The sequence below is a fragment of the Schistocerca gregaria genome, chromosome 5 (assembly GCF_023897955.1).
Source record: "Schistocerca gregaria isolate iqSchGreg1 chromosome 5, iqSchGreg1.2, whole genome shotgun sequence".
NCBI classification, from domain to species: domain Eukaryota; kingdom Metazoa; phylum Arthropoda; class Insecta; order Orthoptera; family Acrididae; genus Schistocerca; species Schistocerca gregaria.
The window spans coordinates 584,307,895-584,379,983 of NC_064924.1; positions in this window are offsets into that span (position 1 = coordinate 584,307,895).

Genomic DNA, 72,089 nt, shown 5'->3' on the forward strand with positions numbered 1-72,089 from the left:
GCAGATCCGAGTTAGGGACTATTCCAAACTCTTTTGCCAAATGAGTGATCATCGTGACACTTTTTCAATTACACAATTACAGGCTACATGTTCTGTTGATACGCGTTATGTATCTTTAATGCAGTGGTTTCCATTGCCTTCTGCATCCTCGTGCCGTTGCTAATTGCTGATGTTTCCGCTTTCAGGGGCATTTTCCCACATCAAGGGCGAAAGAGTGCCCTGAACCTTTGGCCGATCCTCCGCCCTCTTTGACAAGACCGTTGGCAGAATGAGGGCCACTTCTTATGCTGGAAGTCTTCTGCCGCCAATGCTGATTATTAATCAAAATAGAAGCGGTGGTGGATTTCGAACCCAGGACCGAGGACTTTTTGATTATGCCTCAAAGATGCTCTCTTTTTTTTAATCTCTTTTTGTTCGTTATCGCTCGTTGCATTTGTTCTTTGCGGACATCCAATGAGAGCCATTCAAGTGCATTGTTGATCCGCCCACTCAGTTTATTCTTACAGAGGGCACCTGACGGTCTGACCGAACATGCTGAGCTACTGTTCCGTTTCCCCCTAGACCATGGGATCCACTCCAGAACAAAGTTAAATGACTGAAAATTTTCCCGCCGTCGCGAATCAAAGCGAAAACCTGCAGTTTAGGTTCATAGCAATTCAGCATTGTTTCACGTACACCGACTTGAAGACGATGGAAACACAGACGAGGGTAGAGAGTTTCGAGTTCATAGCTCAGTTCCCTGTAAGCTGCTGCTGCTGCCCGTATTCCCTCCTCAGAGTGACGCCGTGAACCGGCACGTTCTTATGCATTACAAGAAGAATGTGCGTCTCGTTACAGTGCAGATTACAGACGATTGCAAACAATTTATCCGGTAACTGAAAACGGCTAACACAGGCAAGTCTTGCGTGACGAAGCAAATTATGTGTGCTGATAGTAGGGGTAATAACAGGTAGTTACTGAGGTCTTGTCGGTACAGTTGCAGGGAATATACACGTCACGGTCTCTCAGAAACCTTTTCATACAGATATCTGCTTGGCGGTAATTTTGCTGTTATGTACAGCAGCCATTAAAGCACTGCACGGTACGTCCGACCCGCGAGACACGGAGTGGAAGCAATGCCAGCATCTACCCAGCGTCCCCTCCTTTGCTGAAGGAACCGTGCGTAATTTAAAATCTTTTTCTGTGGCACCTCATCGCCGACTTAAGAGATTCTTCATTTACTGTGATATTTAGACCTCGACGCCTGTTCATTGCTAATGGCGGCTAAATATACTTTCAGACATTTTCTACCTCAACACAGATTAAATGGTACTGTATGCATTACTAAGAACGGTACGTCGTGAAGTATTTATGCTCGACTGATTTTTAATCTTCAGTTGCTTTTTTGGCTTTGACAAGTGGGATCTAAATCAGTAAACTCTGTTGCATAGACGAGCAGTTAACTACAGACGTATCTGTGAGTAGCGATAAGCTCTAACAGTTCCTTTCCATTGTCACTAGATATCTACTAAAACATGGATCGTAGCTGGCTACTGAAGTACCCGACCGAAATACTACGAGGAACAGGTATGTAAACTTCCAATGGCCAAAATCATTTGCATAACCTCTTCTGGGTTACAAGCAGTATCATCAACTTACAACAAAATAACTGTAACAGCACCTTTTCGACCGAGTATGCACCGGATCTCTTCAGAACGAAAAAATTTTGTCTACATGATAAAGCTGTCAAATAATTTATTATATTACAAATTCTGATGCTTGAACAACCCTGCCCCTAACACCACTCTTTCACTATGAATGATGGACTGCTAACTCTCACTGAATTTCTAGAACGACTGCTACTCTAAATCTCGGAAGACTGTCTCCGCACGCTATACTGTTTCAGTAGAATAAACTGAATGTAAACGAAATGTCTATTTTCTACTATTTTTAGGCAAAACTCGGAAAGAGGAGTAAATTTAAGTCCCCTCACTCTCTCAGACACACACACACACACACACATAATCAACGATTGATATCATCTACAACAATTACAAAATATACAGTGCTGCTAAGTATTCAAATCGATGTAATGGACTATGTGGCAGCTCACATTAATTTCACTATGGTATGCTTGTGTAATACGAGGTAACAATCATGTGACCTATTATGAACCTATTGCTACTTTACAAGACAGTCTGTGAGTAATTAATCAAGTTCCGGCAAATACTTTTATTGTAAAGCTAATCTATAGCTATGTTCACAATTCCTTGTTCTTCAAATAGGGTTTCTCTTTAGCGTGTCTAGATATTGTCAGTTTAAAGCAAATCTTTAAACAATGTTAAAGGAAACTGAAAACCGTAAAAACTGATTTAATATTTCTGTTCTACCAATACTAGATTTCCGAGCCTTAGTTTTCTACAGTCACTTCATGTATATAACTGCAAGTAATTACTATTGTACTTAAAGAAGTAGTTCACTTTTTACTATTAAAATTGGGAATACATATCACGGTTTTGGTGTTCTTCGCTGTTAACTACACAGAAGTAATCCCGGAGTAATTCTATTAAGTTCATGTGTCCATAAACTCGTGTGATTGTTATGAAAGTGGCTTCTGCAGAGATGTGCAGTTAGATTTTGTCCTCACTTGAGCACGTAGCAGTTTCAGCAGCTGAATGTCATCGCCGACTTCCAGCCTGGCCGATGCTTTGCTTGAGCAGGAAGATTGCAGTATGGTCGAGACTCGTCATTTCAAGCTCTGAAAATAAAAATATTCTCCTCTACGTAGATGCTACAAAAATAACTTGGTGGATTTACTAAATCACTTGAGGTGGGATACAGTTAGTAACTGTCAGTTTGTCGACAGCATTGTTAGTGTATTGACAGGAGTTAAAGGAAACGTTAGCTGAGGGGAATGAAGTATTTAATTTAACGGTAGGGGACGTCGCTTACTATATTTTAAGCGGGGGTAAGAGGTGAAGTGCATACCCGGCTCAAGCAGCCAAGTCTCCATGCTGGATAACGAATTACATCAATTGTGTGACAAGGAGAAGCAGTTCCCTTTATTTAAAATGCAGGGTGTGGAGTACTGTGTGCAGTGTAGTGCACACACTCGGAAATAAAGGAATAGGTGCTGACAGACCTCAAATATCAGTCATAGATGTTTAATGCAAATTTTTGATACTGTAAAATTGGACAATGAGGCAGTTAAATGATTTACGCTAGTAAAAATAAATTACGAGAAGGTCAAGTTAAAACTCGTTGACTATATAGAACTCACAGAAGAATGAAAGTCTCATTAGGGCTGCTTTCCTTGAAAGGTCATGGGGAAATGAGAGTGGTTAACAAAGGGGAATTAACGGAAGTAGCGGCAGATGAAGTTAGTCATAGCTCAACAGGAATGTGTGAGGATGTTCACTCAGAGAATGTCGACTCCAGATTTGACCACAACAGCAAATGATATACCGTATGACTCCCGTCATGCATTGCTGTATATCGAGAGTTTTAAGAAATAAAAACCTTCTCTGAGTGCTGTGTCTGTAAACATGCCCTTGTGAATAAGACGCATTTTAAATGTAAACGGTTTTATTACCCACAAACTTGTGTATATTGTGCAGTATTTTATGAACAAAAATGACAGCAGGCTGTGAGGCACTAACTTACGTTAGGTAACAAAACATTTTTGAAGACCGGAAGACTACAGACCTTGTCGTATTCCATAACATACCACATTCCAGCTACCTGTACTGTCCCTATACGGCCTCCTACCTCTCCTTGAATACAGTCACCTTTACCCATCACTGAGACACACTAACTCGGCACTGACCATTACGACACATTCAAAATCTGCTGAATACAAAGAGACACTGCGCTTGGCACGCAACATGCACAAAACTGAAGGCCACACTGCCCATACACTATTCCACGTATTGGAAGGCACTTCATCGTTCTACTGGTAACAACTCTGTCCCCTCCTACCACACTCCTGCGTGATAATTACCCTCTCCCTGACAACCTAAGTAAAGCCAACCACTTAGAATCCTACCTCTTTGACGGCTTCACCATCCCAGACGAACACCACTTCGATTAGTCCGTATTCTGGACAGTTCACGGTCATACTAGTTACCTGCTTTGCATTCCTTGCTCGGAGCTTCCAATATCTAGACAACATTCCACGGGCAGAACACAATACTACATTAACAACACAGGACGTTCAACAGATCCTTCATCAAAAACGAAACAATGCTCCTAGGCATGACTGCATTCCCTACAGACACCTGAATTATTGCCTGTTATTCTTCCAGGAAAACGTAGCCACCATTAACAATATAATCCTTCTTATATACACCTACAGACACCTGAAAGAATACTTTTCTCTACTTCCTAGAAATCCTAGCCACAGTTTAAAATATAATCTTTCAAACGGAATTCAATCCGGAGTTGTGGAACACCTATCGGCTCTGCGCACTGTAGGACTTAACATCTATGGTCATCACTCCCCTAGAACTTAGAACTACTTAAACCTAACTAACCTAAATAAATCACACAACACCCAGTCATCACGAGGCAGAGAAAATCCCAGACTCCGTAGAGAATCGAACCCGCGAACCCGGGAGCTGGAAGCGAGAACGCTACCGCACACCCAAGAGCTGCAGACACCTCTCAAATCCTACTAACACCTCCTCCAACCATGCCATCAGCCTCACATCCCTGTTAAAAGTTTTTCGAGTCCATCCTATCCCACCAAATCGATAAATATCTACATCAGTATGACATCTATCCCAATTTCTCCTCCGAGTGACCACCTCCTGTACCTTCCTCATCTCCCATATCACTAAACCAACAACTGCAAATCTTAGATTTTTTGTCCCTCTCGACGTCTAAAATGCATACGACCATGTGCGGCTTTCCGGCCTCCTTTTTAAGATCCAGTCCTATGTATTTCCAATAAATTATGTCTGTCTTATCACATCCATCCTCGCTAACAGCCAGTCTTATGTCACTGTCCACAGCATCAGCTCCCGTATCTTCCATCCCACTGCAAGTGTTCCCCGAAATTTCGTTCTCTCCCTCACCCACATATCCTCTACACTGCCGATACGTCAAAGCCCCCTCCACCATTTCTTCTCCTTAGTGCGGCAATGACACTGCGTTCATCTCCCTACACCCTACCCACCAGAAATCCCAACGAACTCCAGCTCTTATTTCAATCAGTTCACTTCACGAAGCAACTAATGGTCCTCAGAATCAACCCTACTATCATACAAGCCTAATCATAGGACATTCAGTCCGCATGTTCCATCCCCACGACTTTTACCTTGCCATTTAACACTCTTCTATCAAGTTAACTAATGTGCTAAAATACCTGGACCAACAAGTGATTGCAAACTAACATGGAAGCCCCATCTGCTAACCATTCAACAGAATTCCCGCATTATGACTGGAATCAATAATAATACTAACTGGATGGAAACGAAAACTGTGCAGTTCTACAATCCTCCACAACTGCGAAGCCCTAATCTGACCAATCCTCTGCTTTACCATTGTGGAATGGATTTCTACTCCTCCCCTTCCTTATCACGTCTTACAGATCCCAGAACATCGTGCACTATTTGTAGCCTTTGTGATCTGTCTATTTTCCTCAACCCACATCCTCTTCTTTTCGATTGACGTCATCAGTATTCTGACTGGTTTGATGCAGCCCACCTTGAATTCCTCTCCTGTGCCAACCTCTTCCTTTCAGAGTAGCACTCGCAACCTACATCCTCAATTATTTCTTGGATATATTCCAATATCAGTCTTTTGCCCTCTACAGCTCCTTCCAGTACCATGGAAGGCATTTCTTGATGTCTTAACAACTGTCCTATCATCCTGCCCCTTCTCCTTGTCAGTGTTTTCCTCACATTCGTTTCCTCTCCGATTCTGTGAGGTACCTCCTCATTCCTTACCTTATCAGTCCACCTGATTTTTAACATTCGTCTGTAGCACCAGATCTCAAATGCTTCGGTTCTTTTTCGTTAACAGTTTCCCACAGACCATACAGTGCCGTGCGCCAAACGTAGATTCTTTGAAATTTCTTCCTTAGATTAAGGCCTATGTTTGATATTAGTAGACATCTCTTAGACAGAAACGCCCTCTTTGCCAGTGCAGCCTGTCTTTTATGTCCTTCCAACTCTACCCATCACTGATTATTTTGCTGCATACGTAGTAGAATTCCGTTTCTTCATCTACGTCATGACCGTCGATCCTAACGTTAAGTTTCTCGTTGTTCTCATTTCCCCTAATTATTATTACATTTGCCTTACTTCGATTTACTCTCAGTCCGTATTCTGTACTCATTAGACTGTTAATTACATTTAGCAGACCATGTAATTCTACTTCGCTTCCATTCAGGACAGCGAATGGTATCACTTATGTCCTTTCACCATTAATTTTATTTCAACTGTTGAACCTTTGATTTATTTCCGTCATTGCTCCCACGATGTACAGATGCAACAGTAGGGGCAAAAGACCACTTTTTTAATGTAAGATCTTTTTTCTTGGTCGTCCACTCTTCTTATTCTCTCTTGACTTTTGTAAATATTGCATACTCCCATCTCTCCCTATAACTTACACCGTATAGCTTACTTCCTTCTTACAAAATTCTCCATGTACTCTTCCACCTTGAACACCTCCAGATATCCTACGTTACCCATAAACTCGACAGTGTCCACTCACTACTTTCTCCCCTGCTTACAGATCAAGAATCACATCTACCACCACACCCCCACCAACACTACATCTCCACACTCTCCACATTCTCTCCCAAACAAAGTATAGCTGCCTTCCCTTACCTGACCATGAAATCCACCCTGATATATACCCATCCAAGGAGATCCAAGAAATTCTTGCCTCACTCATTTGTCAGCGCTCCCTTACCTCAAATCCTTTCTGACCACTTACTAAGTCTTGGTTCAGAAGTGCATCACACTCCACTCTTTCCTCATCCCTCCTCCAAACCTCCACCAAATGCAAAACCTCTCCTAAGCACTGCTTTAAAGTACTACATTCCCATGGTACCCTTATCTCCCACTGTCTACTTCAATTTATTTCTTCACTCATCTATGTACATATTTTAATCAGTCAACATACTGGCTTTTACATTTCACCGTATGTAGCTGTCTACCTGGTCATGTATGTTATCATAAATGTAATGTTCATCTTCCAGTCATCTGTGTTTGTATCTCAATTAATCAAATACTCAACATTTTGTATTTTAACTTATACGACGTAAATCTATCTTTCTGTGGCACAAACCATTTATTTTTGGCCACTGTCAAGTCACTTTATATCATTTTTTTTAAATTTTGTATCGTGTTTTTAAAATTTTTCCCACTGACAGCCCACTCCATATGGGGATGGGGGTATGAAACAAACATACAAAAAACGAAAGATGCCTCTGTGTTGTACTGCTTGTGAAATAACCACTGTTCATTTTACACACAAATTTTACAAGCATAGTAAGCAGAACATATGTGTGAGTCATAGGTTGTTTTCAACTTATTTGAATGTTTAATTTCGGTTAATTTTCTAGTAGTTTAAGTAGAATTGTGCTTCCTGCATTTCCTATGTTCATTCCAAGTGAAGTTATGCCATCTGCGGGCGCAGACCTGTCAGAACAGTATCTTAGCACTAGGAACCTATGCTTCTGTTCTCCTCTTTCCATGAGAACGTCATGGCTGAAGCCTTTAACTTGCGGTACACCAACAGCTGTGATGCAGGGCCTCAGTGCGACATCGTTTACTTATGCCTTTTACTTAAAATGGAGAGATCTTACATTGTGCAGTGTGGTCACTGTTCACTTTCGGACCCAGTCCTCCTGAGGTGGTTTGTGCATGTAAGTTGCTCCCTGATGAAGTGGTATGTCCAGAAGACCTTTTTCCTCCACTGGTGTGGTGTTAAATAAATAAACAAGCGTACCTACTACACAGTATGCAGTTTAGACCTTAAATTACAATGCTATATGATATTATGTCTGATTAAATATATAAAACCCTTCAAGCAAGGTAAATTTCTTAACTTAGGACAGGCGGGAGGCAATTCTGCTGTGAACTGACTACTAGATCACTAAAAACAACTTACTTCTCTTTCTCCTAGGGCCATGGTACAGCTGCACAAGTATTCCATGTCTCAGCTTCTCAGATCAGAGAGTTGCACCAATATAACGTGGTCTCCATGTTCTGTCTTGTACATATGATAGGGAATCTTACGCTAGACTACTATGTAGTTTGTTTTCATCCAGACACATTTCTACAAATTTCCTGCTGGCTTCAGTGGGTTTGTTTATTTTTCTTCTGCAAAACTCTTACATGCTAAGATTTAAAGAAGCTCTGTGAAAAGAGCGGTTATTGTCAAACCTTTTTACATTGATATGCGTAGAATACAGAACTGAGAGATGTATCACTAACTTAAAAGTATTGAATATTTGTTTTATGATATGTCTAAAATTTATATTTTTACAGTACACTTTGATATCAAATGGAAGTATGCATTTGTTTACAATCCTCTCATGGAACTAGTGGGTATTTATGATAGCAGCTTTAGGTCTACTATGCAGTCTACACCATGTCATCTGTAAACACCAAAAACTTATTTTTTTCTGTTTATTTTACATCTCCGACCGAAAATCTTTATGTATCATGTTGTTAGGTGTGTTACTTACAGTATTTATGATGCTGTTGTGTTCAACATCTTTGTGTCTTTATAAAACAGTTATTTAATTTGATTTTGTAGTTACACATCCATTTTATACGGATTTTTGTGAAGCACAGAGTTTTCGCAGCCTTTATGTGTTGTTCTGAGTGTAGGTGTTCATTTGTTTCATGGCATGTTTGCTGTGCACGTGGCACGTGTGTGTGTGTGTGTGTGTGATTGTGTGTGTGTGTGTTTGTTTGTTTGTGTAAGTTTCATGATTATATGTTACCTCTTCTTGTTTTTTATTCTTTTATCTTAAACCTTTGTATCATGCCCATTCTCCTGTGGAATTTGTTTTATTGCATTCAGTTTTTCTGTATAATCATATTTTTTTTCACGGCTATTTTGTTCAACTGTGTAGTAAATACTTGAAGCTGGTTCCTTTGTGAGCTATGGAGTGATTGGATTGGTTATGAATGATGGTTTCCTACAAATTTTGAACTCATATTTGTTACTCGTCTTCTGTATTGTCTGATCTAATATACTGAGCTTTTCATCTGTATGTGTTCAATAATAAACTGTGCTTCAGGTGGAAGGTGTTTGTGTCAGCATGAAGTTCTTTTATCCGAGAGTGTGGTGCATCTATTACATATATACTAATATTTTATTTTTTACTGCTCTGACTGATGAAAATTCCATCTAGGAGGCCACTGATTGGGGAACCCATAGGTAGCCCTTCTTGTTGAGAGTAAAATTTGTTGTTGAATGTGGAGCAGTTTTAGTCAGTGATTCACAAGATGACCATGCTATCTTGTATTCCAGGTTAGCCGTCTGGGACTCTGATGTCTCAGCAACAGCTCTGCTTCTATAGGAGTTAGGGAAATTCCCACAAAAATTCTAATATGCTGCGATTTGAGTTCTGTAAGATGGGAGAGAGTTGGGGGAAATCCCATGACTCACCGATGAAGTAGTCTATGACGTCACCAATGACGTCATCGATAATGTCATTGGTGATGTCGGCTCTCCAGAGAATGCCTGACCTCTGTTTATACACGCAGTGACGTTTTTTGTAACAGCTCTCTTACCCCATGTTCATATTTTCGTAGGTGCACATAGTCCTGACTTGGTTTTCGTGGCTAACAATGCATGATCGCGCCGAACAGTGCAGGTTGTGGAGCTCTTGGTACGAGAGGATATTCGGCATATGTACTGGCCAGCATGTTCCCCCGACTAAAACCCATGGAGGACGTTTATAATGTGTTGGGAAGGCGTATTACAACACACCAACATGCATAAGTGACCATCGAGCAATGGTTACCGCACTGGTGGAGGCATGGAACGCCCCACCATGAGAAACCTTCAACTGTCTTGTTGCTGACACTGGAGCACGTTGCAGAGCGGCATTGCTGTTTTTGGCGATCTCACACCTCATTAAGTAAGTGGTTTTTCATTTCTAATGTGTAAGAACTCGTCACGAAGCGCGGTGACTTCATTGTAGTTGCCTGAATGAAAGTGTCATTTCAATTCTTCTCACCATGTATTTCTTTCAGTTACCTTCTATATTATACTGTTATCAGTTCTTTCTACGTACGTCCAAGTGTCATCGAACTATGATCGCAGTGACACATCATGCGAAAGCTGCTTTCACCCTTAAATTTTCAATTGATTAGTTCGTAAGCTGGAAGCAAATCTCATCCTCTAAGCCCTGGAAGAGTGGCAGATGAATACGAGTATAAATGTAGCGACACAGGAAGCTAGGTCAGCGTTCTTCTTGGGAAGTGGATCGACATCTACATCTACATCTAAATCTACATCTACATGACTACTCTGCAATTCACATTTAAGTGCTTGGCAGAGGGTTCATCGAACCACAATCATACTATCTCTCTACTATTCCATTCCCTAACAGCGCGGGGGAAAAACGAACACCTAAGCCTTTCTGTTCGAGCTCTGATTTCTCTTATTTTATTTTGATGATCATTCCTACCTATATAGGTTCGGCTCAACAAAATACTTTCGCATTCGCAAGAGAAAGTTGAAATTTCGTAAAAAGATCTCGCCGCGACGAAAAACGTCTTTGCTGTAATGACTTCCATCCCAATTCGCGTATCATATCTGCCACACTCTCTCCCCTATTACGTGATAATACAAAACGGGCTGCCCTGTTTTGCACCCTTTCGATGTCCTCCGTCAATCCCACCCGGTAAGGATGCCACACCGCGCAGCAATATTCTAACAGAGGACGAATGGGTGTAGCGTGTGCTCTCTCTTTAGTGGCCGTGTTGCATCTTCTAAGTGTCCTGCCAATGAAACGCAACCTTTGGCTCGCCTTCCCCACAATATTATCTATGTGGTCTTTCCTACTGAAGCTGTTCGTAATTTTAACACCCAGGTACTTAGTTGAATTGACATCCTTGAGAATTGTACTATTTATAGAGCAATCGAATTCGAACGGATTTCTTTTGGAACTCATGTGGATCACCTCACACTTTTCGTTATTTAGCGTCAACTGCCAACTGCCACACCATACCGCAATCTTTTCTAAATCGCTTTGCAACTGATACTGGTCTTCGGATGACCTTACTAGACGGTAAATTCCAGCATCATCCGCGAACAACCTAAGAGAACTGCTCAGATTGTCACCCAGGTCATTTATATAGATCAGGAACAGGAGAGGTCCCAGGACGCTTCCCTGGGGAAAACCTGATATCACTTCAGACAACTGGGAAAACTCTTACGATCAAACAATGATTAATGTTGCCATTTCTTATAATCAGTAGTAGGTCACTGACATTTTTGATCATCTATCGTGACCAACAGCTGTGGGTGTGATACGCGCAATCGAACTTCGATAGAGTTACCTGTAAGAAGCACAAGAAGGAATTTTTTCTAGCTACCGTCGGCTACGCCCATGAATTAAATTTAATTTTTCCGGATAAATGACGACTGTCTGTGAGGTTTCTCGTCTGGCTATTCGAGATCAGCTGCAGTATATACTTTTGCTATATCTTTACGACGCTGCTTTTTTACGTAGAACTGCTACTATATGGTTGTGGTTCATCAAGGAATGACGGTGCTGGAGCTTGTCGTTGCTTAAAGAACGACAGATGCTACGTCTTTTATTGTAAAAACCCATTCAACAGCGAAGATCGCGTAATATATTTCTTTATTTAAGACAACCGATTTCGAGAGTCTTCATATTCAGCCCTTAAAATCTTTTTTTTCCGTAAAACATGTTTATTTTACTCTGAACCTCACTCGCAAGACGTCGAAACGATAAAACTCAGCACGTTATAAAAAGTTTGTCATCGCTAAAATATGTAAGAACGCAAAGCACATTATGCAAAAGCCCATGTTCATATACACATTCCTCACAGAACCTAGTTACATCATATAAACACGGTACATAGTAGCACATCTGTTTACATATATTGGACATACTCTAAACGGTGCAAATCTACTTCCGAGTGTCCATTTCAGTGTCCATCGTCATAGGATTTCCTTAGAACTTAAAAATATGCGCTTCTAATAATTAAGTCGGCTTACTGTAGGTCTCCAATTATTTACATTCTAACAGAACTTACGTTTTCTTGTGTAAGTAATAATATTTATGCTCTATGATATATATATATTATTCTGCTCCTTACTCACTGAAAGCAGCATGTTGCAAATTATTTATTTTGCATAGAGTGTGTGATTAAAAATGTACAATTAGAGATTCCTCTGATTCTCCATCTCTTTCTAAGATGAAATACAATGTCGAGCTTCATACGAATTTAGCTAAGTAAAATTTTTTCTTACAAGACTAAAATTTAAAATAACAAAGTAGATTTCCATGACATCGGGCAGTACGCATTACTACACCTGATTTAAATTGCGGTTTCGACGTTGCTTGGGGAAAGTGTAATATTATCTCTACCAGACGTAAAGGGGCTAACGTAAAATCTGTATATAAAAAAATTGTAATCCATATGAAAACAGAAACTGACTGGAAGAAAGAATTTTGAAGGAGGAAGGAAAACTGACGCAATACAGCTGGATTGAGTTTAAGAACATATGAATTTATTCTGGGAATGGATTTCTTTATTCATCAAGCATAGCACCTAACTTAACTGACGCTGTTACTGATATGGAGCATAGTTTCAGTGTTGCTTTCCGACTATTGTGTTACGAGGAATTATGAGATGAAAGCCGGCCGGAGTGGCCGAGCGGATATAAGCGCTACAGTGTGGAACTGCGAGACTGCTATGGTCGCAGCTTCGAATCCTGCCTCTGGCATGAATGTGTGTGATTTCCTTAGGTTAGTTAGGTTTAAGTAGTTTTAAGTTATAGGGGACTGATGACCTCAGAAGTTAAGTCCCATAGTGCTCAGAGCCATTTTCTGAGATGAAAGAAAAATCTGCAGGCAACAAGTATGTGTCAGATTTAAATATTTCGCAGTCTTTAACACTTCGCTAGTGAAACTCCAGCTACTGTAACCTGATATAGTGTTTGATAAGTGGTAATAGTGGAGGGTGAACGCTAAACATATTTTACCAACACATACTTGGAAATAATGCACACTTTTGCCGAAACTTGTATTAACATGAAAGTAAACAAATGACACCCACAAATACTGTAGCTACAAATTTATTTGCAGTAAAAATCTGCGAAAATGATAAATGGGAAAGTACCTATAATTCAGGAAGTTAATAAAAGTGCGTCACATGTTAGAGTCACAAGAATAGAGGCAGTGTGGAGAAGGAAGTGTTACACTAAATTGAATTCAGCATTTTTATTTTAATGCTTCTGAAATTACTGAGAGTGACACGGACGTACACCGAATATACACTCCTGGAAATGGAAAAAAGAACACATTGACACCGGTGTGTCAGACCCACCATACTTGCTCCGGACACTGCGAGAGGGCTGTACAAGCAATGATCACACGCACGGCACAGCAGACACATCAGGAACCGCGGTGTTGGCCGTCGAATGGCGCTAGCTGCGCAGCATTTGTGCACCGCCGCCAGTTTGCCGTGGCATACGGAGCTCTATCGCAGTCTTTAACACTGGTAGCATGCTGCGACAGCGTGGACGTGAACCGTATGTGCAGTTGACGGACTTTGAGCGAGGGCGTATAGTGGGCATGCGGGAGGCCGGGTGGACGTACCACCGAATTGCACGTGCCCATCGACCTGGGATCGGACCGCAGCGACGCACGGATGCACGCCAAGACCGTAGGATCCTACGCAGTGCCGTAGGGGACCGCACCGCCACTTCCCAGCAAATTAGGGACACTGTTGCTCATGGGGTATCAGTGAGGACCATTCGCAACCGTCTCCATGAAGCTGGGCTACGGTCCCGCACACCGTTAGGCCGTCTTCCGCTCACGCCCCAACGTCGTGCAGCCCGCCTCCAGTGGTGTCGCGACAGGCGTGAATGGAGGGACGAATGGAGACGTGTCGCCTTCAGCGATGAGAGTCGCTTCTGCCTTGGTACCAATGATGGTCTTATGCGTGTTTGGTGCCGTGCAGGTGAGCGCCACAATCAGGACTGCATACGACCGAGGCACACAAGGCCAACACCCGGCATCATGGTGTGGGGAGCGATCTCCTACACTGGCCGTACACCTCTGGTGATCGTCGAGGGGACACTGAATAGTGCACGGTACATCCAAACCGTCATCGAACCCATCGTGCTACCATTCCTAGACCGGCAAGGGAACTTGCTGCTCCAACAGGACAATGCACGTCCGCATGTATCCCGTGCCACCCAACGTGCTCTAGAAGGTGTCAGTCAACTACCCTGGCAAGCAAGATCTCCGGATCAGTCCCCCATTGAGCATGTTTGGGACTGGATGAATCGTCGTCTCACTCGGTCTGCACGTCCAGCACGAACGCTGGTCCAACTGAGGCGCCATGTGGAAATGGCATGGCAAGCCGTTCCACAGGACTACATCCAGCATCTCTACGATCGTCTCCATGGGAGAATAGCAGCCTGCATTACTGCGAAAGGTTGATATACACTGTACTAGTGCCGACATTGTGCATGCTCTGTTGCCTGTGTCTATGTGCCTGTTGTTCCGTCAGTGTGATCATGTGATGTATCTGACCCCAGGAATGTGTCAATAAAGTTTCCCCTTCCTGGGACAATGAATTCACGGTGTTCTTATTTCAATTTCCAGGAGTGTATATTACATAAGACCGGTAGTAAGTATGAGAACTCACAAACGTACTGAAGGAATTAAATGAGCATTCATGACTTGAATATTTATAGTGATTCAAACAGAGTATGAGACGAGAGCCTACTTAAGGAACGTCCGGTGAAACGCGCATAGTAATTAGTAACGGCGTGTCGTCATGTCGTCATTCAACATTAATAGCCCACAAATCACAATCTACTGGTGCACTCCGTAGTAGGAACGGTAACTGTAATTTTCCCCCTAGTAGTGCTCACTTTTATTACGACCCTGCTGAATATGTGTTATTAAAATCTCGTTATTCGACGAAGTAACTGTAGAGGACGATGTAAAACAAATGCACAACACACCGAAAGTGAAGTCTTTGTTAACATTTATGTTCGAACTGAAAATTACTATATAATGTTTGAACAATGTGGCCCTTAGATTATTTTATGAGACATTAATATATGACGAGACGCACTTTAATACTTTCGTACTCAATAGTTCGCAGATCGTGATGAAGTCAAAAACAATGCAGTGAGTAAATCTGCCGAACGTTGCAGAACACCTATGATTTTATGAGATCTTAGCCCATGATGGAAGCACTTTAATACATTATACCTAAGGTTCGCAGTCTGCGCTATCCTCTGAAAGCAGTCTATGCAGTTGCTTTGACAATGACCACACCGCGGTGTACACACCAGTTCCCGTAAGATCACCGAAGACAAGCACTACACAGCAGTGCCTGTGTTATTCCGAATTAAGATGAAAGGTTCTTGGGACATACATGTGTGTCTAGAAGAACAGGCATTGTGTTAACTATAGCCATTATGAAATACATTAAATGTATTCGCAGTTGCTAATATGGATAACCACCAGCTGTGTCATGGAATGACAACAATGTAGATTTTTGCCAGAAATGGACTCGAACCCGGATTACCAACTTACTGCGTGAGGTGGGCTTACCATTTGGCTATCCGAACACTGCTCACGACCAGACTCCAAGTTTCATATGTTGTCAACCATGTGTCTACAACTTGTATTCGTACATCCATTATGTATATTGCCGAACGTCGGAAACATTTTACTTGAAAATCGCTTGCCCGGTGTCGACAGATAAACACGACATGGCAGGGCTTGTTTCTACCAAACTACGACAGAATATTTCTTCGCGCATGGATATATTCATTTATCCGGATAAATGCATGTATGCACACACGGATGCGGGAAGGAACATTCTAACGTAATACGGTATACCACAGGAATTGCAATATCGAACTTGTCTCCCGACAGCGGGCAGGCTACTTTCAAGTTAAATATCTCCCCCCATACAGTAAGATACACAATGGACCTACGATGACAGGTTGTAGATGCATATTTTACGATATATGGAAGTCTGGGTGAGACCGGGAGCCGTGTTAAGATAACCAAATGGTAAGGGGACCGCTCGCCTTCAGCAGGAAATCCGGATTCGAGGTTCAATCGGTCACAAATTTTTATTCTCGTCATTCCATTATACAACTGAGGGTTACCCATATTCGAAACTGCGAATAAATTTAACGAATGAAAATAAACACTTTCTGTCGTGGTAGGCATTTTCTACTTCTACATCCATACTCCGCAAGCCATCTGACGGTGTGTGGCGGAGGGTACCTTGAGTACCTCTATCGGTTCTCCCTTCTATTCCAGTCTCGTTCGTGGAAATAAGGATTGTCGGAATGCCTCTGTGTGGGCTGTAATCTCTCTGACTTTATTCTCATGGTCTCCTCGCGAGATATACGTAGGAGGGAGCATTATACTGCTTGAATCCTCGGTGAACGTATGTTCTCGAAACATCAGCAAAAGCCCGTACAGAGCTACTGAGCGTCTCTCCTGCAGTCTTCCACTGGAGTTTATCTATCATCTCCGTAACGCTTTCACGATTACTAAATGATCCCGTAACGAAGCGCGCTGCTCTCCGTTGGATCTTCTCTATCTCTTCTATCAACCCTAACTGGTACGGATCCCAAACTGCGGAGCAGTATTCAAGCAGCAGGCGAACAAGGGTACTGTAACCTACTTCCTTTGTTTTCGGATTGCATTTCCTCAGGATTCTTCCAATGAATCTCAGTCTAGCATCTGGTTTGCCGACGATCAACTTTATATGATCACTCCATTTTAAATCACTCCTAATGCGTACTCAAATATAGTTAATGAAATTAACTGCTTTCAGTTGTTGACCTGCTATGTTGTAGCTAAATGATTAGGAATCTTTCTTTCTACGTATTCGCAGCACATTACACTTGTCTACATTGAGATTCAATTGACATTCCCTGCACCATGCGTCACTTCGCTGCAGATCCCTCTGCATTTCAATACAATTTTCCATTGTTACAATCTCTCGATATACCACAGCATCATCCGCAAAAAGCCTCAGTGAACTTCCGATGTCATCCACAAGGTCATTTATGTATATTATGAATAGCAACGGTCCTACGACACTCCCCTGCTGCACACCAGAAATCAGTGTTACTTCGGAAGGCTTCTCTCCATTGAGAATGACACGCTGCACCCTGCCATCCAGGAATTCTTCAATCCAATCACACAATTGGTCTGATAGCCCATATGCTGTTACTTTGTTCATTAAACGACTGTGGGGAACTGCATTGAGCGCCTTGCGGAAGTCAAGAGACACGGCATCTACCTGGGAACTCGTGTCTATGGACCTCTGAGTCTCGTGGACGGTCCCATCGGATTAGGGAAGGTTGGGGAAGGTTATTGGCCGTGCCCAGTCAGAGGAACAATCCAGGTATTTGCCTGAAGGGAAATAGGGAAATCACGGAAAACCCGAATGAGGATGGACCGGCGGAGGTAAGAACTGTGATCCTCGCGAGTGCGGTCCAGTGAACTGACATTTGGGTGGGTGCCCATACTTGCTGCCGTGCTCTGTAGCCCTACCGGACTGCATTCGCCCTGGTGAGCAGTTTGACACAGTAGTAGATGCTCCAAGTCACGAAAACTGACAACGGCCGGGACAGTGATGAGATGACCCCACGTCTCTGCATATCCGCAACCAGTCTTTCCAAGGACTGTTCGTAAGGATTTCATGTAGCTACTATAACAAGAAAGAGACTCCATCACTAACCAACCACCAACGGCGGTATCTTTACATTCGAACTCCAATTCTTATCGATTGAAATTTAGTTTTGTAGCAGAATATTAACGTAATTATGCGTTTTCAAGTTTTTCCGTATTGATATGCAGTGGCCTGTAGTTAAAGAAGTGTCATATTGATCTCTCCATTGGCAAAATATTCCGGAATAGTCCCCCATTCGGATCTCCGGGAGGAAACTGCCAAGGGGGAGGTTACCATGAGAAAAAGATTGAGTAATCAGCGAAAGGATAATGCTCTACGATTCGGTGCGTGGAATGTCAGAAGCATGAACGTGGTAGGAAAACTGGAAAATCTGAAAAGGGAAAAGCAAAGGCTCAGTCTAGATATTGTAATGGTTAGTGAAGTGAAGTGGAAGGAAGACAAGGATTTCTGGTCAGATGAGTATCGGGTAATATTAACAGCAGCAGAAAATGGTATAACAGGTGCAGGATTCGTTATGAATAGGAAAGTAGGCCAGAGGGTGTGTTACTGTGAACAGTTCAGTGACCGGGTTGTTCTAATCACAATCGATAGCAGACCAACACCGACAACGATAGTTCAGGTATACATTCGACGTCGCAAGCTGAAGATGAACAGATAGAGAAAGTGTATAAAGATGTTGAAAGGGTAATGCAGTATGTAAAGGGGGACGAAAATCTAATAGTCATGGGCGACTGGAATGCAGTTGTAGGGGAAGGAGTAGAAGAAAAGTTTACAGGAGAATATTGGCTTGGGACAAGGAATGAAAGAGGAGAAAGACTAATTGGGTTCTGTAACAAGTTTCAGCTAGTAATAGCGAATACCCTGTTCAAGAATCACAAGAGCAGGAGGTATACTTGGAAATGGCCGGGAGATACGGGAAGATTTCAATTAGATTACATCATGGTCAGACAGAGATTCCGAAATCAGATACTGGATTGTAAGGCGTACCCAGGAGCAGATATAGACTCAGATCACAATATAGTAGTGATGAAGAGCAGGCTGCAGTTCAAGATATTAGTCAGGAAGAATCAATAAGCTAAGAAGTGGGATACGGAAGTTCTAAGGAATGACGAGATACGTTTGAAGTTCTCTGACGCTATAGATACAGCAATAAGGAGTAGCGCAGTAGGCAACACAGTTGAAGAGGAATGGACGACTCTAAAAAGGGCCATCACAGAAGTTGGGATGGAAAACATAGGTACAAAGAAGGTAGCTGCGAAGAAACCATGGGTAACAGAAGAAATACTTCAGTTGATTGATGAAAGGAGGAAGTACAAACATGTTCCGGGACAATCAGGAATATCGAAATACAAGCCGCTGATGAATGAAATAAAAAGGAAGTGCAGGGAAGCTAAGACGAAATGGCTACAAGAAAAATGTGAAGACATCGAAAAAGATATGATTGTCGGAAGGACAGACTCAGTATACAGGAAAGTTAAAACAAACTTTGGTGACATTAAAATAACGGTGGTAACATTAAGAGTGCAACGGGAATTCCACTGTTAAATGTAGAGGAGAGAGCAGATAGGTGGAAAGAATACATTGAAAGCCTCTATGAAGGTGAAGATCTGTCTGATGTGATAGAAGAAGAAACAGGAGTCGATTTAGAAGAGATAGGGGATCCAGTATTAGAATCGGAATTTAAAAGATCTTTGGAGGACTTACGGTCAAATAAGGCAGAAGGGATAGATAACATTTCATCAGAATATCTAAAATCATTAGGGGAAGTGGCAACAAAACGACTATTCACTTTGGTGTGTAGAATATATGAGTCTGGCGACATACCATCTGACTTTAGGAAAAGCATCATCCACACAATTCCGAAGACGGAAAGAGCTGACAAGTGCGAGAATTATCGCACAATCTGCCTAACAGCTCATGCATCGAAGCTGCTTACAAGAATAATATACAGTGAATGGGAAAAAAATTAAGAATGCGCTAGGTGACGATCAGTTTGGCTTTAGGAAAAGTAAAGGCACGAGAGAGGCAATCCTGACGTTACGGCTAACAATGGAAGCAAGGCTAAAGAAAAATCAAGACACGTTCATAGGATTTGTCAACCTGGAAAAAGCGTTCGACAATATAAAAGGGTGCAAGCTGTTCAAGATTCTGAAAAAATTAGGGGTAAACTAAAGGGAGAGATGGGTCATATACAATATGTAGAACAACCAAGAGGGGATAATAGGAGTGGACGATCAAGAACGAAGTGCTCGTATTAAGAAGGTTGTAAGACAAGGCTGTAGCCTTTCGCCCCTACTCTTCAATCTGTACATCGAGGAAGCAATAATGGAAATAAAAGAAAGGTTCAGGAGTAGAATTAAAATACAAGGTGAAAGGGTATCAATGACACGATTCGCTAATGACATTGCTATCCTGAGCGAAAGTGAAGAAGAATTAAATTATCTGCTGAACGGAATGAACAGTCTAATGAGTACACAGTATGGTTTGAGAGTAAATAGGAGAAAGACGAAGGTAATGAGAAGTAGTAGAAATGAGAACAGCGAGAAACTTAACATCAGGATTGATGGTCACGAAGTCAACGAGGTTAAGGAATTCTACTACCTAGGCAGTAAAATAACCAATGACGGACAGAGCAAGAAGGACATCAAAAGCAGACTCGCAATGGCAGAAAAGGCATTTCTGGCCATGAGAAGTCTACTAATATCAAATACCGGCCTTAATTTGAGGAAGAAATTTCTGAGGATGTACGTCTGGAGTACAGCATTGTATGGTAGTGTAACGTGGACTGTGGGAAAACCGGAACAGAAGAGAATCGAAGCACTTGAGATGTGGTGCTACAGACGAATGTTGAAAGTTAGGTGGAATGATAAGGTAAGGAATGAAGAGGTTCTACGCAGAATCGGAGAGTAAAGGAATATGTGGGAAACACTGATAAGGAGAAGGGACAGGATAATAGGACATCTGCTAAGACATGAGGGAATGACCTACATGGTATTAGAGGGAGCCGTAGAGAGCAAAAACTGTAAGGGAAGACAGAAATTGGAATGCGTCAAGCAAATAATTGAGGACGTAGGTTGCAAGTGCTACTCTGAGATGAAGAGGTTAGCACAGCAAAGGAATTCGTGGCGGGTCGCATCAAACCAGTCAGTAGACTCATGACAAAAAAAAAAGGAAATGTAGTTTACACACATGTAAGTGAATTGAAAAAGAACACAAACAGAGCATCAAATCAAAAACAATTTCGTATACTGTGTTCGAAGAAAATATACACATTATGATGTCTTTCACAAAATAGATACAATACTGAATACAAATACGGCTACAAATCATCGGAAAAATATTTACATGTTTATAGTGTTCTTAAATTGTAGCATTTCCGTTGTTGGATCTAACAGGGAATGAAACATTTTATGTAATGTTTCATATAGTGAGTATAATGGTTCAACTAAGTTTGAACAAAATATATATACATGTCTAAGAACGACGACAGTTTCACAAGAATGCACACGTATTGCGTGTACCATCAAAAACACGGAGACACTTGAAACATGCGTGCCCGAAACCGCTAGTTTGCGTCACCTTGGAAAGACCGGAACATTCACGAATGCATGTTTCATACAGGGACACGCAGCAGGCTCCTGCAGTTTTCATTTTGTTGGTATGCGTGTGTTCTGCGTTCTCCACACGTCACGCCTGTCAGCCTACGTGCGAGCTAACCACGTGGGCCCGGATCGTAAAATACAGCTGTGTTAGCAGTCGCCATACATTTGCAATCCGTGTCTCTCCTTACTACACTAGGGATCTGATGGAAACTTCCTGGGGATATTGTGGATCCTGTACTCTTCTGTTTTGCTCGGTAGTAAGTTTTTGATTTTAGGCTAGTAGCTGGTCTACCGAAACACCTATTTAACTGTTCATTCTTTATTCAGCATACATTGTGATAAAGCCATCACATAACTTTTTCAATTTTTTTCTTTTTTTGCCATGAAATAATTTCCAATGTGCACTTTAGCACGAATCAGTTTTCTACCACGACAATAAGCAGAACACAGGCTTGAGAAGTTTTATTTTAATGCAATTTTAGCCAAACATTACCATCCAACGTTACGGATATAGCAAGGTAGCAACTAAACGCACACACTAGTAGCCTTTCTCTGGCCGGAAAGACGGATACCCTTAAGTAAAAGGAGGTCTTGCGTACTTCCATTCTCATCATCATCAGGATTTACTTCCGGCAAGCCGGACTGGAATTTTTTCGAATGATATGCCTCCAGTGATTTCTGTCTGGTAAGCTTCTCACTCCTCACTGCATCCTACGTTATTGCTCTTGAGATATATATTACCATAGTCTGCCTCTCTCTTCGTGATGTCTCACAGTTGGTCTACATTCTGGTACCTCCATCTACAAACCCTGACGTACTTTCACGTGACCTAATCACATGAATCTTGCAACACTCGTTCTTTCCTCCATGGTCATGGTCAGCTGCTGGTCTCTCCTCATATACTCGTTCCTGACTCTGTCTCTCCTGGTTTACTGGATCACTTTATACATTACATTGTAATAGTGGATATAAAATGATCCATTAGTTTCCTGTGACTCTGTATGTTGGTGCACAACCTTCCTGTTTCGATGCATGGTGCTTCGGTGATCATACGACAGAGTTATAATCGTTATTGAGGAGTTGAAGTCCATTATCGAAACATTATGATCTGCCACAAAGTCTGTTACTTGAGAAGGTGTGCTCTTACTATGTTACGTACTAATCTGTTTTCTCAGAAATATTATATTACATTTTCTGTTACGCTGTCATAATTTGAAAGTGATGTTCCTTTTATGAATGCAACTTAATTCATATCCGTCTTCACGTTCTTGACATTTGTTATTAGCTTTTCATGTTGTATACGTTTAATATTATCAGACCAATTTCTGGGGGATTCTATGAATTTATTTTCTATCTTTCCGGGGATATCACTGTTTACAGGCTGCAACAATTGTTTATAATTTCACTCCCCTAAAACTAACACGTAGTAGTTCCTAAACACAGAATGAGTCAATAGAGCACACAAAATTTTCTCCTTGTAATTTAGTATAAATAAATATGACTGTATTGTGATTACAACCAAACATACTAATAATCAGAGCTGATTTTAAATTCGGACTCAGACGTAAATTCATTATTTTTTCCGTTAACTGTGTGCAATGGAAGCTTGCTAATTGTTGATAATCTGGATGTTAGTCGATAATCTGGACCCAGTTGCAACCTGATGCATTAACCATTCACGTGCAGAGAAAACTGTCGAAAATATATACCGAGCATCTGCTAATATGCCTTTCCTCTCAAGACTGTTCTATTGAACATTATTATTAAAGCAGGAACAAGATTTATAGAGGTCATTACTGCCGCAGATGAAGCACAAGTAGAGTATTGATTAATGAACAACAGTCCAAAGTACTTAAGATAGCCGAAAACGTTCAAGATATTAATACAGCGAGAAGTGAACTTCAACAACGCAGTCGGTAGGTGGAAAAGTAATCCATAGTGCACCTAGGTCCTGACATATGACATGTAAGTGGTACAAAGCATTGTAGTTGTAGTGGTAGACAATAACTTTTCTGCTGAAGCACCTAAACGCCGGGGGCACTGCGGTGCTTTGGTACAGATTTGGAACGCATGAGCTTCCAGATAAATTAGGTGCTTTGAAATTTGTGCAGTGCGGGATGCAGTCATCGTGCATGCAGTCATCGACTTCATCCTCTTCAGTTCAGACAACAATAAACCTGGTTGCTGGTGCCAATAGTATGTGTGGAAGTTACTGCTGCGCATGGGCGCCGGCGTATTGGCGGCACAGCAGTGGCGAATGATCCGAAAGCATTGTCCGTCCGAGTCATCAGATAATCGCATCTGCCTCTTGACTTTTGGGAACGTTGGAGGTTCCTGCGAGTTATGGCGCTGGTCCGGGAAAGACAAATCAGCGTTGTTGGGTGCATGTTTCCGTCATCAAGACCGAATACCAGCGCCTGTAAATTCAGCAGAGATGACAGATCACGACTGCATGGAGGGCAGCGGCGGCCTTAGTAATTGGTGAGGTGACGGTGGATGCATTGGCGGCAGAGGCGATGATAACTGGAGGTGAAACTTTGGCAGACAGATGCGACCCAAGGGCACAGCCTACGTCCTGGAGCCGTGGGCGTATTACTGAATGGCTAGAATTCTCATTATTGCACTGTGTCTGTCACACAGGGGATGCTTTTAACGTAATGGCTAAAGATAAGCGGCCAGTACCAGGGTGTCTCAAAATACAGCTACATCAACAGACGCATTTAACGGCTACGTTAAAGCAAACGACTGAGATGGCAGCAGTGGAAGACAGATGTCGTATCGGTAACTGTGGAATCATGCTGTTGAAATTAGGCAAATAGATAAAGGTATCGTGGAAGTGAGGAGGTACAGCTACTTGTGCGATGCAGATAATAGAGTTTAAGAGACCATTTCGAAGAAGGCTGAAAATAGTAGGCACACAGTGCTGAATTGGGTTTCAACAGGAAACATTGTTGGTAATATTTGTATTGTTATTCATGCAATTTACTACATAAATAGTAGTGAAATACAGTAGAGTATTAACTGCGGAAAAAAAAATGGAGCATCACAAATTAAAGTATCTGGAAAATATGCAGTGTTAGCATTTCATTCCTAGCTACGATCACAACAATGTCATCAGAACAGAAAGCAACAGCTACGAAACTGAAACAGAAAAAAACTGGTGCCTTTTTTGGTATCCAACTTACGTAACGCATTTGTGTGCCTCATATCAGCAAAGCATCACTTGAGAGTTTTCATGCTGAAACGAATTGTTTTCATGTTTGCCCCTAGCATTAACGGCCGAAGACGTTATTCCATCTAATCGTTCCGTAGCGCAGTTTAAAACAATAAGAAAATAGTTTTCTTGGCATAGTTATTCCAATGTACAAAAACGTTTTCGTATGTTAACAAACTTTTTGTGGCGCCATCAGTCTTCTGACTCGTTTCATGTTGTCCACCAAAAATTCCTCTACTGCCTCCACCTCTTGTTTTCACATTATCACTTCCACCTTGTCCTCAGTTGTTTTCTAGATGTTTTCCTGTCTCTGCTTTTCTTTTCAGGTTTAACCTGTACAGTTCCTTCTAGGACCATGGTGGTTATTCCATGACGCCGTAACAGAAGTCCAATAATCCTGACCCCTCTTCCTGTCAGTGTTTTCCCCATATTCCTTCCTTCGTTGACTATGTGGAGAAACTTATCAGCCCGCTTGATTTTGAACATTCTTTTGTAGTTACATAAATGAATGGTACCTGTGCCAACGTTCATGTCGAAAGCAGAGACACCACGAGTTCATGTAACTGATACGCCTTGATGGGCTATGAATCCACACCCATCAGCGTTGATGCATATTTGCGATGGATCTCGAGCGGTAATCTATAATGAGAGACCACGGACGATATGGACTGGGACTGTGGAATAGTGCTGCTGCTGTGATTGTGGGCAAAGAGGGTTCCGAGTTCCGAGACATTTCGAACATTGATGATTAAGAATCTGTCCACGTGGCGCAGTAGTTAATGCATCTGCTTTGTAAGCGGCAGATCCGGTACTCGAATCCCGGTGCAGCACACATTTTTACACGTCGCTGCTGATTCTTCATCAAGTCCTGAAGCTGATATCATCAGTTCCTTCCCTTTCCTGTTCTTCCTTCCCCACCCACATGCAAATTGTATAATATTCTTGTGTAGCACCACACTTCAATGGCTTCGAATCTCTCCTGTTTCGGTTTTCCCACTGTCCGCATTTCGGTGCCACACAACGTTGCGCTCCCAACGCACGTTCACAGAATTTTCTTCCCGAACTTAAGGTCTACGTTTAACACTAGTGGATTTATCTTGGCGAGGAGCGCCCTCTCATCCTGTGCAAATATGCTTTTCATGTCCTCTTTCCTTTGTCCTCTAAAGCTTAATTTCGGTCCAAGGTAGTAGAATTCTTCCACATGTTCACTTTGATGTCAGGTTTCTAGCTACTCTCTTTCCTGCTATTTCTGTTCTAACGTTTTCTGTACTTATGAAACGATTCATTTCATGTAACAGATCCTGTAATTCAATTCCACTTTCACTGAGGGTAGTAATGTCAGCAGCGAAAAGCACGTGTCCTAGAACTTTAGAGAAAGGATTACGCAACAATTTAAAGTTAAATGAAATGTCTGAATAACGTTACAAGGCTTTTCTACATTCTGTCAACGTTAAATGTTTTGAGTATCAGCATGACCCGCTGATTACTTTCGTCAATAGTCCACCATTAACGAAATTTTGGAAGCCTTTCTTGAAGCTAACTCCTTTACTTTTCCGTTTATTAGAAAAGATATTTTTCAGTAAATTAAGATACAACATCAAAATGGCAGCCATATATTTATTACATGTAATGACGAAGATGTACGAAATTCACAGATGTTAAAGTATTTTCTTAAAGGTACAGAAGTTAGAAAACAGGGGCAGTTGAGGAATCACAATCTACTCTCGGATCCATTTGAAAAATTCTGAAAACCTTAAGTTTGGTTGAAATGGCTCTGAGCTCTATGGGAATTAACATCTGTGGTCATCAGTCCCCTAGAACTTAGAAGTACTTAAACCTAACTAACCTAAGGACATCACACACATCCATGCCCGAGGCAGGATTCGAACCTGCGACCGTAGCAGTCGTGCGGTTCCGGACTGAGCGCCTAGAACCGCTAGACCACCGCGGCTGGCTCTTAAAGTTTAAGCGTTATCGAGCTAAGACTTTTATAGAACTGAAACAGAGTGTATTTTTACTGGGAGCAAAATTCGGAATTTTGTTAGTCTCCAATTAATTTCAATGCAAACAGTTTCGTATGTGCTAGCGTGCACCGCTGCCGACACTGATGGCGACCTGAAAGCGTATGTCCTACTGGATGTCTACACTGAAACTATATAAAGGCCGACGTACTTTACTTGAGTGATTGTTCGATCGTTGTCTGCCTAACCTAAAGTGTCTCGCAACGCTTCAGAATGTGCCGTCATTTTGTCCTCGGCCGTGTCAGCTAAACCTCGTACTGCATTAATGACGAGTGACTTGAATGTTTTTCGCTAGAACTGGATATCGTGTTGACTTTTTGCAGCTGTGCAAAAGTGAATTTTCATGGACGTAGTTTACTGCAAAGTCTATTTTTCGCTTCGGATGTTTTGTGTCGTATTCCAACCGCAATGTTACAGAAACGACATTGCACGTGGCATAGTTTATTCTACATTTTTAGGGCGAGCGATTAAGTGTGCGTAATTAATCGACGGATCAGTAATTATTAATACTTGGACACTCGAGCAGAAGTTGCCTCTCAACTGTGTCGAGTATTGACTGGAACAGGAAAAACATAATAATATTAAAAATTGTTTCTTGTGCATGTAAACCATCACCTCAAACTACTGTTTCGTTAAATGACAGTAGACTTTGTTATTGTCGTATTTCCTGACTGCTTTGAAATATACATTGAGAGTTAGAACACATTTCAGTATTGGGAACCTGAATTGTGGACTTTGTACTGGAAGTTTTGTGCAACAGGTACTCCATCGTTTTCCGGTTATCTGTACAATCAATTTGCCGCACCTTGTAAAAGGCATTTGTATTCAAAAATCGAACAGACAAACCAGACTAAAATAAAATATCGAGAATGATTAACAAATCATCTAATTTTTACCCGCTGCCCCATATATGGTCTTAACTGGGCCGGGAAAGTGAATACTGGAAGTGATCGATGTAAAAAGCAGCAATAGGGTACTGAGGTGGAACATACAGAAGCAGGATGCAGTGAAAAAACGGTAGGAACCGTTATGTTTTCTCCACAAATGTGAAGCTGGAACAATGATTGCTGTCCATTAAATCTAAGTTAGAATATGCTATGGGGGTCATCGTTAAAGTAAAGTTAAAACCAACTTCTGAAAGAGATATAATTGAAGTTGAGGTTCCGAAAGTAAAAAGAGAACAGAAAAAAATGCGAGATAGTGAATTTAAAGATTTTGGGATTCAAGTGAGTCAGATCTCGCAAGAGACTCATATGAAACCACTGGTAATGTAAGTTGGGAATGTAGGAATACAGTTACTGTTTAGAAAAGCTGAAGGTCCTAATAATAAAACTGATTCTAGTAATAAAGTAATGAGATTTCAGCAGTAACACGGAGTCTAGCCACAACACACTCCAAGGACGAAATCAAATCTGATATAGATAGGCTGCATTATAAAAGTGATTATAATCATACAGATTTGAAGATCAAATAAGGACCAGTTTTCTACTTTGCATAAAATTTTCAGAAATCGAAATGGGTTAGGTGTATCATGAATTCAAAAAGAGAACAAACAGAAAAGAGGCTAAAAGAATAAATACAAAGGATTCCAGCCTTACCTTTAATCAGTTTGAAGTTATTATTACTACAGTAAATATTGACCAGACTGAAATAAAAAACGTTCCTCCCAAGTAACACCGCCTTATCGAAGGTACCTTCAGTACTGGGCGGGAGGGTTTGCGTGCTCCAGCGAAGATGAGGGATACGCTGGAGGTATCGTAGCTACTGGCAGAGTCACCCAAGCCGGACAGGCCTGAATGGAGGATACAGACGAAATGTGTCCCACCTGGGAAACGAGGGTCTCTATAGGCGTGATGAAGCCAACCCTCCTAAGGCAGTAAACCCTGATATCAAATCCAGATCCTCCACGTTGAGGTTTGGGTCAGTGTGCCAGCGCCCCATTAGCCACGAAAGACTTCTACAAGCTCCAGAATCTAAAGCGGAGCCTAGGAAATCAGATAGAAACCCTTTACGACAGTTATTGGCAAGGAAAATGCATTAACAGTTAGTATGTGGAATGTTTAGAACCTGACAAATAAACACACCGAAATAGGAATGAAATTAGTCCACTCAAGGTGGACATAATTATTCTGTCACAAACAAAAAGGATGGGACAAAGGAAAGATAAATTTGAAAATTTCATTCATTTTTGGCATGGAGTTGACAAACATAAACGAGTAAAAGCAGGCGTTTCCATTCTAATTAACAAGGACTATGAATTTTTATGCAAAAGTATTGTCATTATTACCATCAAGTCATATGGTATTGAAACAGTTATAATAGTGGTGTATGCATCAAACGACGATGTGCCACAGCAAACCACAGACCATTTCTACCAGACATTAGACCATCTACTCAACCAATTCAAAAAGTACCAAGAAGTAATAATGGCAGGAGATTTTAATGCGAGGGTTGGCTCACAAGTAAATGAAGCAGTGGTAGGAAGATATGGAGAAAATGCCGTCAATAGATCCGGAGAAAATCTTGCAGAATTCTGTAACCAATATGATTCGAAAATTCTGAACACACACTATTAACATAAAGATATTCACAGATATAGATGTGAGGGACCATCATTACAGCAGATATCAATAACTGATTACATCATTACCAAGCAACGGCCAAAAGTGGTAGTTCGACACTGTAGAGTCATTCAAGGAGCCAACTGTGGGTCTGTTCACTACTTAACTTTAGCAAAGTTGACATACCCATGTAGGAGAAAACCATCTACAACTGGATAAGTGGCTGACCACAGCAATCATGAGAAATTAGAGCAGACAAGGTATAAGCTCTTTCTTATGAAGCAGCTCAGCATCAAGGATTTATTTTTATGTGGATTAGAAAATGAAGTAAAAGCGATTCCAGAAGAAGACAATGTTGAGGTAGAATATGAAAATATTAAAAAAGCCCTCACAAAAATTTATCTAGAGGTACCTGTACTAGGGACTGAGTCTAGGGTAACGGTATCCCCCATGGATCTATGATGACCTGAAGATGTTGATTAGGGAAAAGAAAAACCTCTACAAAAATGGTTATCAACTAAATCACTACAGGACAGGCAAAACTGCCAGGCAACAAACTTCGTATTACGAAATAAAATTAAATTAGAAAAGAACAAGATGGGGGAACAGAAATGTATTGAAACTGAGAGTCTAATAGGTGGACCAGAAACAATAGAAGTGTGGAATACAGTTACCAGTATGAACACACAAACAAATCTGTGTACTACCTAAATCCCTTAAGGGAATGGAAAAAGCATTATGCAGAGCTTTTAATCGAATATAGGCCATATTACACCCAAAGGAATGACTAGAAGGTGGAAGAAACTGACCGAAATACTAACATTACAATTGAAGAAGTGAATTGTGCATGAATTAAAATGAAGAATGGCCGATCAACAGGTCCAGGAATCATTCCTGTTGAATTCTTGAAGGCTGAGGGAAGACATCTGAAGAAACGAATAATCTACCAGATGAACAACTGTTGTAAAAGTATTGAAATTCCCTCAGAATGGAAAAAGTCATTTGTGGATTCTATTTTCAAAAACGGGAATAGATGAGACATAAACTGCCATAGAGGCATTGGTGTCCACCGTACCATGAGCCGCTTATTTGGCAAGATAATGTTTGAAAAAATTAGACAAAATGTTGGCCTCCATATTGGGGAAGACCAATGCGGTTGTAGGCAGAAGAGATAATGAACAAATAATCTATTTATCTTACAACAACTAACGGAGAAATTTATAGCAGTAGGGAAGAAGCTACACATTGCCGTGTTAGATTTAGCAGAAGCTTACGATACAGTCCTTAGATCTAAACTGTGGAAAGCTATGAGAGATATAGGTATGGATGATCACCTATTACGAATTATTATTTTAATGTACGGAGATAATGTGATACAGATTAAACGAGGTCCGAATTTATCAGAACCTATAAATGTCACTAAAGGTTTTCGACAACGCTGCGGTATGTAACCCATCTTGTTCAATTTATATGTAGAAGTATCCCTCTGAAATGGGAAAACAGCAGGAGAGGAATGGTAATCAGTGTCAAAGATTTAGAGATATTTTCATTAAGTTTTGCTGACGATCCATCTATTATAGCAGAAGATGATTGTGACCTTGAGTTCATTATACAACGATTATATCAGGAATGCTACAGATGGGGACTACAAATGAGTTTAACAAAAACAGAGTATCTGTTGGTGAATAGTGATGCTAAATTTGAAGTACACATCAATGTAAAATCACTTATCAGACAGGTAGAGAAATTTAAATATCTCGGGGCACATATAGATAAAAATCGTTTGGGCCATACAGAAGTGAAATATAGAATACAGCCATGGAGATAAGTGTAAGAGTGTATGAATTCTTTTTGGTGGGAAAAGAGTATTTCCAACAGAAATAAGAAAAGAGTAGGTAATATAATGGTTGAATCAGCGCTGTCATATGGATCAGAACTATAGATCTTAAAAGCGGATCTCAAAAAGGCAACAGAAGGTTTTTTGAATGGAAACCACCTGGCAGGCGTATGCGCCGAAGACGACGAGGTTCTTGGACAGACCACATAAATGGACTAATGGAACATCGCAGCATCGACAAAGAAGATGCGCTGGATGTAGAGGCTTGGCGGAGGATAACAGGTACACCACAAGATGTTGCTATTAATTAATTTTTGTATTGATTAATCCTTTAACAATAATAATAATAATAAAATAAAAAAGTAAAAACTGATTGTGTTAAAATGATTGATCAGTTCGACAAAAAGACCTCCAATAAAGTAGAGCAGTTTTGTTCCTGATAGAGCATTTAAACTGCTGACACAGAAAGTTGGGTAAGATCCAGTTTTTTATACAATGATACGGTGCTAAACGTTTCTGTTGACGCCACTTTCATTGGATGTCGGCAATTTCTGTGTTCTGATCCTTACAAGCAGACACAGCTATTAGAGTCTTGATTTAATTTAGAAAATGTGCTGCTGAATGACTAGTTCGAATGTAAGAACATATCTTTTACAGGAAGTCATTGGCAAGAACATGCTTTTCGTTGGTGAGCTAATGCTGTGATAGGATGTAAAACACTTACTAAATTTAAATAATAAACAAAAACGTGATTTAAAGGAATTTTAGAGCGGTAAAACGTATATTTCTCCTAGTAAATCCATCAAAGTTATTTCTAGGTAGTGGCTTTCACGTCTGCCAAATTTGACGAAAAAGATGTAACCAGAGCTGACAGTAAAGAAGCTAGAATGTGAATTGTCTTGTTATTGGCAGATTAGAGTAATTTACGCAGATAGAGTGTAGTAGGTTCATTGAATACTAGTAGAAGGAGTGGTTGCTAGTGAGGAGCCAATAGGCGCTAACAATATGATCCATGGTAGAAAAGTAAACAACAGAAATAATCACAGTGAAAACAAAAATGCTAGAGTTTTAGAAGTTGGAAGTACAAAGTCTATTTATTTTGCACGAGACAGAGGAAGAGGAGGTCGACAATAATGAAGTTTTCAAAATCATGACGGAGACAAACGCTTACCGTTGAGAAGTAATGGAGAGCAAATTTCGTTCCGGTCTGAAACTGTTATTAATGAAGAAATTCTTCGCGTGAAGGGAACTAATTCCCGTCAATAAGGAAACCAGCGCTCATTATGTGGAGACAATAATACAGCCAATAGCTGACAGATAAATGTAAGTGGTAAAGCAACACAAGCAAACCAATGCACATATAAACAGGGCCACACGCACTGGTGACCAATGTATGTATAACATCAAAATTTTTAAGGGGCAATTGCATACGGTGCTTATCAAAATATAAAAAAATTTAAAAACTGTTTGCTGAGATACGGGCAGATACGCTATCTTAATTACAAAAATTCAAGTGACATGTTCTCACGCAATCAACCTAAAAAAAATCCCTTCAAGGCTTTTTCTTCGTTTATATATATCATAACTGTTAGGATTTGACCTAATGAAATCTCCTAAATAGCGATGTGGCTATCTACAGAGCGGTTTTAATTGTAAGAGATTTCAGTTGGCCATATATTGACAATTTTACATACGAGTACAAACAAAAAGCTTTATGAAGGTTCTTACACGCTTGTTTCATGAAAACATGTCACTTGAATTTTTGTAAGTCAGACAGCATATTTACCCATGAGTGGGAAAGCAGTTTTTAAATATTTTACCCTTCAGGCAACTGCCCTTAAAATTCTAAAATGAGATACTAACATTGGCCACGATTCCGTGAGGCACGTACAACGAAACGGCTATGCCACCTAGCGTAACGGTGGCGCTCGCCACAGCTTGTTTGGAAGTTCAACAATTAGGATTTAACAGTGAAATTAATGGTCCTGCCTGTTATTTTTCACGTAGTAATGAGAGTGATTGAAGTTTTTGTATCTAAATTGGTATGGATTTCTGTATCAAAAAGCGTCTCGTTCTTGTACAGTGATCTTTTGGAACTGACTTTTACAAGAAATGTTTCGTTCCCGTAAAATTTGTAACTGAACAAAATGTGAATTTTGTGCGTACGATAGGTCATCGGATTTTTGGCTAAACCCAAAATAAGACATGACTGATAAGAAAGAAATCGGAGAAAACCGGCAACTGTTTTTAAGTAATCACATAGTGTTCATAAATTCCCTACAGTAATTAAGTTGAATATATTTGTTTGGAAAGTAAACCCCATCTTGTTAACCAGATCACTTAGGAATCAGCCGGAAGACACTGCTAACGAAGGTCAGTACTACAACTATTGGTGCCTCGCGGAGAGGCTGCGCGGTTAGAGGCGCTATGTCAAGGACAGCGCGGCCCCTCCAGTCGGAGGTTGGAATCCTGCCTTGGACATGGGTGTGTGTTGCTCTCAGCGTAAGTTAGTTTAAATAGATGACCTCATCAGTTTGGTCGCTTAGGAGTTCACACACACTAGAAAATTTTTGAACAACTTGTGGTTTGTCGTCTTTACATGGGGCTTAACAGAAATTGACAAGCCCGAGCCTCAACTGCACAGAATTTGCATTTATACAAATCATATTATAAGTAACTGAACAATCTCCACATGGTTTCGTAAGGCTCTTGTCGACGGACTACCCAACTGAAGCTGAGGGACACTTTTATCATTAATGAGCGGTGCTTATAAACATGAATTCAAACGATAAATAATGAGTATCAGTTCCTCGGAGTTGTGAACACCACGCTGTGGTCAACACAATCACTGCTGTGACTGTAGTACACGAATTTGTTGGAACATGAGATGATGGTTTCAAACTTAACGACGGCTCCAGTATGAAGTAACTTAATACCTGGATAGAGTAAATTTCATTCTTGTAATTGCGATGCCAGTACCTTAGAGGGGACGTGTGAGAGATTCGAGTGCCAACAGAGGTCGTTACGCTCCCCAGAATAATGTGATGATGCGATGATTGTCAAGGCAGACAATCAGGATCCCGGCCAATACGCACTGTACTGCTTGCCGCAGCTGTTTGATTCTCTTTACTGTTGGTTAGTATCTGTATACGGTGTTCACAGTGGTCCAACCATACAGTCGTTTAGCAAGTGGAAGAGCGTCATGAGGAACTGGCCGCATTGATGAAGTCAGGTTTGGGTGCTGAACAGCACGTTTTGATATTGCAGAATACCATATCACTTTGGTCAAGCAAAAATAGCAATCAGTTGTATGATGCCTCTGTTCGCGCCACACCTTTGGTGCCATTAATGACTCTGATACCAAAGAAACCTGTAGTCGATTCGGCATGTTACTTGCACATATGATACTGTTGAGGAGCATAAAGGTTATGTTGGTCCCCAACCCTGCAACCAAAGCACAACCCGTATGCCTTCTTAACTATACAAGTAAGACGATGCCTTTCGCTTTTCAGTGTATAATTACCACATTTGTAACACTACCTACTGGGGAAACCTACAGATTCCCTAAATACTTTTCACATATGTGCTAGACAGAATATGCTCGTGTATCATGCACTTCGTAAAGGCACAACAAGCACAGTAGAGTAGTGATTTCCATTAAAGCATAGCAGCAATGCTCTTTATTCGAAACTGCATGAAAACCACCAGGTTTTAGCACAACGCACAATTGCACCATCTGTTTACGAAAGCTGACAAAGAGATCAAAATACGCAAAGTGAAGAAATTATCTGAATTAAATTAAAGCATATTTCCCAAAAAGACCAAAAAACGGTCTTCATAATTAACAATATGCGATGGAGTAAAGCTGAAATCAAATGTGGATTCAGCACACGAAAATAAGTCATAGTCACGTATTTTAATGTAGAGGCCAAAATTGTGTTGTGTAGTCTTATTTTTCTATACATGTTACGAAACGTACATGTCATTTCCAGCTTATCTTCTTTTCATTTCTGCAAAACAGGTTATATACTTCGCTACATTTTTTCCTGAAGCTATAACGTTGGGACCGGTTGTTCCTTTTACCCAATGTATATCTTTACGTTTTGTCATCTGCTAATTTGACGAAATGAATTTGGTTCTTTGCTCAAAAGATAATTTCATCTGTGTACTTGTAGGAAAGTAACGAAGAAGCAATAAGTATTTTCTCTGACAATAATGAAAAAATTAGATAGTCTAAAATAAAAATAAGAAAGAAACACTCACCACGAGGGAATGATCGGGATGGAGGATCGGTAGGTGTGATGTACGTATACAGGCAAAAAAAAAATCATTTCAAATTCAGAAGAAAAATTATAATTTACTCAACAGAAAGAACATCACAAATTGAGCAAGTCCACCTGTGGTCCTTACATAAGAAGTTATTGGGCTTGCCGTTAATTGATAGAGTTTTTGGATGTCATTCTGTGGGATATCGTACCAGATCTCTCAAATTGGCGCGTTAAACTGTCTAAGTCCCAATCTGAGTCGGTTGGAAGACCCTCCCCACAACGCTCAAAACGTTCACGATTAGAAAGGAGTCGGCTGACCGTTGTGGCTGAAGTAGGATCGGACAAACACGAAGAAAGCAGTAGAAACTCTCGCCATGTGTGGGTGGGCATTACCTTCATGATTTCTAAGCCCAGGTTGGACTGTTAGGAAGGACAGCAAACTGGACGTACAAAATGGTCGACGTACCGCTGTGCTGTAAGCTTGCCACGGATGATTACCAAAGGAGTTCTGCTATGAAAGGAAATGGCACCCCAGACTATCGCTCCTGGCTGTGAAATCTTATGATGGGGGACCATCAGGTCGGTACGTCACCACAGTCCAGGGCGCCTCCTGACATGTCTTCGACCAGGAATCTCATTGACTGCAGAAGAATTATCTTCAGTGATATGCCCTCCTATGTAATGAGTCCCGATGACAAATGAAGACGAGTCTGAAGACGTCCCAGACAGTGCTGGGATAGCAAACTGATTGTCGTCAATCTTGTTACCTACCGCCGGGACTGATGGTCTTGTGTGCCTCTTCATTTCAAAGCTGGACTCAACAATATGACCCAATCATCAGGATTGATGGTTTGGTGAGACCGTTTATTTCAAAGCTGGACCCCTTTGGTTGTCACTGCTCCGCCTTATTAGCATAGTGATACGTCGAGGATAATCTGCAGCCGGTGTGTGGCCTTTTATGGCAAGCAATCGTAAACTTACATTTTAGCAAGATAAAGCTGATCTCTACATCGCCTCTCGTGCTTCCCAAACTCTATCTTGGTCGCAAAGGGCGTCGGATCTCTTCCCAGTTGAGAATGTTTACATCATGCAGCTTGCGATTTCGAAGATGCAGCGCACCAAGAAGACGAAATACAGCCATACAAATTTGACAGCTAGCAACTCCATCACTGCCAAGCGAAATAAGTGTTAGCGTAAGTGCCAGATGTGGACCAATGCCTTACTGACTTTCTCAATTTGTGAAGATCTTAGTCTCGAATAAATCATCCATTTTTTCTGAAACTGTTGTAATTTGCTTGCATATTTGCATCATATCTGACAGAATCCATCCCATTCGGATAACTCTTTTGTGGCTCTTTTTACGTCTTATAGTGTATATAGTACTCTGCAACTAGTTATATACATTGAAGAACCAAAGAAACTGGTACACCTGTCTAATATAGTTAGGTCCCCGCTAGAAAGCAGAAATGAGGCAACATGACGTGGCATGTACTCGACTAATGTCTGAGGTACTGCCAGAGGGAACTGACCCAATGAATCCTGCAGGGCTGCCCATAAATCCGTAAGAGTACGAGAGGGTGGAGATTCATTCTGAACAGGACGCTTGAAGACATACCAAATATGATCAATAATGTTCACTTCTGGGGAGCATGGTCACCATAGGAAGTGTTTAAAATCAGAAGTGTGTTCCTGGAGTCACTCTGTAGCAATTATGACGTGTGGAATGTCGCATTGTCCTGCTAGAATTTGCCCTAGTCCGTCGGAATGCACAACGGCCATCAATGTATGCTGTTGATAAGACGGGATGCTTACGTACGTATCACCTGAGAGATCCATGTCAGGGGTCTCATATAACTCCAACTGCACATTCCCCACACCATTACATTCACCAGCATCAACAGTCCCCTGCCGACAAGCAGGGTCCATGGATTCCTGAGGTTTCTCCATACCCATACACGTCAGTCATCTCGATGCAATTTGAAACGAGACTCCTCCGATAAGGCAACACGTTCTCAGTCATCAACAGTCCAATTTCGGTATTGACGAACAAAGGTGAGGCGTAAAGCTTTGTGTCGTGCTGTCATCAAAGTTACTCGAGTGGGCCTTCTGCTCCGAAAGCCCATATAGATGATGTTTTGTTCAATGGTTCGCACTCTGGCACTTGTGGATGGCCCAGCATTGAAATCTGCGGCACTATTTGGAAGGTTGGAAGGTTTGCACTTCTGTCACGCGGTACGACACTCTTCAGTTGCGGCTGGTCCCGTTCTTGCAGCATATTTTTCCGGCAGCAGTCATATCGGAGATTTGATATTTTTCCAGATTCCTGATATTCACTGTACACTCGTGAAGTGGTCGTACAGGAAAATCCACATTTCTTCGCTACCTCGCAGATGCCATGTCCCATCGTTCGTGCGCCGACTGTAGCGCCAAGTTCAAACTCACTTAAATCTTGATAACCTGCCATTGTATCAGTAGTGACCAATCTAACAACTCTGCCAGACACTTGTCGTCTTATATAGGCGACACCGACCTCAGCGACGTATTCGGCCTGTTTACACATCTCTGTATTTGAATACGCATGTCTATACCAGTTACTCTGACGCTTCCGTTTTGAACATGAGGGATACCTAAGACTTCTGTCATCTTCACATCTTCTAGTCAGCACTGGAGGCAGATCTGATCTGCGTTCTTTGAAGCAGCGCCGCATCTAGGAACATTTTATTCGGTCAAAATATTGTGTTCAAGTAGAGCGCAAGGGACACTTTTTAACACTACAACACAGTGTCTCTTGGTTAGCAATTAATTTAGTCTGTAATTTTGACAAATTTCTAGAAACATATATGTACTTTGTTAATTTTGTCAGTGTTTGTGTGTTAAGAAACCATAATGTGTAAATGAAATATTGGAAAATATGTTGAAGAACTGTGTGTTAGAAACGCTAGCAAAGTCAGGATAACTCGTGTCGTGTAAAAACCAAAGACTGTGTTTCAGGTATGGCAACAGTACTGTTGGGCGGTAGCGCGCACAGAAATACATACGTATTATGACGGTGCTGTAGACGTATGTGTAGTGTATTGATTGATGGCGTTTTAAATATCGCGAGGCACTGTAAATGGATGAGTAATCACATATTTGGACATAGTACAAAGCGTGCAATAAGAATTAGTAAGTAAGGAACTGGAGGAAGAGAACTGTGTGTCCAAAGTTAATCAAAGTGGCTCCATACTGCAGAAGAAACTGTTGGCATTAATTCTTGCCACATAGTGCTTTACGACGCACCATCTGCTACTCTGCTGAATGTAATATCGCGGCAGTTATATGTTTAGATATATATGTGACCTGACTGCAACTTACAAGTAATATTTTGAACATTGTATTGTTTATACTCGAACTGCAACTGACGTGCATACTACTGATAAGGCCTCTTCACTAACTTATCCTTTCACCACGATTACCGGATGAATTTTCAGTGAAATAAGTAACACAATTTCAGTCGAGATAGATTTAACTGCACTTGTCAGTCAACTTAAACTTCATTATTTCGTGAAACTATATATGATAATAATTAAATAAATTTCATTTTCCAGTGTAGTGGTTGTACTTAATCTTATCGGTAACCAATAAAGACAATGCTTATTAAAAATAGCTTCTCATTTACAGTAAATTATAGGGAATATTCAGTTTTATAGAGTGTAATTATTATAAATTATGTCTATGCTAGCAAGAATTTAATTTAATTTTGACATTCATAAATTGGTTGTGCAGAGGTGGTTGTTGTGGACTGGTGAAGTTATATGCGATCTTTTCGGATGTAATGTCTGCTATGAAATAGAGATTAGTCGTGAATATCTGTTTCACAAAAACTGACGATAGGTAGCATTACAGTGAGTGATGTTGCTCAGTACATCTCGTGTTACATACTGCTAGAAGGTAATGAGTATTGAATTTCCATAATTGCAGATAATTCCAGAGTATAACTAATTAAATTAAATGCATTCAATCATACGTCACTTTTCCATTCTAGCTCGCACGCAAGCATTTTTGTTTCGACCATGCCTCTCTACACTCCTGTAATTATTACGTAATTTCATTTTCAATTCAATCCCGACAGTTATTGACTTTTGTTCCCTTCTGCGTTGGCGGCCATTATTTTTTATCTAATATCATATTTCATATATTTGCAGTTACATATCCCAAATTATAGGTAAATGTAGTGCATCATTTAATACCATTAAATTTATTTCTGGCGATTGAAGTACACAATAAGAATCTGTGTGACAGCGACTCAGTTATAAGCTTGCTTGAATTCATTCGGTTATCATTATTCTTCGTAATCGATTCCTTCTCTGTAAAATACGGAACATTACGTAACACTGGTTATTAAATCATTAATATACCAGGAACTATATCACTATGGTTGTAACTTCATTTCAAAAATTACGAGGCTTTCACGTTATCGTAGACGTTATCGAATAGGGCTACCTCTCACGGATTTTCCAGTTTCCATGTGCGTGGAATATTGCAAGATCCTGGTCAGTCGCGACGGAACGCCAATGAGATTTTTAGTTTTAGATGGTGAAAGTGTAAGGTGAACATGTTATTTTCATTTTAGTATGTCATCTGTGTGCACGTGAGAGAGACAGCAAGTTACATTGCTGTTAAACATCATTGGTCTTGTCGTAGCACAGTCTTCGCCTCTGGGAAGCCTGATACATTCTTAGTTGAAATGTGGTAGGTGGTGGATGTATTCTCTAGTGCTGTGTTGACTTCTAATGATGTCTGTTAGATGAGGAAGGGTTCATTCTAACGCATTCTAACGGTTATAAGGATGAATGTGATAGACATACAGACAGAAGGAAAGGACATAACTTTTGAATAATATTGTGAAATAAATCACCGGAATCCATACAGCTCACAAGAAAACTAACAAGAATGGGAAAAGATTGATAAGATTTTGCGAAAATTTCGGCCTCGTAATTATGTCAACACAATTCAAAAAACCCAACAAGAAACTGTATACTTGGAAGTCACCCAACACAATGTTGGGTGAATTCCAGATAAACCATGTGGCCATCTCCAAGAGTAACACAGCAGAAATTCTGAATGAGAAAACGAGAAGAGGAATTTTTGACTCAGACCACCATCTTCTAGAGATAAAGACCAGATTACAAACCAATAGAAAATATCCAAAACTAAACAAAGTGCTGAGACCAGACCACGAATACATAAAATTCAACCAGGAAAACATCTTACAGGAAATTAGTCAGACAAACACCACAAACTGGACAGAACTTGTGGACATCCTCAAATCCACGATGAAATTGGGTCACCCCCGAGAAGGAGAAAACACCGGTGGTGGAATATAATATGTGACCAAGCAATAGAAGAAAGGACCAATGTCTGGAAAAACTTCAATAGTCACAAAACATCAGAAAAATGGCAACAATTTCTAGTAATCCGAAAACAAACATCGAAAACTGTTCGGCGGGGAAAAGAAATTACGACAAACGGCGACTAGATGAGATAGAACAAGACTTTAAGAAGAACAACACCAGGAATTATTATAAGAATTTTAGGGGTATCTCACTCGTTCTGGTGACATATAAAATCCTATCAAAAGTAATCATGAAAAGATTAGAAGAACAAGCTGACCCACAAACATGAGAATAACAGGCTCGTTTTCGCAAGGGACGATCATGCATAGAGCATATCAGGAATCTGAAAATGATTCTCCAGATGAGAAGCACCCGAAACACAGTGGTTACTTTTGTAGATTTTAAAAAACGTCTACGACTGAACAGACAGAGTAGCCTTCTGCAAGACGCTGGAAGAATTCAGCATTGACAGAAACACAAGAGCAATTATTCGGCAAACATTAACTGACACAGTCTCCATGGTTAAATTTATGGGCGATATCGCGGAACCATTGGAAATCCAAACTGGAGTGCGACAGGGTGACGGACTTTCACCATTACTCTTTAATATCATTCTTGAAAAAAATTATCAGGACATGGGAAAAAGAAGTGAAAGGAATCCAAATTGGCATTAGAAAAGACAATATATTCAATGTGAAGTGTTTAGCTTTTGCGGATGACCTTGCAATCCTCATTAATAATAGAAAAGAAGCCATTAACGCCATAGAGAAGTTAGACGAAATTGCACAAAGAACTGACCTGCAAATCTCATATGAGAAAACCCAGTACATAGAAAGAGTGCCACAAGACAAATTGCCTATTGTGACAACCCATGGGAAAATCGTAGAAGTACCACATTTTAAGTACCTGGGAGAAATCATCCAGCCATCAGGGATCAACCTAAAGTCCAATGAGGAAAGAATAAAAAAAACTACAGAAAGCATATAAACTCATGTGGAACTATTGTAACAAAAAGTCCATATCCATTAAGGCAAAACTGAGGCACAACAACACTGTCGTACTTCCGGAGGCACTGTATGCATCTGAAACAACACAAAAGGTGGGCAAACTAAAATCAAAGAAATAAAGAAACAAGAAAGTAAAATTCTCAGGCAAATTTTAGGCCCGATACAAGAGCAAGGTATCTGGAAGAATAGACCAACATCAGAATTATATAAATACACAGACATGATTACAGGTACAATAAGGAAAAGAAGAATGCAGTTCTACGGCCGTATCCACAGGATGAATGAAAATAGAATTTCAAAGCGAATTATTAATGTCATCAACTCAGGCAGGGGAAAAACAAAATGGATAAAAGAAGCTGAAGAGAACCTCAGACAAGCACATATAACAGTAAACGATGCAGTAAATAGAACTGAATTCAGGAACATCATCAAAAAACATAAAATTGACACCACAACACAGAAGAGACCAGGCTGCAAATGGACAGCGGAGCGAAAGAAAGAACACAGTGAACACATGAAGAAAATTTGGGGTCAGAAAAAACATAAACAATCATCATAAAGGAATTCAAGTTCAAACGCTCTCTTAAATGGGAATAATCGAAAATAATAATAAGTGTGGTTTTTTAAGAAAAGAAGTTTGAAGTAAGACTGCAGGACTGCGCAACTAGGAATAGTTATTGTCAGCTAGTCAAATTGCTCAGAATGACCACCCCACTTCCCTGCGTCATGCACCTCAACTTATTAAACTGTTTTCTTTCTATAGAAGTTCTCCATTAACATTATACGCTTTTTAGATCATTGTTCACTTCTTTAAGCAAGGTATTGTTGCAATCAAAGGTATGTGTGTAGATGATGCGAAGATTTTCTCCGTCATTTTGGATACATACTTCACTCTAAAGTCATTGTCTTGCAATATCAATTCACAGGAACAGTTACTTCCCCGAATCCCAGTTGCTTATCATTAAACATTACTAAGTGCAACAGCTTGAAAACGTATTTAAAAATATAAATGTAGCTTAGCCGCATCCTGTTTGCTGTTTGCTATTGGGTTTTAGATATCTCTTCAAAATGTTGTCAAGATTCGAGGTAAGTGGACATTTTGATTGGGGCCAGATAATTATTTTACTTCCGTTATGCATTTAATATAAAGACATGTTTAATTCAGATCAGTTACACTTCAGTTCACATTTCTGTTTAGTCAAACGTCAGCATGCGAGCTCAAGTTGGATAACATTTTGTGGGCACAAATTTTGGTAATATGTACACTTTTATAGAGTGCAAGGTAAAGTGGGGCTAAATTTCATACAGAAACAAACATAGTTGGGAGGTTACAAAAGGAGTGACCAAAAATTTATTGAGAAATCTGATGAGTGAAAAACTAAATCCTTCATGCTGGCACTAAGATACATGAACTGTTGCTCGAATTAGATGAACTAGAATACAAAGAATTAAGACTATCCATAAAACGAAGGAACATCACATAGTAAGTTAGACATTAATATTGAGAGCCAAGTATGAATGATTGAAGGTTTAGAACACGGCTTCGCTTTAACGAATTTGCATGCAAGAGCTTCAACGCATTAGAAATAACAGCCAAAAAGTTGCAAAGTGGCGGTTTTTTTGGAGGGGGGGGTGGGATACTGCACTACACGTCGAAGTGACGAACATATATCACATTAATTGTTCAGCCTAGTAACCGAGTCACTTTACATGACAGTTGGAACATCTACCAATCATTAAATTCTTAGACGGCGGAAATCGGCGTCTTAGTTCACACAGACATTGGAGTATCGCAGTGCGAACGTTATCCTGTGTGGACTTTTGGTTATTGTTGAGCATCAGTTCCTCGACTAGCTGTAAATTTCCGTCTTAGCTACAAGGCATTGTCATTGGGATCATCGAAGTTTGTGCGACATATGGGAATTGGCACAATTTCACTAGGACTGGGCGGGACATTGCATTTGGCGCAAATAGTGCCAGAATTTCTCTGTGAACGTGTGCAAAATGTAGGCATTTTACCCACAAGGACCGAACCATGGGAATAGCTTCCAGTTTTCTTGCCTTTTCACTCCGTCGCTGGGACGAACTTGTTATCCATACGGCCCCAGAACTGACTGTGGGGGAATCACATAACATTCACTCTCTTCCTATAATGCATTATTCCCGTTGCAAAATGATCTCAGCGTACGATGACGTGCACATATTACATTTTGTGGGAAACAGTGACCTCTGCTGCTACAATAAACAAACACCGTTTGTACTACCGACTACCGGTTTCAACCTATGATTTAGATCACCTTGAGGTCTTGCGCCGCAAGGTACCGTTTGACAAACTGCGCAAGACCCGAACAGGATTATTAGTGCAGATTAAAATCGAAAATCAATATGAAAAGAAATGATTCAGGTAGTGTCTGTCTATATGTACGAAAGTCCCCTCCTCTAATTTTTTATGCAGATAGTAAGGAGTAAAACACCCAGCATTAACTAGAAAGATTTGACCGAACTCTGAATTTCAGTGTGACAGATCCACAGCACCCCTACCTGCTGCGTAGTCATCTATGGTTTCTAGCAACGCCTGCTTTGATCTGCGACTTCCCCTTGGCCACTTAAGCAAAGGAACACCGCCCAGTTTTCGCTGACATCAGCATCAGCTCTTTTCCTGGAATCCCCGATACAAGCATGGGGGTACTGGGGCAACGGCACTGTTCCAGGAATTCGCCCCACACTCTTCCCCCTGTAGCTAAGGGAGTTACGTCTTTTTCGAAAAGACGTGTATGCCAATGACGTGCAAACCTCAGCCTCGCACCCTTAAAACGATGTTAATCTTTGTAGATCATTTGCGTGAGCGCTATCATTTACCGTCTATATGTTCATTCATTATGAGACGCAGCCGACAGAAGCAGCAGTGGTCAGCTGGCTACATGAAACCAGACAATGCGTATTCATCAGTCCTTTTTGCTATAACAGTTTGGTTATTTTGTGTGTAAATGTCAAAAAAATATAACGTCAAATTCATTCCGATGATGAGAATTTCACAGAGACTCTGTGACAAATCATTAACGTTCGTATTTTAAAAATGTTTTGTTGATGTTGTTATATGGGATACTCAACTAAACAATACCATGAGAACCATAACTAGGACCATTACATCCACCCCACTACCTGGGCTTCCTGTTCTCTGCAGTAAAGCTCCACCACATCTTAGGCGCGAAACCGCCTTAGTTAACGAATGGCGTAAAATCTCCTCCAATACCAACCTTCCAATCCATCAGGACATTGCCCCAAGTCTTCCCGACTAAGGTCTAGAAGACCACCATGGAGAACAGCTCAAAACCTTATTGCTACGTCTTATGGTGCTGTGGATTCATGGAAAAATGAATGGTCTCAGACTGGACTAACCAAGAATTGCAATGAAATATCACCTGGTGGAAACCTACCTGGTACAGACCTGCCAAGAAGAAGTTGGGTTATACTCAATAGACTCAGAACTGTTCATGGCCGAAGTGGTGAGATGCTCTGTAGATGGGGCATACGAGATTCACCACAGCGCGATTGTGGACATCCAGAGCAAACGATCCAGCACGTCATTCAGGAATGCCCTAAACGCGCGTCTAAAGGATCCATTCGAGAACTTCATGCAGACTCCCCTGAAACCGTCGAGTGGATAGAAAACCTAGACGTAGAACTTTAAAGAGACTCTATAGATTCAATATTGTGGTTGCTGAATGATCTTATAGCAACAATTTCTATATGAAAATTTTATCTTATCTATGACATGATACCTTATTGTCACAACCTGTGTATGCCTACTTTATCCTTAATTGAATGTCCATAAGACGAGACATTATTTATGTGTTATAATGTATGTTGATTTTATCTTTATTTTTCTGTATGTATTTAAACATGAAACCATTTGTACTTGAAAACCACATACGCTAAATAATAATAATGATTACGACTTAAAGAAAGTTTTGTCATTGTTACATACGAAGACACTCTGAAGTTCTTCTCTGAACCACAGCAGCAGCAGCAGCAGTGACAGTCTACAGGAAGTCGTCCTGACTTTAAAGTCCTGGGGTCACGTGACTGTATCGCAGCACAGCCACACCAGCAGTAGTAAAAAAAAAAAAATGGTTCAAAGGGCTCTGAGCACTATGGGACTTAAGAGCTATGGTCATCATTCCCCTAGAACATAGAACTACTTAAACCTAACTAACCTAAGAACATCACACAACACGCAGCCATCACGAGGCAGACAAAATCCCTGACCCCGCCGGGAATCGAACCCGGGAACCCGGGCGTGGGAAGCTAGAATGCTACGGCACGACCACGAGATGCGGACCAGCAGTAGCAGCTGCAGTAGAAGTCCACAGGATTTCCTGGCTTTTCAGTGATGGTGTCATTCGACTATCACAGCACAGTCACAGCAGCAGCAGTCACAGTCCACATGATGTCTTCCTGACCTTTCAGTGAGAGTGTCACTCGACTGTTTCACAGCGCAGTCATAGCAGAGGCAGCAGCAGCAGTCACAATATACAGGATGTCTTCCTGACGTTTCAGTCCTGGTGTCATTCAACTGTATCACATCATAGCCACAGCAGCAGCAGTCACAGTCCACAGGATATCTTCATGACCTTTCAGTGATGGTGTAACTCAACTGTATCACAGCACAGTCACAGTAATAGCAGCAGCAGCAGTCACAATATATAGGATGCCTTCCTGACCTTTCAGTCCCGGTGTCACTAAACTGTATTACAGTAGAGCAAAAGCAGCAGCAGCAGCTGTTACAGTCCACAAGATATCCTGCTGACATTTCAGTGACGGTGTCATTCGACTGTATCACAGCAAAGTCACAGCAGCAACAAATGATAATCTGCTTTTTGAGTGCTCCTTGCTCCGTCTGTCATAAGTTACTTTGCTGCCTAGCTAACGGAATTTCTTAAATTTATATACTGGGTGATCAAAAAGTCAGTATAAATTTGAAAACTTAATAAACCACCGTATAATGTAGATAGAGAGGTAAAAATTGACACACACGCTTGGAATGACATGGGGTTTTATTAGAACCACCCCATATTGCTGGACACGTTAAAGAACTCTTGCGTGCGTCATTTGGTGATAACCGTGTGCTCAGCCGCCACTTTCGTCATGCTTGGCCTCCCAGGTCCCCAGACCTCAGTCTGTGCGATTATTGGCTTTGGGGTTACCTGAAGTCGCAAGTGGATCGTGATCGACCGACATCTCTAGGGATGCTGAAAGACAACATCCGACACCAGTGCCTCACCATAACTCTGGACATGCTTTACAGTGCTGTTCACATTATTCCTCGACAACAGCTATTGTTGAGGAATGATGGTGGACATATTGAAATTTTTTTGTAGAGAACATCATCTTTGCTTTGTCTTACTTTGTTATGCTAATTACTGCTATTCTGATCAGATGAAGCGCCATCTGTCGGACATTTTTTGAACTTCTCTTTTTTTTTACTTCTAGTAAAACCCCATGTCTTCCAAGCATGTGTGTCAATTTCTACTTCTCTATCTACATTATTTCGTGATTAATTAAGTTTTCAAGTTTATACTGACTTTTTGATCACCCGGTACATCCTGGTCACCAATTCTGATGTTAAGTTTGTCGCTGTTCTCTGTCTTCTACTTCTAATTAATTTATCTTTCTTCGATTTATTCTCAAAAAATATTCTGTACTTGTTACTCCATTTCACACATTCAGCAATACTTCTTTACTTTCACTGAGGACGCAATGTCGTCAGCGAATCTTATATTTGATATCCTTTCACCATGAAGGTTAATATTACTCTTGAACACTTCTTTTATTTCAGACATCGTTTCTTCGATCTATAGTATGAACAGTAGAGGTGAGAGGCTGCACCTTTGCTTTACACCCTTTCCAATTCGAGAATTTCGTTGTTGTGTCTCCAGTCTCATTCTTCCTTCTTTGTAGTTGTGCATACTATTATCCGTCACTCCCTAAGATCACCCCTGTAGTCGCCACAGTACCTGTTCCTTTAGTCATGCTTGCTTACATGTACAAACAAACTTTACATCGTAACTAGAATAATAGGGGCACTTCAATTCGTATGTGGATGATGTTTTTCCGAATGTCTGTTGATATACCGCCAGCCTCATACAATCCACACACCGAAGTGTATAGTAGTTTTAATAACACTTCCCCTTTGAAATTAGTAACTCCAATGGAATGTTATTTATCCTTTCTGGCTTATTTGGTCTTATGTTTGGGAAAGCTCTTTTAAATTCTCATTGTATCCCTTCCCTGTCTACTCATGTTTCTTCTTCTATCACGTCATCAGACAAGTTGTCCTCCTCAGAGAGGTCTTCTCATACACTTTTACAGCTGCTCGCTCTCTCCTCTGCATTTGACAGTGGAATTCGCATTGTGCTCTTAATGTTCCGTCGTTTCTTTTAATTTCACTAAACGTCATTTGGAACATGTACATGATGAGTTCTTCCTAACATCATTTCTATTTTGATTCCTTCACATTTTTCATGGAGGCATTTTGCCTTAGCTTCCATACACTTTTTATTTATTTGTTCTTAAATGATTTGTACTCCTGTAGTTCTGAATTTCCCTGGACATGTATGTACTTCCTTCTTTTGTCCATCAACTGAAATATTTCTTTCCAACGTGTGTGTTTACCTTTTTTTAGAGTGTATATCCCTGTAACTGATCTGGCTACGAAGCTATTCATTATCACAGTATCTATAGCCTCAGAGAACCTCAAACACGTCGCTTCTCTCCTTAGTACTTCCGTAACTCACTTCATCTACATTGATTCTTCCTGAGGAGTCTCTGAAATTTCAGGATACACTTCGTCTTTACTAAATTGTGATCTAGTCTTTACCTGCTCCTGTGTAAGCCTTACAGTCAAATACCTGATGTCGGAATCTCTGCCTGAACATGATGCAATCAAAGGTCTCTTTGCTTACTTAGGAACTATTACGTCATGCGATATAATTTGCAATGCATTATAACATTCCTATAAGCTTACTGCGTGTACCATATGCTGTTCCATTCTTGTATTATATTTCATTTGCACACTTGGATGTTACAGTGTGACTGCAGTACCATGCTATTCCTTCGCATTTGTTCGCTCTTCCTCTCCTTGCCTATCCCACAACAATTCCCCATTCCCTGCCTCCCTTTTTCTTCGCCAACCCATTTTCCTATCATTTTGGACTTTGTGATGCATGTCTGCCAGCTCGCCTCTTCTTCCGCTCAATGTTTCGTCGTCGGCCTTCCGCCCTATCCAATCCAATACATTACTCTCTCATTCCCCCAGCCCACCATTTCTGCAACTTCTTGTATATCGTTATGTCCGTTGTAGTTTCTGCCTGCAACATCACAAACTTCTAACGCTTTGTTAATTGCTAAACCAGTCGTAATTTCTTGGCCTTCCGTATCCCACGCTTTCTAGCCCCGTCCTCTCATCACCATACTGACTTCCCCAGCACTCTGTCAAATATTTAGTCATGTTTCTTATGCTGTTTCCCTCCTCCAAGCCATCCAACCCCACCCCAACCACCTTCTGACGCCCTCTACCCCATCATATACTGACTTCTAACAATACATTTCCTAGTTTAAATCCCATTAATTGAAGTCTACAGTTGGGTCACCCTATCCTACCATTCCCTACCCGCTCTTGCCATTCCAGTCACCCTCTTTACATTTTTTTTTTCATTTCTTAACCTTATCCAACCGTTACATAATGATATCTACTCATAATCTTCTCCCCCCATTTCCACTACCACTTTCCTCCCACGCCCTCAATGTTTTCACTCGTATTGTTGTACTTAGTACATTTTGCATTATTACTGACACATACTACACTGGTTACTAAGATTCATTGGCGTCTTTATTTTATTCGTCTGTTTTGACTCATTGTTATATTTTGTATTATTCGGTATTATTACTGGCACTTCCTGTACCACTAAGTTCGTTTCATTGGCTTCTGTACTTTATTCCGTCTGTTCTTTTCAGAGTTCATGCAGCACAAAATATGTTCACTTCCTATTACTAACGACCTGATGTGTGCATATCAATTCAAAGATGATGATTCGCAATTCCGCCTCCAGACGTAATCACACGCAGCTAGTTGATACCCGAAATTTGTAATCATATACCTGTGTTACGTGGTCTGTAGCCTACCTTCTATGACAGTTACCTATTAAAGGCAAGCGTTAGTCTTGTTTACCTGCTTTGTACTGCCTTGACGGATACGACGTGTTAACGGTATAAGAAGTAAGTGAATATCTCTTAATTTTGTAGAAATGTGTATCATATATATTTTTTTAAGAATTTTCGAATTACTTTATTGTCTATTTGCATTATCAAGCCTTAAGCATTCTGCTCTATAATTGAATAAAAGCCGAAATCTAGAGAGTACAGAAAACCCATACTTTACTTCACAGTTAAATGACGCTTTCTTCTTTCAAAAAACTGTTGCCGGACTGTGGCTCACCACCACGAAAACTTTTTGCACTGATAAGAGGCCACCGTAAAATGCCTCCAGTCTCCTGCATCATCTCTACAGTCTCTAAGTCTCCATAGTCTCCCGTCTTCGGTCTACAATCGAAGTCAGCTTAGTCTTCATAGACTTGCGAGTACAAGTGTAGCAGACTCAGGCCTCAGTCTGTTATCAGACAATGATTAAAGATCAAGTAGGCTTTGTTGTTAGTTGTACTACCTGTATACACTTGACGTTAACTACCTGAATTTACATCACGACACTCAGCGGAATAATTGTGCGAAATTAAGAATAAAATTATATTCACCTTTTTACCAGAGTACGTGTCTGTCAGTCTATATTTTCGTCACAGAACCGAACGCCATCCAAACAGGAAACATCACTATAAATAAAGTACCTAAACTAATTTCCTCACTTTTTCCAGAGTAGCATAGGTGGTATATGGCAAATAGTTACCTGAAGCCTGATGGTGAGGAGATGAAAAAAATATGAAGTGAATAAATAAATCCAAAGCTCTTTAAAATATAAACAAAATTTAGAACAAAATTTAGTGATAATCAAACTGATATCTTAATACATTTTCTGAAGTACTGATACGAATGCTAGTGTTGTTCCCACCATACATTTGCTTCAGTCATCGAATTGATGGGCAGTTGAACCCCACAGCATCATTTATCTCTGAGCTTTTTGACGGCCATTGGTGTAAACTTTGCTGTCTCTATGGTCATACGTTTCAAGTGATGCCACCATATGATCATATGATGTTCCTCCCTTGTCCCACTACTTTCCATTCTGACAGCGAGTATACCATGCAGTTGTTCAATGTGTCTCGGTGCACTGTAATGCACTAAACATGTTGGGTGATGTAACGATTGTCACCTGATAATCAACTAGAGATGATCTACTGCCTAAAGAGTCACAGGTAGATACAATGTACTGCCAAGAACCTCAATAATAATTTCTTAACCATTACTTACGGGCGGGAAAATTCCAATACATATTATGAATTAATCTATGTTTAAGGTACGTGTTATTTGTTATATTAAACTCAACGTATACCGTGCTAGCAGGAAGAATATTCGGTTGTTGATTCGGCTAGTAGATTTCACCATTATTAACCATCAATACCTGGCACCTGAACAAACGTAGTAGTGATAATATTGATTCTTGGTGGCTAAGTTTTATTGTTTGTTCTATTGTTTTATCTTCATATTAAACAGCTAAAGTTCAGTACTTTAAACTAGGGTGAAGGTCTTAAGAGTTCAGCAACTTTATTTTAAAATACAAAAACGGCTGGCAGACATACAACAATGAGAACAAATCAAAAACAATAAGGCAGTCCAATGAACGGCGCCCAGATGTTCGAGGGACGGCCTTTAATTCAAACACTAAGGCTTGCTTATGTGAGACAGGCAGCCGAGCCAACCATTCACGATCCGACGACAACCCAGTCGACCGAAAGTCACCCGACACAGCGACAAGATAACTTCCACTTCACCCGACCAGGGCACAACAGGGAGTTCAATGGAACAACGTAGCATATATTTGCTCCCACAAGAAATAATACACGGAATTGTCAAACTACACACCGTGCTGGACAACAACAACTCGATAAGGAAACTACACCGCCTGAAATTAACGTTAGCGCCTAGGGCAGGTAACCAGAACGTTAACGGCCGCAAGGCAGAAGATACAGCTGGTGCACGTCAATTCAAATAACGAAATACAGTGAAACTCCACCGGAGGGTGCTAGAATTTTCCAACTTAACAATCACGTTGTTGCTCGCGAGAATATCCCAACAGCCGACAAAATGTGAACGGTCTTGACTTGCCGCTAGGTTAAATCAATACTCAACTTTCGTGTCCAGGGTCGGTGAGGCACGGACCTCGTAGCAATGGGAACAGCGCCACACTCTCCGACACCGCGTAGAGACCGCCAGCGGGCCCCGGGCAAACTACGCCCCGTCGAGAATTCCTCGCAGCTCCACGGCAACCGACCGACTCGGTACACAACAGCACGCCGACCGCATTTGAAATAACTAGTCAGTCGAAATCACACAAACTACGCAAAGTTTCATGAACACTTGCACGAAGAACTAGACAATACTGACGACAGTGACAGTGCAATAATAAGGACGAATCACGAGTCAGCACACGCAGTGATATGTATCGGCAACCGTCGGCGAGTCATGGCTGTCAGAACCTCACTGCAGCCGCGGCCCGACCTAATTTCTGCCGCGTCCTAACTCAAACACTGCCATGTCCGAACTCCACAGCTAGCGCGTTCCAACTGACTGGCAGAGCCGAACTAACTCGCAACATACGACAACCGGGAAGTAATAACAGTCAGCAAAGATAATACGGCGGGGCTTATATCGATAAACGCCGCTGCTGCCTCTGACGGGCCGGCGAGGCGGCCACTCAGTGACACCAGAAATTGAATTTAACATAACAAAGTGATAGTACCGTAAAAACAGGATGTCAAATGAGGTATGGCACGAACACGAGCCACGCACGGCTCAGAGTGTTATTCGTTGATTGCTTTCCACAATGTATAACATAAAGGATAACATTGAATCTTCCATGAGCGTTTCTGCGGAACGTGCTATAGTATAGAGAGGAATGTAAACTTTAGAAAATTGTAGCGAATGCTGGAAGACCGCATGAGGATGGAAGTTTGGTGCAGAGTTAATAATACAAGTGTAGCGTTTTACGTTAAATAAGCAGAAAGACCCAATACTATATTTTTAATGTACACCAGACAGTCAACGATGGAATGGAAGCAGTATTACCAATATTATACTGTGATTACACTATTACAGAACCATTACTGGAAGGAAACATAAAGAAATCCACTTGTGTGCATAGGGAGCAACTTAAAGTGAAACTATCATATAAAACCAACCGCGAGTATCCAAATGGCATACTACGATTCTCTGGAAGAATACTCAGCTAAATTTAGCCCCCATTTCTCCCCCTCTCTCACATACACATGCAAGGCCACTTACTCGGGCGAAAAATAAAAATCCAAAATTAGCTCCCAAAACCCCAAAGATTTTTCCCAGAGTCCCAAATTCCCTGAAAAGTGAATAAGCGAACGAAGTTCCATTTATCACTATTATTAGGACAATAACAAGTAATTAAATAAGGAATCTAAGACTTGACAATTTAGCAATCTACGAAAGAAAGATTAAATTTCAGTGAAATTAAAATCAAAATCATAATAAATCCCAAAATTAGCATAAGTTAACATTCACAAAGTAGAACCAACGGTCCCAAAGAATACTCCGTGTAGGTACTCTTTGAGAATCATGAGTAATGACTAAGTATAATTCAATGCATTGTCACTACGTCACGAGAGTTAGCCGAAGCAGGTCATATATTTGAATGCTCGTACATGTAGGCGCTCTTAGATTGTTTTTGAGATTGAATAATTGGGATCTGTTATGACGCAATAATACGATCTTCTGACTTAAAATATCGCGGAATTCGAATTCGAACGGAGGACGTCTACCTACTAGAATAAAGTGAACTTTAAACTAGATAATTGAACTAAACATTACATAGACAGTGGTTTAGGCAACGAACACTGATAGACAATTTTCATTCATAATAGCCAGTGGTTTATGGAACTTCAGTGATAGGTCCGAAGCATATAATTTAAATCCTCCCAACACCTGGGAAAGTTTCCTTCTCAAGGCTCGGTTAGGAAGTGACTGATATTGTGCAATGAAACACCCTCTCGTGCCGTGTCGTGCACTTGTGATTTAAAATTCTATCAAATTATTGACATGAAACTCCCAAGTAATAATTACGCGCACAGATAATATTTGACTGTAGCGCTCGGCGCTTGTGTAGAATCTTTGACGCAAATAACAAGCGTACTGTTACGATTACTTAGATACTTAAAATTATGACCAGATTGTAGGGAATTTGTTGTGGATGTGACTGTATTGGTTTTATCATTAATATTTCATCATTAATCAGTTAAACCTCGATTACGAACGATTAATTACGAGTCTTGGTGAAGTAAATATCTCACTCACGTCGACATTTCGGCATAGCACTGTTATTTTGTGTAACGTCGTCTTCGTAACTTGATATGATCTCAACACTCTACCGACTGTCGCCGAGTTTTCGCCGAGATCAAGTACAAATCAAACCAAATCATCAAGAAGAAGAGGCGTTATACACAGAAGTAATGGCTGACTAAACCGTTGTTACACCAATACTTGAATATTTCTCTTATGTCTGGGATCCATACCGAATGCGACTGATAGAGGATGCACAGAATATGGCTGAGCTAATCTTAGGAAGTGCTATAGGTACACTGACATGGTTTTCTCTAATTTACAGACTCATTTAAGAGTTAGGTTGCGAACATCTTCTACGTTATATTTTTCTTCTTGTATACATGTTTAAAATGGAGAGTCTTGAGGGAGTTCTGGCTGTATGTTCGGGTTAATCTCATAAACTACAGTACAGATAATGTTCCAGTTTTCACTAACAGACAGAATGATCTACGAAGAAAGTTTGCGAATACAACTTATAAATATTTAAATTACAATTAATTGAAACCCTCAGCTTCCGAAAGGTGTTGTTGACGTACCTTGATGGGGACAGATGTAAATTTGTGCCCAGACCGGGACTCGAACAAGGGGTCTCCTGGTTTACATGGCAGACACACTATCCAACTGATCCACCGACGGCGGGTTGCCGAACTCTTACTTGATTCGTCAACTTAAGGAGGGGCGAGTAACGAGGGGATGGGCGAAGTATCTAATAGGGACACTACGTGTGTAGATTATGGACAGTTGGGTATGTGGGTGTCACGGGAAGCGTGCAAGGGATAAGTCCCTGCAGTGGCGCTATTCATTTGTGTCCTCGGTGGCTCAGATGGATAGAGCGGCGGCCATGTAAGCAGGTAATCCCGGGTTCGAGACACATTTACATCTGTCCCCATCAAGGTATGACACAAAACACCTGTCGGCAGCTGAGGGTTTCAATTGATTATCATCTATTCTAGAAAAGCTGCACGGTCGTCAGTGGTATCTGTTGTTTCGAGAACAGTTACTATCTTCATATTATAAATATTTCTCGCAAGCTGCCTGAAAGATGATGAATTAATGTCTCATTCCGCTGTAAAAACGAGACCATTGTCATTTACCAGCGAATGGCAGAGCACGTTCGAATTAAAAGAAGCTTGTGCAGTGCACCGTTCCATGTTACGCGTCACAGTTTATCTCGCAGCGATGTTGCAACGCATAGATTGCGCCACAGCTCCCTGGGAGTGACTGGGTGTGGTTTTTAGCAGTTTTGTGTGCCAGCGGAAGCTTTGTACAGATTTTGGTGGCAGATGTTTCTTAGCAAGGTTGCTTTGTACCAATATTGTGTTACGGAGGATGGTTCCTACGAATGCAGTCTAATAGACTTCGTAACTACGTCTTGTGGTTGAGGGTATTTGGTAACAATGTAGCGTGACATAGGCTGCTCTATACCATTGTAATACTGCAGAGCCTGTATCCAACCAGTGTTCTGTTGTAGAGGATATTCTGTACTGATGTTGAGCGGCAGAGTATGCTCCGCAGCGATGTCGTGCGGCTGACGTTGCTTTCTACCAGTATTAAGTGGTGGAAGGTGCTTCATACCAGTGTTTCATAACAAGAAGTCCTTTGTACCCATGTTAGTGCACCGATGTTGGGTGATAGACATTACGATGTACCGATATTGTGTGTCGGAGGGTACTTCATGCCAGTGTTACGTCTGGAGAGTACTATGTACCGATGTTACGTTGCAGAGGGTTCTTTGTCGCACTCTTGTTTAGTGGAGGGTGTTTCTTACCAATTTTGAATGTCAGAGATTGCTTTGTACCGTTTTTGCATCACAGGGATTCCATTGAACTAATGTTGTGTGGCAGAAGGTGCAGCCTAACAAAGTTACTTCACAGTTACAAATTCATACCAATTCTGCGTGGCAGATGATGCTTAATAGTGATGTTACATAGCAGATTGTGCTTTCTAATAATTCTGTGTGGCGAAGGGTACTTCCTACAGATTTTAAATTACAGAAGATGCATTGTAATAGTGTTTCGTGGTGCTTTGTACCAGTGTTATACGGCATAGGGTGCTTTGTATCAATAAGAAGTTGGAAAGGGTAATTCGCAGTGGAGTAAAGTTGGGAAATTCAGCAAAAAGTGACACAGGAAATGGTCCTTCCATTAGACGGGTACTAGAGCAGACTAGCAGCAAAGAGACCATAGATTGTGTGAAATCCTTTGCGGTGAGGAAGACGACACTATATTGCTATTGCAGTCGGGCAGCTCGCACTGAGCTGACCCACAGTTGGGTGGACCGTGCAGTGCAAGTAGCTCGTAATCCCCAACATTCACACGAAATGTCATTCTAAACGCCAATTACACATGTAAAATACAACACTCTTGTCTCTTCAGGAGTTCCTTGGTGGGACCTGCTTAAATCGTTTAACATACATGTAAGTGAAGATATTCAGATATATAATGCCGTTCTCCAAATTTTGGTAATAACTCTATACAGTGGCCCATCAACAAATTACCACTAAGCCAAGCAAGGCATTCGGCCGTAGATAGTTACCATTTTGTCTCCAGAAACGGGTGGAAGAGCAGCTGCCATCGTCTCTTTGACAAGTTATTGCTTAAGTACTGAAATCTAAATTGGCAATTAAATATATTAATTGCAAATTGCCAATAGGCTAGATACCACAATCAACAATCACTTACTTCTGCTGTCGTCACATTAAATACGAAAATGACAGCAAATTTGTTTGAGTAATCCGTAATGGAGTAGACAAGGATGGGGACACTGCCTCTGTAGCATTAAGCAGTTAAAAATAGTGGTAACTATGACCACAGAGCGGAGGGATACTCTGCAGTCCTGATATCCTGGCGGGGAGGGCTCCAAAAACCAGACTCCTCCACTACCTTCGCTACTACTTGGTCACATGTTCATCTACATCTACATCTACATCTACATCCGTACTCCGCAAGCCACGTGACGGTATGTGGCGGAGTGTACCCTGAGTACCTCGATCTATGTAGAGTATATTCGCCATATGTTTAGACTACAAAACGACATTGTGTGGTTCTTTCAGTGACTTCCGCTTCCTCTGGTATCTGGAGTCTAAGTGGTATCGGTTTTCGTCAACGGAAGATTTGAAACACGGCTTTGTAGAACCACCAGCACACCGTTGTTTCTCATTTTGTCTTAGTATTTAGAAGTCCTTAATTTAGTTACGAGGAAGACACTGGTCTGTCTCCGCACGTCTACATGTGAATATCTTCCATCAGATGAGGCGTCCCGTCCTGTGACGCAGTACATTGTCGGCTCTAGGGCTGATTTATGCAGTTGCATAGGAGTTCAGAGCACTCTTTTCCTACAGTTAGGAGGTAACGCAAAAATATTAAACATAGTTTTAATAGTCCAAAGACTTGCCCTTTGGTAAACTCTGTGTCAAACTTATGGTACTTGATTTTAAATGAAAAATTTAACTTCCTATTGCGTTAGGTACCGGCAGCTGGGATGAGTACGTTGTTTTCCGCAAGTTAAGGTCACTATCAGTAAAATTACCGGATTCAAACCTCACCTTCATCTAGGAAAAGAAATCCACAAGTCCTTGATGTGCAAGGTATAAATTATTTAAATTTATTAGTAGCATGGGAATTAACTTCCTTTGCACCAGCAATAAATCTGTTACCAAGTCTTTTCCCACCCACACAACTACATGCCCACGTGAAGTTCATGCAGGCCACTAAATCATATATAATTTGAGGGCCTCTTCTGCAGTTGTGTCTGTAATGTTTTGGGTAGCTAGTGTAGAGACTTAGATCGGGTTTCACTAATTAAGACACTCATTTACGAATATGCATGGTGTAAATTATTTACTGATATAAGATGAAAACTAATGATCCATGAGGAATTAAAGCTTCCTGCCAGTGTGAAAACAATCACAACGCGTAATTTCTTGGAATCGCGGTAGCTTGTACAAGGCTCCAAACATATGTTATGTTGCAGAGGGTATGTTGTAACAATGTTACGTCGCGAAAGGTGTATTGTTATGTGGTGTGTGGCAAAGGAGAGTTCAGACTGATTTTGTATTTAGACGTGGCAGTTGTTTTGCTAATCACTGTCATTTTTGAATGAAAACGTCATGTAACCGAGTAAGCAGAGTAAGAGAATAATGACAAATATATACCATTCTTAATGAACAACAGACTGATGTAGACTGCATCCACATTTGCAAGTTGACTCACATTTAATGTGTATTTTAACTGAGCAGTGAACGAGAATTTGGAGAGATGTACAATGGCAATATGTGATAATCAACGCGTTGGTGGATGCAGCGTGCTTGTGGAAGACGGCAGTCGTCCAGAGACGTGATAGTGCAGTACTGCATCAAGGCAAAAGCGAACCGCTTGGAATTTTCTAGAAGCTTGGTACAGTAATACTTCGATAAGAACCTCAAAATAACACGTAGTTTTAGTGGAAACGCATCTCTTAGCAAATTTTTAACGGACTCCTCCATGACTGCGAAGACCAGGATGAAGGAAGTGGTCCTTTCCAGAAGCAGACAGAGCGTTCACAAAGCATCCCAAGAGGTTACTCGTGAGGAATAAGCGTGGAGCTTAAAAATATAAAAATTGCGTATATTACGAATAGTGATACGCTTATGGTCACAGTCTGATAGGAAGTCGCCTAAGGAAGACGCAGCTTGAAGGTCTGCGCAGATGGGGATGTCTGTTAACTGGAAAAGACCTCCAGTTGACGCCACCTCAGCCTCAGTGAGGTGTCAAGTTTTTACGTAGTCGCAAACTATAAATGGTAATAGTCACATAGTGAGTGACTGTAACTAGAGTTGATTAGTTATGCTTTTGACTGTCACCATAACTAATGATTTAGACGTGGTTAGGTCGTACGAACAAAGCTTCTGACACGCCATTACAGGAGGAGCAATTTAAAAGAAGCCGATTAGCTTTCACTCCCTTGTTTGTGTACTCCATCAATTTCCCACTCTCTCACTTGTGGGATACCAACGATCTCCTTCCTTCGTCCGTTACTTCTGAAGATCTTAGGGAAAATAGGGAACTGGTCAGGAACGACATTAGATTAGCCCACCGCCAACAGGCACGACGATTAATTAGGTATAGATTCCATTTTAGGGCGAGGTAGGAGATGAGATTTTTGTGAAGTACTGTGCCTGCCGGATGAGTAGTGGTGCCAAAATCGGAAGGTTCAGTCTTAGTTTCATAGGCCCATGGTCAGTCATCAAAATTCTGGGTTACATTAACTTGATTCTCAGGCATCTGGTCACTGGCTAAGTGCTCAGGGTGCATCTTAATCCCAGTAATTAACCTTCCCCTCCTTCTTCTTCTGAATCCTGGAGTGGAGTCCTTTAGTTTAGGGGAGGTAGCTGAGACCTGGCGGGATTGAAGGGGTTGCCTTTCGAGTTCCTGGCGCCACTATCTCGATCTGTCATGCGTGTTTGAGTTCACTAAGTTCTTTGCTCGAGGCTGTTGATGGGGACGGGGCATGTTGTGGCGTGGCCAGTTGGGGAGTGGTAACGGAACGAGGAGGACGGTATGAGAGGTCCACCCAGCGAGTAAGGCGAGCACTTGCGCAAGCATCTTGCTCATGAGTCCGGCGACTGGTTTCTGGGCATATTTGTGGGTCGATTTGAATCCAAAGCTGACTTCGAATGCCATCTTCATGCGTGGCGTGGCCAGCCAGTTCTGGTACATAATACATCGATGAGGTAGTTGAAGCCACTTTCGCTGTGCCGAACTCTGGACCCCTTTCGAACCGGCAAGCTTCAGCTTCGACTCGTGAACTTCAGTTAAATTTTGGATTTTGAGGTTTGAACTGTTATTTTCGTATTCATACCTGTAGGTATGCATACCAATTTTGAACAGAGCAGCAAGGCGGACATCAGAAACAGACTAGCAACGGCAAAAAGAGCTTTAGTGGTTAAGAGAAGTTCACTAGTAACAAATACAGGCCTAAATTTGAGGAAAATGTTCTGAAAATGTACGTGTGGTGTACATCATTGTGTGGTAGTGAAAGATGGACTGTGAGAAAACCGGAACAGAAGATAATCTTTGGTATTAGAGGCAGCTGTAAGGGCAAAAACTATAGAGGAAGTGAGATATTGGAACACATCGAGTAAATAAGTGAGGACTTAGGCTGCAATTGTTACTCTGAGGTGAAGAGGCTGGTACAGGAGAGGAACTAGTGGCGCGCCGCATCGAACCACCTCAGAAGACTGATGACACAAAAAAAAAAAAAAAAAAATATAGGTCTGTTGCCAAAATTGCAATTTCTTAACTGATCTATTTCGCTACCAGTTGATTTCTTTAATTGTGGGTGTCGTTCGCTTTTTGTGAGTCCATACCAGCCTTGGTTGTCTGTTAACAGGACATCTTAAACTGTGCCTGAACCGGATCGATATGCTATGGCGCCCGCTTCCCCCTCCCCCCCCCCCCCCTCTCCCGGCCACTCCTCTCCGCGAGTCTTCACGCTGTACGTTGATAGCTTTCTTTTAGACAACCTTCCTGCCAGACGTCTTCGTACACCAGATGAGTACCTTTCTCTTCTACTGCCGGCGGGTGCCACTTTCCAGATATCTTCCGGCACTGCAGTCATCGCCGCTCTGTTACCTTTATAGGCTTAGGAAGTGCCTTGGTATCAAAATCTGCAATTGCTCAGGATATGTAATTGGATTTGGCAACCTAGTTTTCTTTCGGGCATTTCGCCGTCGTTAGTAACGGTATCTTGCAAACAACAGGTATACCATTTGGCTAGTTATTGTCACTTTCACGTAATTAACCTTGCTGGTAAAATTTTCCTTTGCCGGTCTCTACCCGACGAAAATATCCTTGGAAAACGGTCTTCTTGTTGCAACCTTTTTTGGACTTCCTACTTCGTAGTGTCAATTAACTGAAGCTGTTATTAGAGAGGGCCTGCCTGTCTTCTATTTGGATATTGTACTTCACTGAATGTCTTATTAAAGAAGCGCTGTCTTTTTTGTAATTTTACTCAAGTAAGCTATTATTATTGAAGGTCTGCCTTTTCCCTTTTAATTAAATTAAGAGCTATATTGTACTTTGGGTTAGATGAAACTCTTATTAATCAAGTCCTACCTGTCTTACTGCACTGTTATTGAGATCTGTTATCTTACTCAGTCTGTGTTATAATTAAGTGATACTGCGATTGTCCAAGGCCTACCTGTTTCAGAGGTATTTATGACCGTAATGTAGTAACAATATATGAAAAATGATGATACATATGCCCTAACCTTCCGCCTTGCATCCCTTTACCCATAACTGTAGCTTTCATTCCCCGCATAGCAATCATTTTTAATTCAGTAATGTCCTTTTCGAAGCCAAAATGAGAGAGAAATTATGACATTGGCGAAGACCATTGAATGTTCCAGAAAGTAATTTTCACATTAAATTATAAATAATGTTTCCTTCACATATTTGTACATGAAGTAAAAACTCTTGTAATTTTAAATGTATCCAAATAGCTAATAATTTATTGACAATAAACTTTAATATACTGTAATGAGAACTGTTGAAATAGCACTTAAGTGTTACACATACCGTCTTCTCTGCATTTATTTCTCTACTTTGTAGTAAAATATCTCAGTATTTCTTTAATTCACTAAATCCTATCTATTTCTGTATATTTAATGCCCAGAATTAGTTGAGAAATAAATCTTGAGTTTTGTGCTCCATTAGTAAAGTTTGCTTCCTCAGAACGCAGGTTTGTCGTGGTGCGCCATGACGAGGTTACAGGCCGTTGATAGGTCACGTTAACTGTACCAGAAACTCAAACATTTTATTGAGCTTCATGGAACTACATTCGTAGCGCGGCGGCCTTGCCCCCCACCCCACCCGGACCCACTATTAGTACATGGGCAGCGGCAGCGCCCAAGAATGATGAAGCCATGGAGCCCAGCCGGTGGCTCGTGTCTCCGCTGGGAGTAGAGTAGCAGCTTGTACCAGGTACCAGCAGTGGCGGAATTCTTGCAGCGGATAACAGCCTCCAAGTGTGGAAGCCCGCACCAGCTAGGGAGAGCGAGCAGCTCTATGGCTCCAGTCATGATCTCTTGCTCCCCAAGGTTGGACTCTGCAAGCAGCTGGACAGGGCTTGGAAGGAGCGCATCAGAAGAAAGCCCCCATGTTCAGGGAGTATTGTGCTAATACAATGACTGGCAGAGGCCTGAACTCATGCTGGCTCTTTGCCGATCCATATCAAACTTGCTGCTGGCATGTCGTAGCAGGTCCTTCCAGATTGCAAGAACCCTTGCTACTGCTGAAGAATATTAATGGTGGTTATAGGATCATTTGTTGTGGTGTTATATTGCCGTCAGCCACATATGAAATAACAAATCAGTGACAAAATACACTCCTGGAAATTGAAATAAGAACACCGTGAATTCATTGTCCCAGGAAGGGGAAACTTTATTGACACATTCCTGGGGTCAGATACATCACATGATCACACTGACAGAACCACAGGCACATAGACACAGGCAACAGAGCATGCACAATGTCGGCACTAGTACAGTGTATATCCACCTTTCGCAGCAATGCTGGCTGCTATTCTCCCATGGAGACGATCGTAGAGATGCTGGATGTAGTCCTGTGGAACGGCTTGCCATGCCATTTCCACCTGGCGCCTCAGTTGGACCAGCGTTCGTGCTGGACGTGCAGACCGAGTGAGACGACGCTTCATCCAGTCCCAAACATGCTCAATGGGGGACAGATCCGGAGATCTTGCTGGCCAGGGTAGTTGACTTACACCTTCTAGAGCACGTTAGGTGCACGGGATACATGCGGACGTGCATTGTCCTGTTGGAACAGCAAGTTCCCTTGCCGGTCTAGGAATGGTAGAACGATGGGTTCGATGACGGTTTGGATGGACCGTGCACTATTCAGTGTCCCCTCGACGATCACCAGAGGTGTAGGCCAGTTTAGGAGATCGCTCCCCTTACCATGATGCTGGGTGTTGGCCCTGTGTGCCTCGGTCGTATGCAGTCCTGATTGTGGCGCTCACCTGCACGGCGCCAAACACGCATACGACCATCATTGGCACCAAGGCAGAAGCGACTCTCATCGCTGAAGACGACACGTCTCCATTCGTTCCTCCATTCACGCCTGTCGCAACACCACTGGAGGCGGGCTGCACGATGTTGGGGCGTGAGCGGAAGACGGCCTAACGGTTTGCGGGACCGTAGCCCAGCTTCATGGAGACGGTTGCGAATGGTCCTGGCCGATACCCCAGGAGCAACAGTGTCTCTAATTTGCTGGGAAGTGGCGGTGCGGTCCCCTACGGCACTGCGTAGGATCCTATGGTCTTGACGTGCATCCGTGTGTCGCTGCGGTCCGGTTCCACGTCGACGGGCACGTGCACCTTCCGCCGACCACTGGCGACAACATCGATGTACTGTGGAGACCCCACGCCCCACGTGTTGAGCAGTTCGGCGGTACGTCCACCCGGCCTCCCGCACCGCGGTTCCTGGTGTGTCCGCTGTGCCGTGCGTGTGATCATTGCTTGTACAGCCCTCTCGCAGTGTCCGGAGCAAGTATGGTGGGTCTGACACACCGGTGTCAATGTGTTCTTTTTTCCATTTCCAGGAGTGTAGTATAGAAAACGATATCCTGTCCTTCCAAACCCCCTTCTTTCTTCTGGGTCATCAGGATTGCAATGCTCTGCCTGACACACACCTCAAACCTAAGCAGCTCTTTTGCTGCAATAGCCATGTCGACACCTTGACGTCTTCCAGTTGCTTGTGACTTCTTTAATAGCTGTGGATGGACTCTACTTCGAGCAGTAACTTCCACATAATAGTGGCAGTGCTACAGTAATTTGCATATTCTACTTAATTTGTAAGCAACTAGAGGACAGCTATGATTCATCTATTTTTAAAATTTTGTCCACATTTTGCAGCTTCAAACACGACAGTACTCAGTACACTCCAGATATGAATTAAGAAACCCGCAGTCACAATTTTTTCGTTTTATTCAGTACACGATGCATTTCGGATCCTGTGGGTACATTTCAGGTGAAATTTGTCTTAATACATGTTTTACTTGTTCTCTTGAATAAGCGGAATTGCATATTCATGTCACTAAAAGGTTTCATGTTAGGTCACGAACTTCTGAAGTGGAAAATATACGCGAAATATTGGAAAAGATAAATAGTGTAAAATTACAAAATAATCCAAGAAAATAATTTTTAGCGTTTTAGCAACAGCATAAGTTTTTCCTCCATAGCTTTCAAACACATCACTTCATTCAAGAGGCACATTCGCAAACACTTATTTACAAACACTATACAGATATTTTTTACAGGGTGTGGTCAAAGATGAATTTTTCATAGTGTTAAAGATATAACTAATAAGCAATTGACTAGTTCAGGAAACACTTGGCAAATGCAGGATGTAGCATTAGAAGAGATCTTTAAAATTACCGAAATAGCCGTGGCTTTTGAAATCTGTTTATTCTTTTAACATCGGGTCTGGTTTTTTGGTTTTGTGGAGGAATATGTTTAGTTATTCTATCAGATTTTTTTTTTTTTTGTCACCAGTCTACTGACTGGTTTGATGCGGCCCGCCACGAATTCCTTCCCTGTGCTAACCTCTTCATCTCAGAGTTGCACTTGCAACCTACGTCCTCAATTATTTGCTTGACGTATTCCAATCTCTGTCTTCTTCTACAGTTTTTGCCCTCAACAGCTCCCTCTAGTACCATGGAAGTCATTCCCTCATGTCTTAGCAGACGTCCCATCATCCTGTCCCTTCTCCTTATCAGTGTTTTCCACATATTCCTTTCACCTCCGATTCTGCGTAGAACCTCCTCATTCCCTACCTTATCAGTTCACCTACTTTTCAACATTCGTCTATAGCACCACATCTCAAATGCCTCGATTCTCTTCTGTTCCGGTTTTCCCACAGTCCATTTTTCACTAACATACAGTGCTGTACTCCAGACTTACATCCTCAGAAATTTCTTCCTCAAATTAAGGCCGGTATTTGATATTAGTAGACTTCTCTTGGGCAGAAATGCCTTTTTTGCCATAGCGAGTCTGCTTTTGATGTGCTTCTTGCTCCGTCGGTCATTGGCTATTTTACTGCGTAGGTAGCAGAATTCCTTAACTTCATTGACTTCGTGACCATCAATCCTGATGTTAATTTTCTCGCTGCTCTAATTTCTACTACTTCTCATTGCCTTCGTCTTTCTCCGATTTACTCTTAAACCATACTGTGTACTCATTAGACTGTTCATTCCGTTCAGCAGATCATTTAATTCTTCTTCACTTTCACTCAGGACAGCAATGTCATCAGCGAATCGTATCACTGAAATCCTTTCACCTTGTATTTTAATTCCACTCGTGAACCTTTATTTTATTTCCATCATTGCTTCCTCGATGTACAGATTGAAGAGTAGGGGCGAAAGGCTACAGACTGGTCTTACTCCCTTCTCAATACGAGCACTTCGTTGTTGATCGTCCACTCTTATTATTCCCTCTTGGTTGTTGTACATATTGTATATGACCCGTCTTTCCCTATAGCCTACCCTTACTTTTTTCAGAATCTTGAACAGCTTGCACCATTTTATATTGTCGAACGCTTTTTCCAGGTCGACAAATCCTATGAACGTGTCTTGATTTTTCTTTAGCCTTGCTTCCATTATTAGCCGTAACGTCAGAATTGCCTCTCTCGTGCCTTTACTTTTCCTAAAGCCAAACTGATCATCACCTAGCGCATTCTCAATTTTCTTTTCCATTCTTCTGTATATTATAATTGCAAGCAGCTTCGATGCATGAGCTGTTAAGCTGATTGCGCGATAATTCTCACACTTGTCAGCTCTTTCCGTCTTCCGAATTGTGTAGGTGATGCTTTTCCGAAAGTCAGATGGTATGTCGGCAGACTCATATATTCTACACAACAACGTGAATAGTCGTTTTGTTGCCACTTCCCCTAATGATTTTAGAAATTCTGATGGAATGTTATCTATCGCTTCTGCCTTATCTGACCGTAGGTCCTCCAAAGCTTTTTCAAATTCCGATTCTAATACTGGATCCCCTATCTCTTCTAAATCGACTCCTGTTTCTTCTTCTATCAAATCAGATAAATCTTCACCCTCATAGAGGCTTTCAATCTATTCTTTCCACCTATCTGCTCTCTCCTCTGCATTTAACAGTGGAATTCCCGTTGCACTCTTAATGTTACCACCGTTGCTTTTAATGTCACCAAAGGTTGTTTTGACTTTCCTGTATGCTGAGTGTCTTTCCGACAATCATATCTTTTTCGATGTCTTCACATTTTTCCTGCAGCCATTTCGTCTTAGCTTCCCTGCACTTCCTATTTATTTCATTCCTCATCAACTTGCATTTCTGTATTCCTGATTTTCCCGGAACATGTTTGTACTTCCTCCATTCATCAATCAACTGAAGTATTTCTTCTGTTACCCATGGTTTCTTCGCAGCTACCTTCTTGGTACCTATGTTTTCCTTCCCAAATTCTTTGATGGCCATTTTTAGAGATGTCCATTCCTCTTCAACTGTGCTGCCTACTCCGCTATTCCTTATTGCTGTATCTTTAGCGTTAGAGAACTTCAAACGTATCTCGTCTTTCCTTAGAACTTCTGTATCCCACTTCTTTACGTATTGATTCTTCCTGACTAATGTCTTGAACTTCAGCCTACTCTTCATCACTACTGTATTGTGATCTGACTCTATATGTGCTCCTGGGTACGCCTTACAATCCAGTATCTGATTTCGGAATCTCTGTCTGACCATGATGTCATCTAATGGAAATCTTCCCGTATCTCCCAGACTTTTCCTATCAGATTTAGGGTCTTACTATTGGCTTCATATATAATACTGCAAAATTTTTTTCTAGATTGTTGTTGACTTGTTTCGTTTCCGACATACATTGTGCAATGACTGATTTATAAAAGTGGTTGATACTGAAACCATTTACATGTTCTTGAAAACGGGTTTGAAGTTTCTGCCTGTTCTCCATACATGGTAGGCAGGGCTACTGAGGCATGATACTTTGTACACTCCACTGTTGTTGAATGTATGCGTATTTGTTTTGTTTTTTTTAATGTTAGCAATTTTTTAAAATTTCGTTCAGGTATGGGATACTGGCGAATATTTTCTCTTCTTTCAAAGTGCAGCCATTAATTTGTCTTGCTTTTGTGTATTTGTCTGTATAAATTGTCAGTTGTTTTGGCTGTGTTGTCATTGCTTATGGCAATGCTTTTTATTGTATCTACCTCATTCTTGAGGGTGTTTCCTTCTATTTTAAGAGAGTGTACTCTGTGAAGCATGGACCTAAATGCAGCCTGTTTCTGTGTGGTGGGATGTCTGTGTTTGTTTATTTGGTGATTTTAAGACCATGGAATTTTAGGTTTTGGTTGTCCTCACGTTCTATTGTGAATTTTATGCTTTTGTGGAAAGAATTGAATAATACTAGTATTTCTTCGATCTCATCTTTTGTTCCATCAAACTGAAGCCAACTATCATCAACATACCTTCAGTAATACATAATTTTACCTTTGAATCTACTTTTTTCATTAAAGAACTTGCTTTCCACATGATTCAGAAATATGTCTGCCAGAAAACTTGATATGCTACTGCCCATGGCAAGACCCTCATTCCTATGGTAAACTATCCCATCGAATGTAATGTAATTATGAGACAATACTAGCTGCAACACGTCCTTGACTTGTGATGTTTCTGCAATTGACCATTTTATATTTATTATTAAGTTTTCAAAAATTATGTCTATTACTTCTTCAGTTGGTACATGTGTAAATACACTCCTGGAAATTGAAATAAGAACACCATGAATTCATTGTCCCAGGAAGGGGAAACTTTATTGACACATTACTTGGATCAGATACATCACATGATCACACTGGCAGAACCACAGGCACATAGACACATGCAACAGAGCATGCACAATGTCGGCACTAGCACAGTGTATATACACCTTTCGCAGCAATGCATGCTGATATTCTCCCATGGAGACGATCGTAGAGATACTGGATGTAGTCCTGTGGAATGGCTTGCCATGCCATTTCCACCTGGCGCCTCAGTTGGACCAGCGTTCGTGCTGGACGTGCAGACCGCGTGAGACGACGCTTCATCAAGTCCCGAACATGCTAAATGGGGGACAGATCCGGAGATCTTGCTGGCCAGGGTAGTTGACTTACACCATCTAGAGCACGTTGAGTGGAACGGGATACATGCGGACGTGCATTGTCCTGTTGGAACAGAAAGTTCCCTTGCCGGTCTAGGAATGGTAGAACGATAGGTTCGATGACGGTTTGGATGTACCGTGCACTATTCAGTGTCCCCTCGACGATCACCAGAGGTGTACGGCCAGTGTAACAGATCGCTTCCCACTCCATGATGCCGGGTGTTTTCCCTGTGTGCCTCGGTCGTATGCAGTCCTGATTGTGGCGCTCACCTGCACGGCGCCAAACACGCATACGACCATCATTGGCACCAAGGCAGAAGCGACTCTCATCGCTGAAGACGACACGTCTCCATTCGTCCCTCCATTCACGCCTGTCGCGACACCACTGGAGGCGCGCTGCACGATGTTGGGGCGTGAGCGGAAGACGGCCTAATGGTGTGTGGGACCGTAGCCCAGCTTCATGGAGACGGTTGCAAATGGTCCTCGCCGATACCCCAGGAGACACAGTGTCCCTAATTTGCTGGGAAGTGGCGGTGTCGACCCCTACGGCACTGCGTAGGATCCTACGGTCTTGGCGTGCATCCGTGCGTCGCTGCGGTCCGCTCCCAGGTCGACGGCCACGTGCACCTTCCGCCGACCACTAGCGACAACATCGATGTACTGTGGAGACCTCACGCCCCACGTGTTGAGCGGTGCACAAATGCTGCGCAGCTAGTGCCATTCGACGGCCAACACGGCGGTTCCTGGTGTGTCGGCTGTGCCGTGCGTGTGATCATTGCTTGTACAGCCCTCTTGCAGTGTCCGGAGCAAGTATGGTGGGTCTGACACACCGGTGTCAATGTGTTCTTTTTTCCATTTCCAGGAGTGTAGGTTAGTTACATCAAAAGAGGCAAACCTGGCACTGGCAGGAATGATTATGTCTTTAATTTTAGCTGCTAATTCCCTTGTGTTTTTAACTGAGTAGGATTTATCAAATATATAGTACTGTTTAAGAATTTCTTTCAGTAATTCGGATACTCTGGAAGCAGCTGTATTCCTAGAATTAACAATACGCCTCAACAGAAATTGGAGTTTGTGGGACGTAGGTTGACATCTCAGTCTTGGGGCTGTGGGATTCATTAAAATACATGTTTTTGTTTTTTTCTGTAAAGAGGAAAGAACATTTATTAATCATTTTTCTCATTTTGTTTTAGAATTTTATAGTTGGATCTTGCTTGTGCTCTGTTATGTTGTTTTCAGAAAAGAAAGTTAGCGTTTTAGTGATGCATTCATTTTTGTTCATAATTACTACAGAACTGCTTTTGTCAGAATTCAGAATCATGGTATTGTTGTTATTGAGTTTCATGTTCATGCTGTTTACTAGCTTTCTCTCTTGATAAACTGCTTTGGGAGTTTCATTATGGTTACTTATGCCTTTGTAAATAGTTAATTTATGTTGTGTACTACGACAGTCTGGTCACTATCATTTAAGCTAGTTCTATCAGTTGCTTTTTTAGTGTTTATAATGAGGTATTCAAGATTATAGTTTCTTAATGTGGCTTTTACATTGTGCTTTAGCGCTTTCTTGAGTAGATGTTGCTCTTTTTCACTGAAGGTGATATCGGTGTTGTTAATGACTCTTGCATTAAACTGTGTTTTGTTGGATGGTTGGTTGTCCTGCAGCTGACGCACCTTTAGTTGCATGGCTACTAATTTATTTTGGTGCATGTGTGTGATTTCAGTTTGGTCTTTGTTTACAATACTTTCAACATTCTCCTCTGTGGCTTTTAGTTCTAATAGGTTAAGTGCATTAGCTAATTGTACATATGTGTTATAACAGCAGCTAAAAATATCTTCTTTCTTCTTACACCGAGATTTAAGTCTGATCTTATCCGCATTATCTCACATTTCTTTTCATCAGTCTGGGCTACAGCAGACTTGTTTTCGATCTTCACTTTGAGATAGTTAGGGCGAAAATACATGCAAGGCATTCTTTGGTGAAATTAAAATTAATACTTTCATTTTGCAATTCCTGTAAGAGTATCCTGCTCTCGGTGCCTGGCTGGGCAAATTCAATTTAATTTCATCCATATTTTGCAGCTTCAAACGTGTATGTACTCATTACACTCGACGTATGAATTAGAAAACGTTTTCCAGTATACGATGCATTTCGGACCCTGTGGGTCCATATTCAGGTGTAATTCACCTTGATACATGCTTTGTTTGTTCTTTTGAATGAGAAGAAATGCATATTCCTGTCACGAAAAGGTTTGATCTTAGGATATGAATTTCAGACACGGAAAATATGTGTGAAATAGTGGAAAAGATAAATAGTGTAAACTAACCAAATAATTGACGAAACCCGTTTTTAACGTTTCAGCAACAGCATAAGTTTCTTCCTCCACCGTTTTCAAACATATCACTTCATTCAAGAGGCACATTCGCAAACACAATTCCATTAACACTTCACAGATGTTTTTGTACATGGTGTGGTCATAGAGTAAATATCTCTGGAGTGAGCATTCACATGAGCAGAACAGCTTGTGTGTCGTCAACATACATTTTCGGCCTGTTCACGTGATCTCGGGACGTCGTGTGATTGTCCGTATAGCGCTATGTATATTTAGAATGTCACTTCATCCCTGGTACAGACGGATTCTTGTCGTAAGTGTCGTGGATTATTTATATATGTTGCGCAGACATTTTAAACAGTATCCATTTGATACCGGGAATAAACCAGCTACGTAACTTTTAAGGGCAAGTGATATTACACCCTGCCTATTTGCAATAGGTGTCACAGTTCACATGCACTTGATTTTTGGTAGTTTTCGGTATGATACGGCACTTTATAGTATTACAGAGCCTGAAGTACATTTTTGCAGTGATAGTCTTGCAAAGCGACTTCACAGTGCGCTAGTAGTTTTGCAAGTGTCCGAAAAATACCGAATTTGCCACACATTAGCGATTAATTCCCTGCTAATTCGTCCTTTCTTCCTGTTATTTCTGAGTATTTAGTTTCTTGTTTTTGCAATCTAAAGCACAATTTTCTTACTGGTGACACTTTGAAGTATTTATTTAACGCATCTTACGCACTTCCTCCCAGTTTATTAAATAAATAGTAGACTGAGCAATCTATATACATAATCGACAAGTCACTGTTAAATGCGTGGTGGATAGTATTTTTTGAAACAACTAACCATTCCCTTTCCACTAGCAAATTTATGAGAGGAAGAGATTGTTTGTAAGCTTTTGTACGAGCCGTAATATCTAATACATAGTCATAAAATCGTAGAAAAATAGGTGTACAGAATTAAGCCTTAATTATAATGCGTCTCGAAATTTTTAATCATATACAGTGTCTATTACTAATTTGATAACTATAATTAGAGCTACATGGTATGTACCCATGAAAAGTTACTATACCTCCTTTCACATAATTTTCTTTGCATCCGTAGCAACAACAGTAATTCACCATCTCTGTTACACTATCAACAAACGGCACTTGAAACGCTGCAGAAAGCACACACGCACAGCGAAGTCCCGAAAGCACGTGACAATCCTGGTTTAATGTTGACAACTTGCGCA